The sequence below is a fragment of the Physeter macrocephalus genome, chromosome 6 (genome assembly GCF_002837175.3).
Source record: "Physeter macrocephalus isolate SW-GA chromosome 6, ASM283717v5, whole genome shotgun sequence".
Lineage (NCBI taxonomy): Eukaryota > Metazoa > Chordata > Mammalia > Artiodactyla > Physeteridae > Physeter > Physeter macrocephalus.
Window position 1 is genome coordinate 25,123,294 of NC_041219.1, and position 72,089 is coordinate 25,195,382.

General features: G+C 36.1%; 2 protein-coding genes across 2 annotated transcripts; both read right to left on the minus strand.

Annotated features, from left to right (window-relative positions):
• Positions 1–9,964: 9,964 nt before the first annotated feature.
• On the minus strand, positions 9,965–11,089 carry CCER1 (coiled-coil glutamate rich protein 1). The gene has a single exon (XM_007131148.2). The coding sequence runs from the start codon at positions 11,087–11,089 to the stop codon at positions 9,965–9,967; it is 1,125 nt and encodes a 374-aa protein (XP_007131210.2).
• A 6,824-nt stretch (positions 11,090–17,913) lies between these two features.
• On the minus strand, positions 17,914–51,536 carry EPYC (epiphycan). The gene is made up of 6 exons (XM_007123691.1): positions 51,372–51,536; positions 30,863–31,034; positions 25,660–25,818; positions 24,615–24,817; positions 23,216–23,311; positions 17,914–18,084 (listed from the first exon to the last, which is right to left on the minus strand). The coding sequence occupies exons 1-6, from the start codon at positions 51,534–51,536 to the stop codon at positions 17,914–17,916; spliced, it is 966 nt and encodes a 321-aa protein (XP_007123753.1).
• Between the last annotated feature and the right edge of the window lie 20,553 nt (positions 51,537–72,089).

The following is a 72,089-nucleotide window of genomic DNA, read 5'->3' on the forward strand; positions in this document are numbered from 1 at the left end:
GTTTTTTTGTAAAAATGGCTAAGAGTAATGAATACCCTAAATGCTGAAAAATTCTGCATTCTAAAACATACTTAACTTCCAAGATTTTATCAAAATCCTGTGGCTCTGTCTTGTATATGTAATCTAGACCAATCAGCTTTCTCCTGCTATCCTTCAACAATGCATCACCACATTTGAATCCCCATCAGATCTTATTCTCTTCTACTCCCTCCTTCCCTCAAAGCAACAACTTTACCAAACTGAATAAACAAATCCATACTAATATATTCACCAGGAATTATTAATTGCCAACTCTCTCCTGATATATACAGAATCTAATAGTTGACTTATAAGGATAAAATTTGTCTTAAGCTAAAGGAGTGGCGACGCTTAAGGTGAGATGTTTAAGCTAGAGAGAATATGAATATGCCAGTGACCAGTAGAAAGTATTTTAAAGAAAATAGAGTTTTAAAGTACAACAGGATGTAAACACCCTGTCTTTTCCCTATACTTATGGCTGGGTCTGTTGGTAATCTTAGGGACATAGGAGTTGTAATACCTTACATGACATTATTCCTAGATAAATTCTTATTTCTTTTTGTTTCATCCACATCTCCTATTTAGATTCTTACTCTAATTCCTGATGCTTTCCTTATGGCGAAACTTTCTCAGCTTTTACACTTGGATTCTTCATTAGACCCAGATGCTTTCAACTGACTTCCTGATATTGGTGACTGCTTTTACTTTTTATACTGTGTTTAATTTTTTCCCCTAACTGTGACTGCCATGTGTCAGCCCTTAGGCTCTTCTCCTGCCAGTAGCTAGCAACTTTTCATTTCCACCCACTTCCATTAGTGACAGCCGATTCCTACTTTAGAGAATTAAGAATTCTGCAATAAGAGTGAGTTTTATACTTTCACCTTAGAAGAAAGAGGAAAGGGGCCAGGAAACCTCTCTAATGATGTGAATATTCCAGCAGTTTTGCGCTCTGCTTCTTTTCTCTCTTTGAAATCTCTCATCTCATAAATAATTTATCACCAAACATTTGGACATCAATTACTGAGACTCAGCATTTTTCCAGGACAGTATTACAATATGCAGTATGACTGCAAAAATTTGACTTGAATATTGACTCAGAACTATATCCTTGAATAATCTGAACTGAATTTAAAATTTCATCATACTCCCATCCATTTCACAGAGCAGAGTTAATGATATAAGGAAACAGACTGTGTGGCTTTCAGTCTCTGTCACCTACTAGCTGTGTGACTTTAGGTAAGTTGCTCAATAGCTGTTAGCATCAGCTTTCTCATTGGTAAACTACGCACATGTGCTTAGCCCAGGCCCTGGTAAAGGGTAAGGGCTCAGCAAATGCTAGTTTAAACATGGAATAAAATGTGTTGGCTGTTTTCAATTTCCAAACCAGGTACTTTGAACTGTAGGATACATTTTAAGTTTATTGGAATGTGCACCTAAGAGGAGACTCGTTGTTGTGGGCATTATCAAGGAGGTTCATACTCATGAATCTGTGGCCCAGCAAGTCAGAGCCAAAAGCTTCCCTATTACATCAAAGGATTTTGTGTTCCGTTCCTATAAGGATCTGTCTGTCCATGAGGACCAGTCTGTTGTATAACAGAGAATTCAGGCTGCAAGAGATGTGGTCGGGTACCTGCTACTCTAACAGCTTCTTCCTTGCTCACCCTTCTTTATGCTTTCCTACTGAAAGTGGTTTTAGTACACACATCATGAATAAGTCACTATGCTTCCCTGTTAGAACCTGATAATCATAGTTCATTGCATATGATTTAGTTATACCTATTTTTTCATAATATTAAAAATGTTTATTGAGGGCTTCTTATATGCAAGACTCTGCACTGGAAGTAGAAAATCAGTTCCTTGCCCTATAGGATTTTCTAGGCAGACAAGAGCCACAGTCAACTATAATTGTAAAAGGATAATGGAATTATTAATGGAGTGAGTGTGAAGGAAGTACAAAGCAGGAGTACCTACTCTGGGACAATTGACGAATGCATTATTAAGAAAGTTGTAAATGTGGAAACTAACTGTCTAAGGCAGAGCCAGTACTTAGCATTGATTTATGCTTCCAATAGAAGTAGTTAAGCAGCTGGAAAGAGCTGGAAATAGGGCAGTAATACAAATATAAATTATCCTCTGGGTACCAGACCAACAAATAAACAGGTTTGTCTCTTTCCTTAACAAATTGTGCTCTAATAAGTGGCTGTGATCATTAATAAATTAAATGATGCTCAAGTCCTAGGAGGTAACTGACTTTCACAAGTCTTGCATTTAAAACTAGGCCAAGGGACATATACTCTCATTTTATTTATCAGGATTAAAGTATTAAGCTTTATTTAGTTTAGGAATTTGGATTTAAAATGTAAACATATAAATTCCAGATTTGTTAATTTTCTTCTCTGTTGTATTAAAAGCAAAACACATATAATTGCAGATTGCTAATGTTAATTAGTGGAGTTAATGTCAAAGGGAATCCAAAATAGATTTTTTTTGTAGTAATGCCTTTAAACTCTTATTAACAGTGAAATTTATTATAAGTATAAAAATAATAATCCATGGAAATCCAAGGCCTCTTGTGGGTCTATGTTTTCCCTCTTTCATTTACAAACTTTGATAGTTTATTTTTGTGGCTTAGTCTCATTGGGCAAAAAGATACTGTTATTAAACAACACAACGTATGGCAACACATTCAAATAAACAATATAAATATTTTAATATGACCCTTTGTGCCAACACATTTGCAATACTCCTTTTATATGTGTCAATGTATTCTGTGTCACCAAAACTGCATCTGTAAATACGACAGGAACACCATGACCATTAATATTTTTATTTAAAGGTTTTATTAGGTTGGCCAAAAAGTTCGTTCAGGTTTTTCTGTAAGATGTTACAAAAACCCGAATGAACTTTTCGGCCAATCCAATACCTTTGCCACTAGGTGGCACCTAAATATTAATAGTTGGTGAGCATATGTTCTGCATAAGAAGGCAAAATAGAAAGTAAATGAGAGAAAGGAAAGTTAGTTTTATTAACTTTGTTTTGTATCTAAATATTTGTGCTAGTGTATATTTTGAGGTCATGGGTTTATTGCAGGAAGTAGTGTGGAATTCATAAAACTTTTTTTTAAGAAAAAGAAAAACAAACTATTTTAAGGAAAAATAAAAAATCAAGCTTGACTTTGGAAAATCCACTGGGAGCAAGGGAAAATGTACAGCCATTTAGTCTTGACCTCAGCTTGTTATTTCATATTATAATCTCTCAGTTCAAGGGAATGCTACAATCAATAGAAAATCACAAAAAATACAATGATATATAGCAGCATTCTATATTCCATTTGCATTTGGTAGTGCTATTTAATGATAAATGCCATATGAATTATCAAATCTACTAGTGATTTTTGTGAGAATTGATAAATTAACATCAGTTAAAAGTCTTAAATTACTAGAATTAAAAATAACATGCTAAAATCTAAATATATTCATGGGAGGGAATATTCAAATATTTCATGATAATAGAGTATCAATCATAAAAAGTTCAAATGCCGCATGAAAACATCAGAAGATGCTAATATCAGTAGTTTATCTTTAGGTGTAGCACAAGACAGAACCTTCAATAATGTGGTAATATTATGAACGTTAACCAGTTATCTTATACACTTATAAAATTACCTACAAATTGTATGAATATTTTCCTACAGTAAAATTTTGATTTTACTTTAGTTATACATGAACAGCAGCACAACAGTATCTTAGGCTAATTTATTCCGCTCATGTATTTTTTTCCCACCAAATATGTGTATGTTGGTACACATATACATAAAAATATTATTCAACAATTTGTTAGATGGTCATTATATGAATTATATAAGCTATTAAACTACTACTAACAATTATAATTGAGACGGAGATATCAGTATTTCTTCCTTAGGTACCGTTGTTACTGACCACACACTGAAGAGAGTATATTTTTTTCTACCCTCTTTGGAACTCATGTTAAGCTTATTAAAGGAAATTTTCTTCCTAGAAAGGTTGTTTTAAATAAGACAACAGGGAGATATGTTCCAATAATACTGTACAGTGGATCCACAACTTTGAACTCAGAATAGAGGACTTTAAGTCCCGAAACAATTTACTTCTTTAAATTGCAGGTCCTTGATCTGTAAAAGGAAAATAAAGCATTAGTTCATAGTGTGGTTATACGGGATAATGCATGTTAAAATCTTGCATATGCTTAAATGTTTTTTGAATCCTTAGATCTCTGTTCTGAATAGCTTTTGTGTTCTGCATAAGTGGCTTACAGTAGGTATTTAATATTTATTGAAATTTTCACTATCTTCAGGTATAGCATAAGACAGAACCTTCCTCTTTAAGCATTATGATACATGCATTTTGATTTTGAAAAGGTGCATTGCCTGTATGGGAAGGAATGATCTTGACTTGAGTGGATAATTCTTAGCTCTAGCTATTAGAGTATTAATGTCAGCCATAAAAAGAAAGGAAACATCATGACCTGGTAGTAAGGGGAGGAGATAAAGGACAGAAAGTGTCCTTGGGGAATGAGTTCAGCTCTAGAGATTTAAGTGGTTTTCACAGTCCTGCACAATGAAACGTGCAGCTCAAAGTAATGTATCTGACTACAGTTATACAAGAGAAAACAAGACAGTTAGTGAATCGTTTTGTTAGTTATCTTGTTAGATATTACATTTATACTTGCTCTAATTACTAACAGGTGACTTTTAGATACCAGATGTCAGTGGTATCATCTGTGCCTGTATTAAATACTTATTATTATAACTGGTAGATATTGAATATATCACTGTTCTGGAGTGTGTGGTAAGTTCTGACCCATTTAATCATCATAATCTCATTTACTACCATGAGGTAGAACTATAGATGAGGAAAATGAGAAGCTGAAATTTCAAGAATATGCCTTAGGTCACACAAGTAGTAAATAACAGAAGTTTTGAACCCATAAGTCACAGTCTCAATCATTAAATTCCCAGGAGGGCTCTATGATGGATCAAAAACCCACAGAGCTCCTAGGTTTTTAATGTGTATGCACATCACTTAGACGTCTTTATACAAAGCAGATTCTAATTCAGTAGGTCTGAGTGATCGGCATTTCTAACAAGCTGTCAGGTGGTGCCCCTAATGCTGGTCCATGGACCACAGCTTCAATATCAAGGCGCCAGGGCACTGCATTTGCACACTTTTTTTTTTTACCAGGAATCAAAACCGAATTTCCAGGACAAGCTGGTTCATGCTTAGTTCAGTCATTAACAACTATAATATCTAGATAGCTCAGTCCAACAAAACTACAATGAGATGAGGTTTCCTGAGCCTTGTTAATGGATCGAGACTGACCTATTGTTCAGAAATTGAGATGATGTAAATTTTGGAGACTAATCCCTTGTCGGTTACATCATTAGCAAATATTTTCTCCCATTCTGTGGGTTGTCTTTTCATTTTGTTTATGGTTTCCTTTGCTGTACAAAAGCTTTTGAGTCCCATTTGTTTATTTTTATTTCCATTACTCCGGGAGATGGATCAAAAAAAATATTGCTGCGAATAATGCCATTTGCAGCAACACGGATGGACCTAGAGATTGTCATACTGAGTGAAGTTAAGTCAGAGCAAGAGAAATATCTTATATCACTTATATGTGGAATCTGAAAAAAAAGTTATACAAATGAACTTATTTACGAAACAGAAACAGACTCACAGACTTAGAGAACAAATTTACGGCTACCGGGGTGGCGGGGGGGGAAGGGTTGGGGGGAGGGAGAGTTAGGGAGTTTGGGATTGACATGTACACACTGCTCTATTTAAAATGAATAACCGGGTTTCCCTGGTGGCGCAGTGGTTGAGAGTCCGCCTGCCAATGCAGGGTACGTGGGTTCGTGCCCCGGTCCGGGAGGATCCCACATGCCGCGGAGCGGCTGGGCCCGTGAGCCATGGCCGCTGAGCCTGCGCGTCCGGAGCCTGTGCTCCGCGACGGGAGAGGCCACAACAGTGAGAGGCCCGCGTACCGCAAAAAAAAAAAAAAAAAAAAGAATAACCAACAAGGTTTGTATTTCAGTTATTTTTAGTTCCAGAATTCTCATTTGGTTCTTTAGTGAATCACTTTGCTGTACACCTGAAACTAACACAACATTGTTAATCAACTATGCTCCAATATAAAATAAAACGATTTAAAAAAGGAAAAAATAAAATAAATACATAAATAAAAGAAATTGAGATGGTGGCTTTGATTATAAAATGTAGTTTTGTGGACAATAACTGTGATTTAACAGTATATAATGAAGTTGTTCCTAAATATTTGGTTATTTGGTCTTCACAATCGTTGTGAGTGGTAATAAGGTAGGACAACTATGTCTGAGGAAACAGAGACCCAAGACTACCACCACCGCTCTCAGGCAGCAGTGACAACATACAGATGCCCAAACTCTTCTCTTACATCAGCTGACCCTGAGGTCGAGCTATGTTCCATTAACTGGCTGAAAGTTAAATAGATGTAGAAAAACGTTAATACTGAAACAGCTAAGATACAGCCACATTCTGATTTTGCTTTAAATACAAGATAATCAAGGCCAAAATGATTCAGAAGCATTAATATTAAGAGTAATTTTCAATTGTGATTACGTTAATGTGAACCTGTAAAAATACAAACAATTTAGCCGCATATATCATTTTATTATGCTGTTAAAATCAAAATTAAACTGAAGAAGCTATTTTCTCATCCTATTCACTCCCTCGCCCCAAGACCACCTAAGGGGTGATATTCATATCATATTCTTCCCAGACTCTGTGGGTTTGGTATAGCTGGGTTATTTAACCTCTTTTGTTTATTTTCATGGAACTAAATATGCTGGAATAATGCTTGTCCTCATATGCAGATGTTATAAAATTTTATGAAACCATACTCAGAATTCAGAGTTGATCTCTAAATGTCAAGTGTATTTACCATCCTTAGAAGACTAATATTTTCACAGAAAAAAAAATCCCTTTAAGTTACTGTGGAGACAAAGTAATGAAGATAAATCAAGAAACGCTGTCAGTCACTGGAAAGGAAAATACCAGAATCTCTCACGGAAAAACACCTGAGCAGAGACAGCAAACCTAGGCCTTCTAAATATATTTATGATTTATTAAGTTATTTTTCCGACAGTTGACAAAGGAAATAATACTTCCATTCTTGAAAGACATGGATAAGTGGCGCCTCATTAGCATTGTGTCCACTCAAGTTTGAAATGATTTTGAGAATGAGAATTTTTTAAAAGTTGTGCATTTCCTTCAAGCATACTTACCTCTAAAACTAAAGACGGGGTTTCTTCTGAGCCATAGTAACACTGATACTCCTGAATCATCATCAGGTGGTGTGGAGCATCTCCAGGGAGCTCTAATCATGCTGAGCAGCAATGCCTCAGCAATGCTGTCATTACATGGTAGTGGGTGGGTAGGTCTCTGAAAAGTGTAATAGGTGTACTGGGATGTCTAACCCTCCCATCCGCCGACTTGATTTACTCACTTCACATCAGCCTTCAGGGTTAGTAAAGGGACCATCACAGTATCTGGCTAATAAAAAGAAATGAGTTCAGGTAGAGAATCATCAATGACGAATTGTCTTCTCCTTTCATTCATTTTTTGCTGGTGTCTATTGAGAAGATATGGGTAGTGCAGAAATGAGCAGGTAATATGGTTTCTGCCTACCGCTCTCATTTCTCATTGGCCACTCCTTCAGGACACTGTTGCCCTTCTGTCCTCAGTTCCTCAAAGGCACCAAGCTCCTCCCAGCTCCCAGCGGCCTTTAGCCTCAAGGCTCCCTCTCCGCACAGTAAACGTCCCCAGCTTCACTCTTGGGTTCCCTTGTCATATATACTTTCATAATAGTGTGTTTCCTTTAGAATTCTTGCAGTGACTAATTTGTCTAACTTCATTTAGTGTCTGTCCTTTCAACTAAACTACAAGCAACATGAGGGTGTGGATTTTGCTTACTCACCACCGTATCCTTGTCACTATTCGCTGTGCTTGGCCCCTAGTAGTTCCATAATTATTTGTTAAATAATGGTTCCTAAACGAAACTCTTGAGGCACTGCTCATATCTGCATCCCTTCCAATGACTACTGGGTAATGTCTTGCGTATGTGGAGGCAGTTAATGTGTGCTGAATTTTGTAATGTAAAAGTGGAATCCTTTATAAAAATAACTTGAGGATTGTCCTGATATGCTTGTGAAGAAATTCAGTCCTAAATGAAAGTGTTTCTTTAATGAGAACTTAGTGATTGAGGATCATGGGTAAAGTATTTGGGGGCTATGACTTGTAAGGATTTATGATCAATATCAGCGGCAGGATTCCTGGTTTCCCCCTGTGCATTAGAAATGCATAATGGGTGGTCAGTTTTATACTACTTTTATAGGTCACTCAAAAATTGCATCTTGTAGAAGATAGTGATTTCTTAAGAGCATAATAAATGTTTGGTTACTCACTGCTGTAGTTTGGAGGGTTTGGTGTGATTTAAAAAGTCCCACAACGTTTGTGTTAGTTTTTCTTCTTATGTTCATCCTGTTGGCCACTGAAGTATTGCTGAATAAGAGGTCTGATATTTAAAAAATAAGAAGTGAGAAGCAGAGTAGTTTCATTCAACACTTTAATTAGTTTATTATTTATTTTTTAACAGTTTAAGCTTATCACCCCTGAAAGCTGCAATAAAATCAGCATCCAGGCAAGATATCACCCTACAGTCTTCTCTTCACTAAATACTGAATTATGGTTCAAACTATACTTAGAAGTATAGTTTGTCAAAAGATGTAATTTTTGAGAAGTGGGGCTCAAATACTTCATCTAAGGAAATATGCTATGGCTGGAACCTTTATTAAGTTATGAGTATTAAGGGTCCAAGAAGAACGGTATTACTTCCTAAAAATGTTTGAATAAAAGCTGTTATTTCGAGTGATGAATTCTCTGTAGGTAATTGTTTAGACATTAGAAACTAGCTCACGCAGGCTTGCACTTAAACATATTTGTTTTACTCTCCTTTATAAGGAAGACAACTGGGAAAGAAATTTAAAAAAAGATATTCCACCCCCAAAAGGCCAATCATCTTAAAAAAAAATCCATTCTGCAAAAACTATTTTTACTATTCCTGTGAACTTATGACAAGGAATATATCCAGGAACAAGGCTTCAAACTCTAAGCTATGTTCCACTGTTTGCAGTTTCCTTGGATTTTAACTAGGTGTGCAAGTTGACTTCTGACCATGGGGAATCCTCTCCATTCATGGATTTATGGATTGTTGAGGCCATGGCAGATAACCAGTTCCACAGAAGCAACTTCACGTTCTTCTGAGGAAGATCCATAGCACTGTGACTGTGGAACAAGGAATATAAATGAGCGATGCCACAAGAGACTGCAAATGGGGTTACCAAGATACAACCCTCAAAAATGAACTCTGAAGGTGGAAAAACTACAAGAAAAAAAATATTAAAATAGGCGTTTTAAAAAGGTTTCAGCTATCATGTTAAGAGCACTGATGGACATTCAATAGACACAGCACATGCTTCTTAGGCATGGAATGTATAAATCTGTTATAAAAAGAAACATTTTCAGCACTGCCAGAATTTAAAAACAAAAAACTCAAGCATCTAGAGGGGAAAACACCAAATGAAAATATTCAAACTGTAGTCATGAATATTTGGTCTTTAACCATTTCCAGTTAAATTATATTTGAAAGCTGTCCCTCCCCCACTCACAGTCATACACAAGCACACCAATTTTTAAACGTTTTATAATGGCCAAAGATATGTTTATTCATGGTACTCATTTTTTTTTATTAGTTTTTAATAAGTTGCTAATTCATTTTAGCCTCACATCAGTTCCATCTCATTCCTCAGTCCCTTTCCTGATGTCTAACAGTTAATGTCCTGTACCATGAGGAGAGCTTCCTGTGGCACTTAGGGAATTATCTGTTTTGGGTTTAAATAAGTACAGTTTATAAAGTTCTCTCTCTCTTCTTCAGCTCCCACTAGGATTGATAAAGCCATTTCCAGAGGCAAAGGATCCTCTTCCTCCCTCGGTTCATCCTCCTCCAGCCCCTCCTCTTCCTCTTCCATCGCCTCCTCTTCCTCCTTCACAGAGTCATCAGACTCTTTGACCTCCTCTTCATCCTTGGCCTCTGCCTCTGCACCCTCCTCCTCGCTCTCCAACTCCTTGCCATCACACTCCTCCTCCTCCTCATTTTTCTCCTCTTCCTCTACCAGCTGTGGGCTTGGAGACTGGTTTTCCCCATCCGCGTCAGGACTGAAGGCTAGAGAGGGATTCTGCCCAAAGCTATACAAAGTTTCCCGCAGCTCCGCGTCTTCCTCGCCACCGCTGGGGGGCGCATCGTTTCCGAAGGAGCCGGCCGGGGATGCGGTGCCGCCCGCCTGGGCCTGCTGCGCCCGCAGCGCCCCCTGCTGGCGCTCCAGCTCCTCCTGCTGCCGCATATCCTCGTAGATCTGGTTCATGATGAACTGGGTGGTGTTCCGCGGCGCGCGCAGGCCGGGTTCCCGCCACCTGCACAGGTTGACCGGCCGCAGCAGCGTGCTCAGATCCTCGGAAGGGCTCCTCTGGAAGGAGCGGCGAGGGTCGCGGCGCAGGCCGCGGCCCCGGCGGCCCCAGCGCTTCTTCCTGCCCTGGGGCCTCGCCCAGCCGGGATTCCAGGGCCCGCGCCAGCAGGAGCAGCAGCAAAGGCAGAGTGCGTGCAGGCCGTACACCTGGATCACTTGCACCCGGCCAGGGGGCTTCCGGAATCCCTTCGGAGGTGGGTGCCAGGGTCCTCCCCAGCGCCCCCAATTAGAATACACGGCCCAAGAGGGACGTCTGGGTGGCTGGAACCAAGGTCCTGAGCCGTGCTGTTGCTTCGGCTGTTTCCTCGGGGACTCATACTTGGCCTTGGGACCATAGCGATGCCACCGCCTGTAAACCGGAGCGCCCCTGCGCCTTCGATGGCAGGAAGACCAGGTGCTTAATGGGGCAGAGGACGCCCCCGCGCGGCCCAGGTTAAGAGGATCCTCTTTTCTATCGAGGGGCTGGGTCATGATTCAGGGAGCTCTGAGAGGTCTAAACGGAAGCGTCTTAGAAGCTTTGGCCAGATCTGACGGTCTGAAGAGCCTCGTCTCTCTCTCTCTCTGCGCAGCACCTCGTGCCTGCCGCTGGGATCACGCCTTTCTCTCCAAAAGGACCCCTCTTCTCTGCTCGCTCGATTGTTCTTCCACGTAATCTCTGCCCCTTGGCACCCGGGTTGTCTCGTCCAGGTGAGTTTGGGTGGGACTGGGGCTCGGTAAGGATGGTGGGGGAGGAAGGTGTTTGTGGGCAACGCGCAGTGAGACCCGCTCCCGGGTCCCACACACCCCCGCCTCACTGGAGGCTCGGGCTGGGGACGGGAGAGGCAGGGGTTGCGCGTTACCTAGCTGCTCCCTCTCCAGGCAGGTGCTTCACCGTCGCCGTCCTGGCTAGACTGAGGCGGAGTGGGCAGCGGCAGCCTTTAAATACCGGCCAGGGGCCCCGCGCGCCCACCGCATCCTTGGTTGCCCCGGGAGACAGCCAATAGGGGTTGAGGTCGTTCTCCCTGGGCGTGGAGTTGGGGTTCCGCCCAGAACGAGGTTGCCCATGAACATTCGCAGGGGGCTTGTGGCGCAGTTTTTGAGGGAGGTGGCGAGGGGCGGGAGGCTGGGTTTGTGCTGCCCACGTTAGGAAACGCTTGAGGCAGTTTATTTGAACCCTTAAAACACCTTGAGGTGCGAGGTTGTAGAAGATGGACCTTCGGCTGAACCCAGAGGCGGGGGTTGGGGAAGAATTTGTGTATCGAAAAACAATATCCTACACCTTTGGGGTGGCCCAGGGGGTAAAGAGAAAGCCCTCGGAGTCAGAAAACTGGGCCCCACTCCTTACCTTGTGGCCTGTGCCCACTCTTCTAAATCCTAGGAGCTCTGTGTCAACGTACCAGAAACAAGACGGCAAACGTTTATTGCGTGTGCTTACTGCGCGCAGGTGGGCTCATGGCACATAATCCTCACACCTACTCAGGGAGGTAGGCATTGTTACCACATCTCATAGATTAGGAAATGAAATTAATCTACCTAAGGCTGTGGGACTGATGAATTTCAGGGCTAGTATTTAAACCTGAGCCTGTTTGACCTCAGAGTCCAAATTCTCAATGAGATTACTATACTACACTGCCCAAGCACCTTAAATAGGACTCTGGTGATGAGTACAAGGAATCTGTATGGAGAAGCAGTTTACTAATTGTAACATATGCAAAATATATGTCCGTTGATTAAACATTACCAGGATGTATACCATGGGTTTGTACCTAAGCATGCTAGTATGCCAATTACATTTTTCCTTTTGTTAACCAGACAGTGTGGTACCTTGGGAGCTTTTATAGTATTAAGGTTAAAAATATGGGCTTTGATTTAAATAGACAAGAGCCTACCCTGAATGATACTATATGGTGGATACAAGTCATTATACGTTTATCCAAATCTGTAGAATGTACAACATCAAGAGTGACCCCTAATGTAAACTATGGACTTTTGGTGATAATGATGTGTCAATGTAGGTTCATTATTAACAAATGTACCACTCTGGTGGAGGATGTTTATAATGGAGGAGGCTATGTATGAGTAGGGGGAGAGAGTGTATGAGGAATCTCTGTACCTTTTTCTCAGTTTTGCTGTGAATCTAAAACTGATCTAAAAAACAAGGTCTATTTAAAAGTAGAGGTGTTTCAACTTCAACTCACCAATTAACCTCTGGAAGCCCCAGTTCCTTACCCATACCCTGAGTATAGTTATAGTGCCTGTTCCAAAGAGTTATGTTAAGGATTAAGTAAGGTATTGATTAAAGCACTTAGCACAGGTACCCTATGAGCACTCAGTAACTGTGAACTATCATCATTATCATATTTACATGCTTTAGGACTTGTAAAGAAATTGATACAGTATACGTAAAGATAACTAACCCTGTGCCTGGTGCAAAAATAGACATCCCCATCCTTGTGTCCTTTTCTTGTCCCACTTTTGAGAAACATCAAGAAAGTGCTACGAGCCTTGATCCTACAGAAAACCACTGAGTATATCTCCTTATCACCTTCCTGTGTTGAGTGGAACTGTGCAAAAATGGAACACTGCCCACTGGGAACCTGAGTCCATACAAGCTTCCATCGAATGATAGAGAAGCAAAATTAGGGGAAGCCCTGATGCTTGCAAAGGTCATTTATGCCTTCCTGCTTGAAAATTGAGAACAGTACATGGATTCCTGGTTCAGTCCTCCACCCTTTGCTGTGGGACCTATAGATTCCACAGGCATCATTCAAGTTCATTTGCTCTGTGGTTTGCTGAGGAGACAAGCCTGCTTGACTCAAAGTGCAAAATGCTGACATTTTTTGCCTCCAATGTCTCTTTTTGGATGGAGACTCACACACTTGGCCTCAGCCTCTGATCTGCTTAACTTGAAATGGAATGGTGATAATCCAGATTTATTTTTCTAAGAATATACTTAGTATATGATATTGAGTTTTAATTAAGAGCTTTAGAAGTTGAACATGTTGCTTAGTGGAATTCCCATCAATTTCTTCTTTTTTTAAAAAAAGATTAACTCACAGGTAATTAAGGACATCATTTTTTTGAACAGTTGATGTGAACTTTATACCAATAATACTGGCTTTATACACTTTTTTCATGGTGAGATATATATCTTTCATATTCATCCTCCCTCTTAAAAAACATTAATGCAGGATTGTCTTGCGCTACTCTTTCTTAAGAGAAGCAGCAAATTACAATTTCTGATTATTGGTTTTTTCAATAGATTGACATTATAATACAGATTGTTCATGTACTGGTAAATCACCCAAGAAAATTAGCACCAGAACATGTTAAACACCACCGTCAGAAATGCAACTAAGAAATTTTAAAGACTTTTAAAATTGACCCATACTCTTTAAATACTGCAAAATGAATTACTTTGATTCAGCATTAAAATATAACACACCGTGTTTTTATATATTGTATTCATTTATATTGCTACATAAAAAGTTCCCACAAACTTAGTTACTTAAAACAACATACATTTGTTATCTCAGAGTTTCCAAGGATCCTGGAACAGCTTAGTTGTGTCCTCTGCTCAGGGTCTTACCAGGGCTGGGGTCAAAGCATTTGGCCGTTTGGGTTCTCATCCTGCAGCTCAACTCGGGAAAATCTGCTCCCAAGATTATTCATGTTCTTGGCAGGATTTGTTTCCTTGTGGCTGTATAATTGAGGGCCGTACTCTTTAGCTGTATGTTGGCTGAAGGAAGCCTTCAGGTTTCGAGGCAACCTGCAGGTCCTCGAGGACAGCAGTGGTTCTAGCGGCTGCCTATAGTTCCCTTCCATGGGCTTCCTCAACATGGCTGCTCACCCCATCAAGCCAGCCAAGAGCATCTCCTTAGTGCTTCCTAGCACAATGAATACACACACCCCATCAAGCCAGCCAAGAGCATCTCCTTCTCCTTAGTGCTTCCTAGCGCAATGAATACACACACACACACACACACACACACACGTGTGTATCATAATCATGGAGCTTGACTTTTGTGACATCCATCACCTTTGCCATATCCTATTGGTTAGAAGCAAGGCCCAGGTCCTACCAGCACTCAAGGAGAGAGGATGACACAAAGGCATGAACACCAAGAGGCAGGAAATCATTGGGGATCAACTTAGAGTCTGTTTGCCACGTGTTTCAAGTCAATGCAGTAAAATATGTCCTTCATATTAACTAGTTACAACTTTATTTGGGAGATTTTAATGATATTGTTGCATTTTGAAATTCTGATAAGTGCCATGTGACAGCATTGGTTTTGCTATGCTTTATGTTATTCCGAGCATTATGTTGTTAAGTTGAAAACACTGCAGTCTTGGTGTTGATTTTTGTGCGCTTGGGTGACTTGAAAAGAATGACTCCTAACACTTGATGGCAGTAGTAACTTGTTCAAAATTCAGTCAGTGAAAGTCCTTATATGAAAGAAACTACGTGAAGTTAGACCCTTTATAAATATATTTGATCGAGAATACCTTATTTAAATTACTCCAGGTTGCCAATATTAATTATTATTTATTCTAGTGTGGTGGCATTGGGTATATTTATTAGAGTTTAGTATTTTTTGACTGGCTTTTGGAACTCAAACCTCAGCTAATTAAACTTGTAAATAAAATTCTTTAGAGAAAAGTTGGATATACCTGATACATTTGGTCAGAGAAATGAAATACAACAAGTATTTCAGATTTATCTTTGTAACCAATGCATTGCTATGTTATACGAAAAATAATGTCAATAGAACTCATTTTATGCACTCTCAAAAACGTGCCTTTTTCCACCATGAATATAATCATGTAATTTGAAACCATCTAGCAGTTCCAGAGGCTAAATACAAGGTATTAAGCCTTTCTGACTTTTTGAAAGTGAGAAAAAAGGGATCTAAAATTACTCATTGCTTTCTCTTCATAATTTGGGAAGTTGTGGTGTTAGTTTGCAGATTGGTGAGGCATGTTGTGCATCAGGGACTACCACTGCAGTATTTTCGAAACATTTATGAATTCTCATATTATTTAAGTAAATTAGGAAGGGAAAATTAACTTTGTAATGAGATAACTACAAAGACAATGTTGCTACAGATTTAAAGAGAAGTAAGGATGTGAATTTTACACTCATAATAGGACTATGTGTAGGTATTATTTGCTATCGTCCTTTGAAAATATTACTAACCCTATAATAACTCAGGGTTTTCAGAGGATTAACACAACACATTTTAGTCCTGTCATCTGAAAAACCTGTGTATTCAGTAAGAATTACTTAGGAATTTTAAATGGAAATGTTTGCTTATAAATAGTTTTAAAGTACACTGTAATACGGGGCAATAAAATGCCGTATCCTCCCTTTTGGAAAATAACCTGTAATATTTAGAGAAAAGTAAATGTGTGTAGCAAATTCATAAAGAAAAAAACGTTGTCATTAAAAAAAAGGATTGTATTTAATCAGGGATCAGTTTTAGAGTTTTGGAGGCTAGGATGTCCAAGATCAAAGTCTCAGCTGCTTTGGTTTCTAATGGGAGCTCTCTCCCTGGCTTGCACATGGCTGACTTCTCATTATGTCCTCACATGGCTTTTCCTTAGTGCATGTGCACATACATAAACACGCACACACACACAAATACACACACAGAGTAATCTCTTTTTCTTCCTCTTCTTATAAGGGCACAAATCCCATCATGAGGGCCCTATCTCATGACCTCATCTAACCCTAATTAAACTTCCAAAGGCCCCATCTCCAAACACCATCACATTGAGGGTTAGAGCTTCAACATATGAATTCTGGGGGTAAACATTCAGTTCATAACAACTTCTCTGTCCAGCCCGTACACCACTTTCTTGTATTATAAAACAGGGAAAAGTCACATTCATAGTATTTGAGGTGGGACAGTGGGGTGGAATAGGATAGGCCTTTGGAGTCAGCCCTTAATCCAGGGCAAATTATTTAAGCTCTGTCTCTGATCTGTGACTTGGAATAGTCATTACTATCTCCAGCTCCTAAGATGTTGTGAATTAATACATGCAGAACACCATAGTAGATGCCTGGTACGTATTTTGTGTCCGAGAATTGGCTCCAATTATAACAATGTACATCCATGTAATGGGCTGATGTGTGTTGTTCAGAATCAGAAGAGCTGTATGTGCCGATATGACAAAAATCACCAAGAAATATTTTTAAGTGAAACAAGCAAGGTGCAGAATAGTGATTATCTTTTGTGCTTAAAAATCCATGTTTACATGTACTGATACATACATATTGGTGGCATATATATACATGTAGCAAGCACTTACACTTTTCTGTGAAAAAGGGGAAATTATTTATGTGCAAGTTTTTGTTTCTTATGGAAAACTTGATAAAAGTATGCAAGAAACCATTGACTATTTCTAAGGAGTGGAGCTTAGGGTTTGCTGCTGGAAGGAAACTCACATTTCATTGTATACTCTTTTGTTATCTTTCAGTTTTTAAGCAAGTGCCTGTATTATTATCATACATTTCAGAAAGATCAACTTTTTCTAGAAGGTACTCCTCAACTTCTTCCCTACTGTGATTTTCATATCATTGTTTATGTTTTCCATGTTGTATATTTTATTTTTTTCACAGGCACAGAAATATGCCACGTAACTAGTCAGTTTAGGAAAGGTCTAAAATGAGTTGGCAGGTCTTTAAGGTGATATATTTTTCAAATACTGAAGCTATGTGTATTATTATGGTTATTTGCATGTTGTGATTATAATGAATATTTTTCCACAAAGCCATTATAATTTTCAAATATTTTTATTCTTTTCTTCATTTTCTTTAATGAATTTGAAAAAAGAAACATGTTTTAGTGAAAAAAAGAGAGAAAAGTTTAATTAAAAACATTTAAATCTTGGCAATATACCTAAAATGTTCATTTTTAATTTTTATTATATGATTAATTTAAAATTATAGAGGATATGAATCCCTAAAACTTGCAAATTAGATGTGATATATAAGAATATCTGTGAAATATTTTCTGTCTTTTAGTTTTGCTCTTTCTGTACATCTTTTAGTTTATTCCTGATTCATCTCGTGTTTTCTTAGATTACTAAATTGCTATTCTTTCAGTACATATTTTAGTTTATTCCTGATTCATCTCGTGTTTTCTTAGATAACTAAGTTGCTATCACATATTAAAACTTTTAGCTGTATTTTATGTAATTATATCATCTTTCAGAACACATTTTGAAAGTATCATGCTGAGTTTTCTTTTGGAAGAGAGCGGTAAGAATTGTTTTGTTATAGCAGGCATCATAACGCTGACCATTATCTGAAATTAGACAAGATTCCCAATAGGCAAACGAGGTAGGCACATGTAGGCTTGAGGAGTTTTGCTGAGATTGATAGGGTTTCCATCCAATCGAATATCCTCTAGTGCCTTACGAATATAAGTCAAATTTTTAACATTGCAGAAGGTATCTTCATGCATCTCCAGAATGTTGTTATTCTAAAAAAGATTAAAATAAATTATTAGACATGATATAACATATTCTTAGTATTGACTAATAATATAGTCCATTTTGCTTCACCCCTGTTTTTACTCTTTCATTCCTTCTCTCATCCAAAAATGCACGTTATGTGATTATTATACATCAAGCACTTTCTAAGCAGTGGGGATAAATCAATTAACATAATACACAAGTACAGAGCCTGTACTTCAGTATGGGAATATACAATAAGGAGGTGAAAAAACAAATTTAAAGAAAACAAGTTATTTCCAAAAACGATGTGAAATCAGAAGAAAGGATGGTGACTGTGACAAGTTATCTTAAGAGGCAACAGTGGAGCTGAGCATGGAGTGACAAGGAGACATGGGCATGGAAAGAGCTGAGGCAAAAATATCCCAGGCAGAGAGAACACCAAGTTCCAATTCTGAGTAATTAATATGGAAAGTTTAAGAATGGGAAAAAAAGTCAACATGGCTGAAGTGAAGTGAGGGAGAGAGTGAGCAAATGTCAGGAAGATATAGATCTGGGCAGGGCCCAGAACTAGATTTTTAAAAATAGCTTTATTGAGTACATTTCACATACCTAAAATTCGCCCATTTTAAGTGTACAGTTCAGTGGTTTTCAATATAGTAACAGACTTGTATAAGGATCACAACAGTTTAATATCAGAGCATTTTAAACATCCCCCAAAAAAACCCCATAGATATTAGAAATAACTCCCCATTTTCCCCAACCTCTAGCCCCATGACATCTTCTAAACTACTTTCTGTTTCTATGGATTTTCCTATTCTAGACATTTCACAAAGGGAATCAAACAATATATCATCTTTTGTGACTGGGTTCTTCCTCTCAGAATTGTATTTACAAGACTCATACATGCTGCAGCATGTATCAGTACTTTTTCTTTTATTGCTCAATAATATTCTGCTCTATGGATATGCCATATTTTTGTTTATCCATTTATCAGATAATGGGAATTTGGATTGTTTCCACTTTTTGGCTCTCATGCATAATGCTTCTATGAACATTTGTGTACAAATTTTGTGTGGACATATATTTTCAGTTCTCTTGCATATGTACGTAGGAGTTGAATTGCTGGGTGATATGATAACTCTGTTTAATAATCTGAGGAAGTATTAAATTGCTTTTTAAAATAGCTGCACTCTTTTACACCTCCACCAGCAATGTATGAGGGTTCCATTTTTCTCTGCATCCTAAGCAACACTTGTAATTGTCTGTCTCTTTTATTTTAGCCAACCAAGTGGGTGTAAAGTGGTATCCCATTGTGGTTTAGTTCATTGCTAGCATAGAAATACAATTGATATTTTATGTTGATTTTATAACCTTCCACATTGCTGAACTCATTTATTAGTTCAAATAATCTAATAAATTACTTGTGAGTTTCTATATAAAATATTTGTAGATCAATTTGGGGGGTATTTCCATCTTAATATTAAGACTTCCAAACCATGAATATGGGGATATCTTTCCTTTATTTAGCTCTCTTTCTCCTCAGGTTTATTGAGGTATCTTTGACAAATAAAACTGTAGATATTTAAGGTGTACAGCATTATGTTTTGATTTATGTATGCATTGTGAAATGGTTATCACAATCAAGCTAATTAACATTTCCATCACCTTACATAGTTACCTTTTGTGTATGTGTCTGGTGAGAACACTAGAAATCTACTCTCAACAGATTTCAAGTATACAGTATAGTGTTATTAACTACAGTCACCATGCTGTACGTTACACCTCCAGAACTTATTTATTGTGGATATCTAAAACTTTATACCCTTTGACCAACGTCTCCCTATATCCCCCACCCCACAGTCCCTGGTAACCACCATTCTATGAGCTTGACTTTTTTAGATTTTACAATGGGAGAGATCATATAATATTTTTCTTTCTATAGCTGACTTATTTCACTTATTTCTCCAGGTTCATCCATGTTATTGCAAATGGCAGGATTTCCTTCTTTTCTAAGGCTTAATAATATTCCATTGTATACATAGACCACAATTTCTTTATCCATTCATCCATTGACAGACATTTAGGTTGTTTCCATATCTTGGCTGTTGTGAAAAGTGACACCATGAACATGGAAGTGCAGATAACTTCAAGATACTTATTTCATTTCCCTTGGACATATACCTAGAAGTGGGATTGTTGAATCATATGGTAATTCTGTTTTTAATTTTTTTTGAAGAAACATCATACTGTTTCCCATATCTGTATCACCTTACATTCCCACCAACAGTGTACAAAGGTTACCTTTTCTCCATATCCTTGCCAACACTTAACTTTGGTCTTTTTGATAATAGCCCTTCTTACAGATGTGAGGTGACATCTCTTTGTGGTTTTGATTTGCATTTCCCTGATGACTAGTCTTGTTGAGCTCCTTTTCACATACTTATTGGCCATTTGTATGTCTTCTTTAGAGAAATGTCTAATCAACTCCTTTGCCAATATTTTAATTAGCTTATTTGTTTTTTCCTATTGAGTTGTTTGAGTTCTGTATATATTTTGGATATTAACCCCTTCTCAAATGTATGATTTGCAAATATTTTCTCCCATTCCATAGGTTATCTCTTCTCCCTGTTAATTGTTTCCTTTGCTGTGCAGAAGTCTTTCAACAATATGTCGTAGTTTTCAGTATACAAATTTTGCATTCTTTTATCAATATTATTCTTAGGTAATTTATTATTTTGTGACTATTATAAATAAGCTTGTTTTCTTAATTTTATTTTCAGATTTTTCATTTCTAGTATATACATATACATTATTAGTATTTATATATTGATTTTGTAAACTGTCATATTGCTGAATTAATTTGATTTCTACTCTGATCCATGGCTTATTAATGAAGGTGTTGTTTAATATCTACATATTTGTGAATTTCCTGTTTTCTTTGTTGTTGATTTTTATTTTAATTTCATTGTAATCAGAAAAATACTTTGTATGATTTCAATTCTTTTCAGTTTGTTGAGGCCGTTTTGTGGCTTCGTATATTGTATATCCTGGAGAAGTTCCTTGTCACTTGAGAAGAATGTATATTTGCTGTTGTTGGGTTGAATGTTATATAGATGACTGTTAGGGCTAGTTGGTATATAATGTTGCTCAAGTCTTGTGTTTCTTAGTTGATCTTATGGCTAGTTGTTCTATCCACTGTTAAAAGTGGAGTATTGAGGAATCCAATTATTATTGTTGAATTGTCTATTCCCCCGTTTAATTCCAATAGTGTAGTCTTTATAAATTCTGAGGCTCTGTTGTTAGGTGCATATGTGTTTATAAGCATTACATCTTTCTGATGGATTGACTCTCTATTATTACAAAGTGCCCATGAGGAATAATACAGATTTAGTGCCTATGCCCTGTACTATTTTCTTTGCTAGGTAATAGATACACATTGTTAATAATTATCATGCCTCTCCTTTAAGTGAGTAAGATACTTATCATGTATAAGTAAATGCAGTACCCACTTTATAAACTAAAACTGAGATGCAGGGAGGTTTAGATATTTGTCCAATCATTAAATAGTGTCAAGTAGAATTTCAGCCCAGGGAGTCTGATTTTGCCAGAGTTGTCATTCTTAATTACTATACCATACATTGAAAAACATTTTTCAAATGAATCAAAAAAGGAGATTTTTATATGAACATTATAAATGAATATAAAATGAAGATAATTTAAATTAAAAACAGTTTTATACTGGATATTGGTGAGGTGATTGTGAAAGAGAAATATTTTAAAAGGTTCACTTAATGCCTTTTTAAACCTTAGAATAGGGACTGTAAAGCCAATTACTTCAAAAAAATCTTATATTGTATATACAAGCACATTCAGTTTAAATATAACATCAGAGACCTGTTTACTCTGTAGAAGTCAATATCATCAAAGACAATAATAATAAAATTTAATTTAGAATTGGAAAAAAAATTCCAAAATTTCCCTGAGGATGCCCTTGAAAACCCTCTTCCAATCCTAAACAAGGCAAGAAATCCTCATATATATAGAAATTCACCCCCAGAAAAAGAGAGACCAAGAGAGAGCCATAGAGAAACAGGACGAGCACCAGAAAGGGAGTACACATTGAGAAAGTTAACACAGCCAGAAAAACTCTCAAAAGTGACAGACTCATAGACAGATATTCACAAAAAGAAGTATGGAAAGATATAAATAGGAATAAAAGAAAATTCACGAGGTAAATAATTACAGGATCCACAGAGAAAAAAAGAATCAGACTTGCTCTCACATAGCAAAATCACTTCTTTTGATGGTCTATACTTTTTTTTTTTTGCTCAAAGATTGTAATATTACACCATGATATCGTGTCTTTGAGCACATAATGGTTGTGTTCCCTACAGATTTATTCCACAGATGAAATTATTACATTGATTACAGCTGTAGAACAAAAGTTACTCATATCTGAAATAAATAATTTATCTTTCTTTGTTTCAACAACTAAAAACATTTGTTTTAATTGATCATATTTTTAATATATTTAGAAAATATTAGATCATAACATTTTGAAAATGTGTTTTCACTCATTATTTCAGAGATAAAATATAGCTTAAAGGGATTTAAAATAATGCAAGCTTTCAAATATGTTTATTTAGAAAAAAACTGCATTTTCTTAATCCAGAGAGGTGGAAGTCTGTCGTCTCTCAGCAGATAGGAATGCCCTAGGATTGAATTTTCCTCAGTACATGGAACCTAAAATCAAGAGCTAAAACTGACATTTTGTTTCCCCCTGAAAGCTAGAAATCAAATTCGATTTTTCGTTCCCTCTTTTTCTCTTCCATTTCTCATCTTTACACATTTCTTCAGCAGATGAAGCTCTCATTTTTTTTAAAGAAGCTTTGTATGTCCAAAGGGTGCATTATGACTTGGCAAAGAATGAAAATAAAGACTAAAGTTATCAGAAATAAATCAGTAGAGATAAGAGTCATGAATGTACAATTACCTTGTACGCAGATTGAGAGAGAGAATGAAGACAGGAGAAAAAAAAAAGAAAGATTGTCACAATGTAGCAACATGCCATTATAAACAGCTTTTGCATCCCACCTTCACCTGTTCGCTTCTGTTTTCCATGGAGGTGTTGGGGATAACTTACGAGTAGAAGCCTACCTGGAGGTGAAGGGCCCGCAGACTTTCTGGGAGTGGCAGAGGAATGTGTTCCAAGTTGTTATCGGAGAGGTAGAGATGATGGAGCTCATCCATATCCTGTAGACATTCCAAATGTCGGGTCTTAATAAAAATTAGTGGTGCTGCAGTTGTATTTTTAATTCCCTGTCTGTGAAACTATTTGTGAAATAATACATGCCTGTTCAGGTCTTGTTTTGTAAAATTGAGGCAAATTCGTTTTCTATGTTACTGGACAATTCAAATGAGTTTTGGAAGAATTGATAGCAAGCAAATATCTCTCGATGCAAATGAAACATGAAACAATCTCTAGGCAGAAGCTTTCTTTGCCCACTCTAACTTTCTCTATTTAAGCAAGGCAGCGACTTCCCACATGAGACACTCTGCAATAGGATTTTGAGGATTTGGTTGAGACGTAGCAAGAATTTCCTTCATGTTACAGGAATGGAGAAATGAAAAGTTCTCCCCAACAAAATTCTGCTCGCTCCAGCCCAAGTACCAGGTAAAGGGCAGCCTAGCAAGACAGAATAAGTTTAGACAATAACAGGTCTACTCTAGCCAAACATCACAGGACAAACTGTGACTCACTACCACCCATGCCAACAAAATCTGAGTTGAGAGACTAGATGTCGACCTTTGCCAGGCTCTAATGACGTGCCCTAACTTCCTTGCCCACCAGGGTGGTGTCACAGGAGGGCTAGTGGAGAGCCAGGGTTTCCACCATTGCTCAGTGCTAACGGGTCCACACAACCCCCTGTAGCCTCCATGGAAGTAATGTGATGTCCCTTCAAACAGTAGTTTAAATATATTTGTTCAACATGTATTTAGAGGAGCAGCTTGAATGGAGTAAGAGTGGGTAAGAAAGCCAATCTGTTTACTATTCTCAGACTCTATGCTGTTATTCCAAGCAAGTCACTCTAACCCCAAACTTGTTTCCTTCACTTAAAAAACAAAATGCATAAGATTAACTGAATCCATTCTCCTTACAAAATATTTTAGAAGGCTTCTACCCTCAAAGGCACCACCCACACTCTGTACAAGTAGTTGTCCTTCCAACCACATAAGATACTCTTGTTAAGTGGCGTTTGTGGTAAATACAATTCATCCAGCTTACAGCATTTCCAGGTGCAATTTATAGACTGGTGCTCCAGATAGCCACGCACTTCTTATTCCAGCTCTGCTTTCTGTTCTTGGTGTTTGAGCAGCCTCAGAATGTACCAGAACACAGTATTTCCCCAAAGCATGATACATAGTGTTGTAAAGTTTATTTTAGGAGTGAAAAGTCTCATCAAATTGAATCCCTTTGTGGAAATAAAAAGGCTAGTCATTGATAGCAAAGGGAATGGGAAGATGAAAGTCTTTCATATTCAAACTTAAAACTCACTTTAAATGCTTCTTGCTTTATTCCTTTCCTTCCAAGTCTATTGTTGCTAATGTCAATAAATGTTAAAGTGGTTGGCAATTCTGGGAGCTGCCTTATCTTGTTGTCACGCAGGACAAGCTCTCGGAGTTGAGGCAGCTTTCTGAATGCATCTTCATCAATCTCAGATATTAAATTTGATGTCAGATCAATCTTTCTTAGATCATCTGGAAAAAAAAATGAGGGAAGTAGTTAAATATTCTTGAATATGTTTTGCTCACATAAAAATAGGAATATAAATTTTCCCATATATAAGCAAATATAAATATGAATTTAATTAGCAATGGACAATTAATGAAACAATTATTTCTAACAACTTTATAAAAATTTAATTGTTTCCCCCAATTACTATTCATATTTATGCACTTATAAGAAAGTGTAACTTTAGCAAAGAAATTGACTCATTATATTTAACTGGTCTTTTCCCTATATTCTTCATAAACTTTATCTGGATTTTCTATTTAAAACATTTTTCTAATTGATGGCAGATTGTTGTATTTTCTAATAGTAATAGGTGCATTAGCATTAAAATACAAAGGCATTAAAAAGAAACTTTCGAATGATTAAAACACTTAATGAAGACAAGTACCAAAATTCTTCAAAGTTGACAACAATTATAAGGTCAGAATTTAGGTCTGCATTCGTCAATCATAAAGCAATTGTGCTTTACTGGAAGTCTATTCAAACAAGCCAGATCCTAGTAAATATATAACCATGACTTTCTACTCTTATTGTTACAATATGATAGAGTTTTAACCTATAAAATAGAATTATTTGTGATTTTTCTTTAGTTGAAAATAGTTTGAGAATATCAACAACTATATAGTTTCATAACAACCTTTAATTATTCATCATTTTTTCTTATCATAAAACAAACCTTCAAACGTAAAAATAATTGATTTGAGTCATATTTTGATATTCAAGTTTCATTTTCAGTACCAACATTTCACAGTGCAAACATTTTAGGAAAAGTCTGTAAAGAGAAGGATATTAGTGCCATCATCCTTACTTAGGCTTGCAAAATCATTTCTGTTGATCTTTTTAATTCTGTTAAAGCGGGAATAGAAATAAGCAGTGTTCTTGGGCAGCGGAGGAATAGCATCAAGTTCATGGTCATCACAGTATACAGTGGTACTTATACAAGTACACAGAAGGCAGGTTGGAAAGTCTAAAAGAAAGAGGCAAACAATATATGTAAGCAACAAAAGCAATTTCTAACAAATTATGTGATTATGAATATTTATTAAACAAGATTCAAGTCTCATACAGACTATTCTGGCATATTTAATATTTTCTCATATAGTTTTCTTTAAATGGAATATTAAAGTCAAATATGCCAACTAAGGCTACCCCAATAATTAGTATATTCTTTGTAATGCTTTAAAATTTTATTTTAAATTACTGAGTGAATATTGCATGGTTGTTGCTCTTATATTTACTGGAAATTCTATTTTCAAATGTAAATATTAAGACTGTGGTTTTTATAAATTTAAAACATCACATATAATATTTTTATTAGGTCTTTCATTCAATATTTAAACAACCACTGAAACAAAATCAAGAAAATATAGGGCAATAATCATTAATATTAATTCACTCAATGTGCATTTATTAAATCTTTTCTTTGTAAATGGCACTGTGCTAGCTGATGAAACAGTGGTGAGCCAAAGAGACAGTTCTGTTTTATAATCTGCTATGTAAGATGAATGTTAATCACACAAATAAATAAAATGATGACTGTGGTAAATGTCAAGAAATATCATAGGAGCATAAACTACACGAATTTGATTCAGTCTGAGAGTCATCATTTTCTGAGGAGGTGATAATTGAGTAGAAATCTGCAGGAAGAAAAAGACTTGATTATGCAGGTGAGAAGGAAGAGCATGCAGGCAGAGGAAGCAGCAGGTGCCAAGTCCCTTCACTTTGGAGGAACCAAAAGATGGTCCCTGTAGCTACAGCACAGCGAGCATTGCAGTGTTTAAGACGTAACACACATGGGCCTTATAGGCTGTGTTACAGGTCTTGTTCCTTATCCTAAGGATGGGCAGGGGTATTACATGATCAGATTTGCATGTTAAGATGTCACGCTGATTGAACGTAAGCTGGAAGACTGAGGGAGGGCCAGTAAGCAGAGAGGAGATGAGTTATCTAGATAAAAGATGATGGTTGCTTGGCAAGGGTAATGGTGATAGAAAAGACAACAGATCCAAAAGAGTTGTCAGGCTGGATTATATCTCCATTTATTAATCTATTTTTTTCTATCACCCCTGTACATACACACTCCTGCCCGTCCTTCACACTCTGTTTATTGTTCATGTGGAGGACAGTGAGCTTCAAGGGACATAGAGAAGCAATGGCCAGAAGAAAAGAAGGACAATAGGTTGGATGATGTTATGGAGGCCAAGTGGAGAGATAGTTTGAAGGAATAGGGAATAGAAAATAATCTAAGCCTCCTGAGATGTCAGTTAAGGACTGAAAAATGTCTCTTGGATTAGTTCCTGTGGGGATTATAGGAAACTTCAGTAAACACTGTAGAGTGATGAGGCTGGAAGCTGGATTACAGCCACTGAAGGAGGAAGTTAGAGGTGAGGAAATAGTTACAGCACATACAAACAATGCTATTGAGATGTTTGTAAAGAAAAAGGAAAGAAAGATGTGATAACTATAAGAAGACATATTTGTTGTGTGTATGTTGAGGAAATGGACTAAAGTGGGAGAGATTTGAAGAAAAGAATCCAGAGGAAGAGAGACTGAATATAAAAACGATCCTGAGAGGGCAGCAGGAAATGGGACTCAAAAACAATGGGAAGAATGAAGATTTCAGTTTAATTTAAAATCTGTGGTGTGAAGGACGCATCTGTGAAACCAAGGTTCCTAGCTCAATCCCTGTATGTATCATTTAGTTCATTGAGAGAAAGTTTGTTCTATAATTTGTCGGTTTTCCTAGTCGCTTCTGGTCACTAGTCATACCCTGGAAAAATTATGAATTAACGTAATGTAATTCTACCACTGTTACTGGAAAAAGAGTGCAAAATTCTGATAATAAATCATAGGTGTAGTAGGGGAAAAAAAACACAATCGGAAGAATTTACATCCCACATGTGGGAGGACAGACAGTTCCTCTGTTGTAATAGGAGGAGATGCATGGACGTAGATGTAGGTAGATTATATGTGTGCAAACAGAAAGACCAAAGAACTGCTGACCGGAAGAGTGCATTTTCTTTGTGAAGGAGGAGGCTAAGCTCTCTGATGAGTTTGAGGAGTTTAGGGAGGAGGAGAAAAAATTGTGAGACATGAGATGGATGGGGAAAGTGAACTAGCCATGAGAGATAGAAGAAGAAAGTGATGGAAGACTTTCTTGGGATCGCTCAGTGTCAATTCATCCCCATGCTAGTCTTATGTTGCTAGTTTTAGCACTGGAAGCCCCCGGTCTTGGGATCCCTTCACTCCCAGGCAAATCGGGACATTTGGTTGCCTTCGTTGAAGGATCCATTCGTGGTTTGAGATCAAGAGCTAGTAATGCACCTACTAAGGTCTTATTACTGTTGTTAAATAGAAAAATCACTTATAATAACAACTTCAGGAAGGAAAACTATTTTAGGAATGTAAGTCTAGGAAGAAAATTTAAGGGAGAGCTATGCAATATTTAATACTTGCTAATTTCTCTAATCACTGTAAATGAATATTTGCTGCTTATCACAGTTTTTAGAAAGTAAAGCATTTTGTTCTTCTATATATTCATGGTCATGCTAGTTTAATAATCACTTAGGGTAATTATATATAGTCACACCAATTATTATTTAATTCTAGTTTTGTCCACTCATAACTCAAGCCTACTTTATGTGGCTTCAGAATACTATTTCTAGAAATTGGTATTCATAGTAACAAATAATACTTTGATTTTTAATGTTTTAAATATTTCCAAACTATTTGCCTTTGATAAATTTATAAGATTTAAATTTAATTTTAAAGTTTAGAATTTCGAGAGATGGTTCCTCTTTGGAAAGTAAAATGTGAATTAAAATTTTAACTTCATTACTTATTCTCAGACTCCTTTAGAGACAAAAAGTTTTTTTAAGTCATAATTTTTTTGAAACAATATAATGTTTCAAAACTGACATTATTGAGCCATAAGTTTTACTAAAGCTTTTAAAAAGTTTGGACATTTCTGCTCTTCTGTTGTTCCTGGCTCATTAGGTAATGATGCCAGATCAGTCAACTTTTGAAAGATCTGAAATTACTTAAAAGTAAGTAATGTTCTAGAGATATTTACTTTCCCTATTTTGAGGACTTTCTGCTGGATACATACATTTCCTTCTCACTGTGTGTGTACCTCCCTGGTTCTGTCTGTAGCGTGTTCTGCTACCTCATAGAAAGTTGACTATGTGGAAAGAATATGGTGTCTTCATTCAAGACAGGACTTAGTGGCCTCTGTTTTCATTCCAGCGCCCCTACGTACCACTTCCATGACCCTGGACAACTTTTATAGTATTTTGGAATTTTAGTTTTCCTATTTATAAAGTGAAGATAATAGTAACTAGTACTTACTTAGTATTGTTGTGTCTCTTCAAAGAGCTAATGTACATAAAACACTTTAGTGGCTGGCGTATAGGCAGCATTTCACAAAAGACAACTTTTTTACACTACTTATTGGTGAACAGTTAAAAACTCACAGAAGCAGAGGGTAGATTGGTGGTTACCAGGGACTGGAAGGAGGGGGAAAGAGACAGCTTGTTCAACAGGTATAAAGTTTCAGTTATGTAAGATGAATTAAGTTCTAGACATTTGCTTATAACACAGTGCCTTAGTTAACAATGCCATATTGCACACTGAAAAGTTTGTTGAGAGTAAACAAAAAAGATATACTCTTCTATCAAGAATAGAGTATTGAGAATAACTAACATTTACGATGTTTACTGTGGGCCAGGCACTAACTTCATTCAATTAATCCTTACAACAACTCTATGAGGTAAGATCTATTATGTATTATCCCATTTTTTAGATGAGGCAACAAAGGCAAAAAAATATTGAATGCTTTGCTCAAGACTGTATATCTAGCAAAGTCTCAAAGCTGGGGTTTGAATGCTCTCTCCTCTCTTCTGTTCTCTCAGTGTGTTCTGTACAAACTTTTCTTATATTACCTATAACACATTACTGTCTCTAAGTTGGTTTACATGTCTGTCTCTCTGTACTAGACAGAAATATCTGTGAAAACAGTAGTCATTTTAAGATAAGTGTTGTATCTCCAGAATTTATAGTACAGAGACTCTTGATACTAACCAAACCTTTGCAATGGAAACTCTGTACCCCCTTACAACACCATTCTCCGTGCGTGTAAAAGTGTTCTGGTGTGAGTCCACTTGAACAGCCCCCAAGGTTGACACTGACAAATTCTAACATGAAATACCGACAAATCATAGAATCGGGTTCAGCACCAGGAATTCCTTCTCATGACCTAAATAAAAGGCCATGGTTTACATCAACTTCAGGCCCTACGAGATGGAGTCCGATGTTATGAAATACTTTCTTCTCTTTTCCTTTTCCTGCTGCTTCCCAGGACTGAGTGAAAAGAAGCCTGTTTTCCAATAAGTACACAGACGAGAATCAGAACAGGCTTGCTTCAAACCCAGTGTGTGAACCTAACAGCTATGTGATCTCTGGAAAGTTCCTCCGCTTTCTGAGCTAGTTTCCTTGGTAATAATGGAAAAAATTAGTACTGATACCTTCACAAGGAGGTTGCAATAGTCAAACCAGATAATGTGAAGTGCTGAGCGTTATGGCCCACAGAAAGCATGTGCTCAATCAATGTAAAATATTACTATCATCACCATCATCATTATCATCATTGCCATCATCACTTGATCTCCTTGAACTGCTGGCTCCTGATCTCTCAGACACGGATTCTGATCTTGCCGATAGTGTATCGTTTGTTCTAGAAATGCATTCCACCACACAGATTGCTGAGTAATGATGCCAGACAAGTATTTTGACCCCAAATCTTTGGTTATTTGATCATTTCCATCATGCCAAAGCGGAATTATTAAAACAGCTTTATATTTTAATACAAAATACATGTATATCTCCTGCTTCAAACCTAGCCTATAACAAAGTTTTCTCCTTGGGTCATGGGGGCTCCCTGCAGAGTTGGAGCTTGGCAGTTTTGAGGAATGAACAAGTGGACTTCATTACAATCCAGCTTTGATGGACCTGACCTTCATTGGTGTGTGGGCCCAGAACCCCAGGGAATTCAGGCTCCTGTGGAGAAGAGCCATCAATCAGCCTGGGGGTGGACTCCTCTTCCTCTTCCTCTTCAGCCTCCTTTGCCTGTGGTGGCGGGGTGAGGACCTCTCTGTTCCCCGAAGGTATCGCTGTCGCTATTTCAATCTGAAAAAGAAGCAGAATTTCATCAGGCAACCTTCTCAATCACCCTCTGTGGCAGTTACACAAATTTAAAATGTATCCATATTTGCCGCAAGAGGTCGCTGGTGTTCTGAAGTTGAACAAGGTGGGACGCCTGCTTGCCTGGGAAGGTACATGCGGTTCCAGTTACTGTTATTGTTTTTAATTAATTTTGTTTCTCAAATCTTAGTAATAGTTTCCAGTGCCTTTTTAATTTTGGTCTTACTGCCCTTTACAACATTAAAAATAACCTCGTTTATTGTTTTCTAAATACTTAGCATTGCAAGAATACGTTATTGTTGTGAAAGATTCAAATTAATCCAGAAGTGTGCAGAGTAAAATCCAAAGTCCCCTTCATCCTGCAGCCCCAGTTCTACTCCTCTTGTAGACAATAAACAATAAGAAATTGATGTGTATTTTCAAGTCCTTTTAATCCTTGGTTTTCTAGATTCAAATATTCTGTTCCTTTACAGTGACTTACACTTCCTCCAATTGCATTTTTAGTGAAAAGTATCCTTTGTACTAAAATAAAATATATGGAGACAAGAAAACTACATGATTTGGTTATGGAATGCTATTTCTCATATATTTTCACTATTATTTGAATAACAAATATTACCAATAATATTTGGGTATTAAAATGGACCTTTTTGAGAGCTTTGACAATAGGAGGCATTTTTATAAAATTTAAAAAGTTTCTCAAAGATTTTTTTCATGGCTTCTATTTTAGATTACACTTGCTTTTCTCTTCTTAGTTGCATATTTTATGTAGTGAGTTGTTGCGTCTAAGAACACTGTTTGCATTTAAAACAACCCATTACTCTCAACTTTCTTCCCTTATCTCAGTGTCTGTTCCTTTGTATCCCTTAGTAAATCCCTACCTCCCTACCCGACATTCCTGCCGACCTTGTAACTTGGGGCAGGAAATCTGTTCAAGACAATTGGTTATCAACATGTAGGAACCACCCTTTGAGGCCTAGTTTTTTCATGGCATCCCAGAAATTCCAAATTCTCTCTTTATCACCTTGATACGGCCTCCTGATTCTTTCCATCCTTTATTTGCTTTCATTAAAAAAGCAAAACACACACAAATCGCTTTCTCACTTACTTAATGTCAAAATGATATGCAAGCTATTACTTTCATGTGTAAAATAAGTACATAATTCGGCTAGATATTTTCTGAATATTTTAGATAGATGTTTCAGTTAACCATAAAATTTTAAGATAGACTTATGATTTAATGTCACTTTTATACACTTGAATACATTCCTTCCCAAATGAAAATTATCCTTTTAAGGAACGCTGAATTTTTCTTGTCAGTTTACTTTTCTGGATGTGTCTCCTTCTATGCTTCTGTAGTTTCTCCATGTCAGCCCTTCCTACATTGTATGGGATTGATTCCATCAGGTTTCTGCCAACCCAAGCCTACTTGATGGTACGCTTTGAGTTATGTCTTTTATCTTTGTACCTCAAGGCTGTAGCATAGTAGGTGATCAACAAGTACTTACTGAAAATAATAAACAAATTTTGCTTGTCCAAAATAAATCTAATTCATAGCTCTATGCTTAATTTTAGAGATTTTGCTGAGAAAAAATCAACGAAGGTATTAATGCGTTGAAAGCAAATCAAAAGCAAATTACAGTGTATTTGGTGCATTAGGAAGCCATACATGAAGATATTATAAAACGTGTCCAGAAATCTCTGCTTGAGAAGATTAGGCACACTTCCCTAAACAGAGAAACATACGGTTTCCATCTGCAGGGTCGGAAGGAGGCAGATTCAAAAGGAATGGATTTGCAGAGAGACCAAAAAGAGGCTCTGGGAAGAGCGGAAATTGAGACAGATCTTTCACGGAATGGAGGCAGCCTAAAGGGAGAAACACATACCAGACACGTAGCCTTGAATCTTTAGCTTTGTAGAAAAATGTTGGCACATACTTTTTACAGATAATTGTTTTTCCACTGATTTGATGTGAAGCTGTAAGGTCTCACTTGTCATTCAATATAATGAGGCAAAATAACTTTTGTGTTTATCAAAAACTGTTTTGTTCATGCTTACTTGCTAATAAAATGTGAATGTTGAATAAATTTTAAGACCAAAGAAAAGGAATGTTTTTTCAGTTCAGCAAAATTACAGAACTGTAACCTCAAAGTACTGTGTCTGGAGAGCCTTTTGCATTGCAGACACTATTTATTCTCACCATTGAATAGAAGTGATTTAGGCTCCTGTCGTCTTTTCCTCTTTAACAATTTTCATACCGTGATGTGAAGCTGTGAGGCAGTGCACGCAGAGAAATGAGGCCAGGGAAACGTGACCACCTGGCTCTCCGTGTGGCAGACTTTTATGCTTATGCTGCAGAAACCTAAATTTGGGAATAAACACAAATGGCCAGAAAATATCCCTGCCCCCCTTTCTCAGACTACAATTGGTAACACTCAAATGCAAACATATTTGAGCCTCTGATATAAATATTCATTCTTTTGGAGTTTTTCTCCACTCTTTTTCATTTTGCCTCCTTATTTTACTCCGACTTGCTCCCTACTGAATTGACTTTTTGATCTAATCATTATATTTCCCTAAAGTTTAAAAACACAATACAAGGTCACTCCCACATGTGACCTTGAGCTTGGTTATCACTACACTTGCTTATCTTCTTGGCCCAGTACCAGCAGGGTACATCTTTGAGTTGATTGTTGTCTCATTCTATTCTCTTGCTTACTGTCCTTTAGATGACTGATGCCATGGCAGACTGTGTTTAGAAGCACCTTCCGTGTCCACGAGAGAGGTATATCTCTGCCAGGGATGACAAGTGCATAGCCCATAGACAGTGACCTGGGTAGAGTGACATCTCAGCAGATGTCAGGCTGGAGAGATAATAGTGCCAAGTGGAGTCCTCCACCCTGCCTCAGCCTCCACACCCAGCACAGACTTGACTCCACAGAAACAACCCAGCACCTCAATGCAATCTCAGGAAAATCAGGGCTGAAATGACCCCTAGGTGTCTTAGATGAAGTTTCTGCTCCTGGAGAAATAAGGAATCTCAGTAGAAAGTGAGTCGGTTACAGTTTTTTGTACCAGATGATGTGTACTCAGACTTTTACTGGCAATATTTATATTGTTATTAATACTACTGCAAAAGATTTGAGACTTTTATTCTCCAATAGTCAGCAAAGTTGCCCATAGAAGAATCTTCCTATAAAAGTACTCAGCACCATTTTAAGTGACAATAACATAAAGGGGGGGGGATAAATTGGGGGATTGGGATTGACATATACACACTATATATAATAGATAACTAATAAGGACCTACTATATACCACAGGGAACTCTACTCAATACTCTGTAATGACCTATATGGGAAAAGAATCTAAAAAAGAGTAAATATATGTATATCTATAACTGATTCACTTTGCTGAACACCTGAAACTAACACAACATTGTTGTGTTAGTTAACTTAAAAAAACAAAAAAATTTCAATCAAATCTCCATTTGTCCCTTAGCAAAAAGCACATATAAATGATCCATACAGCCATATTAACCATATTACTACCGTTAAGCCTACTTATTTATCTTAATTTCAGAGTAAAAATATGAAAAATTAGTAGGTTCAGAAACAGCAGTCACACTTCTTCCTAATTGTCTCATTCGCCACTGATTCCTTCAGTGGAGACCTCTTGTTGAGTATGTTGCTCACACCTGTTCAGAACAGTCACCAACCATTTGCTGCTGTTAAGCATTGTGTTTGAATTAATAAAAACTAATGTATTTTGTTTTTTGATATTTAAAAATTTTTTCATCTCTGTGTTTAATCTGCACTAAGTTTCCAATGAGGAACTCAATGAAAATGTAATATATGTGTGATGGAAAGAATGCTATGAAAGAACTGGTTACTCAGATTTGACTCCTATCTTTATGAATGAGTGAAAGGATCACTAAATGAATAAGTGAATTTGTAAATGATGGAAGGTTAACCAGTCTTTATAATTGTCTAATCAACCAGACTGAATGTCTGTGCTAAACATTACACTTAAGTTATGATCAACTGTCCATTTTACCCATCATTAATATTTTCTAAACATCTGTAAATACCATTGTTGTTTTTCTCCCTGTCTATTACCATCACCATAATCTAAGTTACTTTGTTCTCTTGCCTGAAATACAGTCATAGTCTACTTATAGGAAGTTGGGATCTCCTCTACTATATATTCAACCTTCAGTGAGAATAAACTCTTAAAAATACAAAATTGATCATGTCCATCCCTGTTTGAAAGCCTTCAGTGGCTTTTTATTGCTCTTGATAACCAACAGAACAATGGCCTTGAAGAAGCACTGCAACATATTGATTATGAGGAAGGATCCAGACTAGATGAGTTTGAATCTAGCCTCACTGTTTAGGCAGTTACTTTACCTCCCTGAACTTCCATTTCTTTATTTGTAAAATCCTGATATAAATATTACAGCTGTGTTAGGATGAAAACGTTAATACACATAAAACACTTAGAATAATGTCAGACACATAGTAAGTGCCATGGAAAGGTTTGCTATTATTATTAAAATAAATTTAAAACTCTTTGATTCACAGAGTCCTGCATGGTTTGCCGTTCAAGTGTCCTCTGCCTTCATCTCCTGCCAATTGTTCTCTTTTGCTGCACTGGCCATCTTTTGTTTCTTATACTCTCTATGTTCCTTCTTCTGTAGGACATTTGCATGCACTAGTCATCTGCTTGGAACTCCCTCCACTCCCCAGCTTTTTTTCCCTTATTTTATTTTTAACAGCTTTATTGAAAGTATAATTGCTATACAAAGAACTTCACATAATTAATGTGTACAGTGTGATGAGTTTGGATATATGCAAACATCTGTGATGCCGTCATCACAATCAAGATATTAGATAATATCCACCACCTCCCAAAGTTGCCTTGTAATCACTTATTTGCCCCTCATATCTAGTTCAGGTCTTACTTCCTCAAGAAAACATCTCATGATCTTTGTGACTTAGACAAACATGTTTGATGAGTGGCTCTCAGAGCTTTGGGTACTTCTGTTGGCACATTCACCATTGATTTCATGGGAGATTTGTGTGTTTCTTTTGGATTGTTGCAATTATTCCTTTTCTAAGATCCTTTGCAACATGACTTTTCAACTCCTGCAATCAAGAAGTAGAGGGTAATTTCTCATCCCTTGAATTTTGAATTTAGACTGGCCTTCTGATTTGCTTCAGTCAAGAGAATGTATTGTTATGTCAGTTTTGAGGGTAGTTCTCCAGAAGTATTGCATGTTTTCATTTGCTCTCTAGGAACCCTGCCCAGTCATCATATGAACGAGCTGGCTCCAGCCTGTTGGAAAATGACAGAGCATATGGAGTACAGGAAAGCCATGTAAGCTGAGGCCAACCTACTCCATCCATCCCTGAACCAACCCAACAGCTGGTTGGAGATATATGAGTGAGCCCAGTGCAAACTAGAAGCATAGCACAGCCCAAATTGCTGAACTACAGAATTGTGAGCTAAATAAACGGCTGTTTTAGGCCACCAAATATAATGATGAAAAAACAACAATAAGGTATATAACATTAACCCTCATGGGGAAATAGATATTAGTTAAATAGTCACATATACAACGCAAAAACCTGTACCAATAATTGTGCACATTTAATAGATTTGTAAACTGAGGATGGAAGGATTGAGGGTTAAATAAACTGCCTGAGTTCACATAACTTCTATGTAGTAAGGCCAGGATTTGAACCTGATTATCGTTGCCACAGAACTGCACAACGTCCTTCATATTTACTGATTCTGTACTCAGCCAAAAAAAAAAAAAAAATCATGCTGAATAATCTAACTTCTTAAATATCTTCATTCTGAGGAAGAGGAGCTCTGGATAGGAAAAGTGAGCATTGTCATCGCTGGGAATGACTTCACATTATAAATTCATAAATGGACTTTCTTGTACATATTTTAAGCCTCACATGATTTTTTTTCCTGGTGTCATTTATCAACCTACCATCAGCTCTGCTGGTGACTGCTTATGTTAGTCAGTTGCTGAACCTGGAGGCTGAACACCCTACCAAGGCCATGTTGCCCTGTGGGAGCACTTGGCAGCCAGTCGGTCCCTGAAATTGACAAGTATAAAAAAAATCACATAACAGTGATGTAGGTAGAGTGTAAAATTCAAGCCGCATTTATTATCATTTTCTCTCACTTTCGTGAGAAATAAGTATTATGTGGAATGAAACTCTAGTCTGGTTAAGCATGATGGCTAAGACAATTTCATATATTCACCAAATCATTACATTTTCCTCCTGGGCATTCAGCTAAAATGAATTTTCCAATTTATTTGACTCTAGCTTGCGTCATGTGGCTAGTTCTAGCCAACTGACGGGGAGAGAAGGTCATGTCCAACATCTGGTCAAATTCAGTAGAGAATAAGCATACTTTCTTCAGATTCTTTCTCTTCCCTTAATCTGTCAACAGAAGATCCACTGTGCCAAAGGTGAGGATGGTGACGTTCTAGCATGAAAGATGTTCGAATCCCTGAATAACTACTTGGAAGACAGTAAACTCATTGACCTGCATTGGGTAGTCATGTCAGCACCATATAAATTTTTATCGTGTTAAGCCATTGGGATTTTGAATTGTTTGTTACAGCTGCTAATGTAACTTGCCCTAATATAGACCTTTTCAATTTTTGTTTTCTTATGTGTTTCCTAATTAAACTGATGGGACAGTTTCCAATATTTTGGGGGTTGAGCTATCTAGCACATATCATTGACATTAGAAAAAATAAATGCACATTTTTTTGTCTCTCTATCCTCTCTGATTTCTCAGTTACAAACAACTGTTCTTTGATCTTGGTTATTTGGTATAGTACTTACTGAAATATTGTATCACTTAATTTTAGTGAATTCACCATTGTTTCCATTTATTTTTAAATCTCAGTATTTTATTAAGTCAAAATTAATAAATCTACCTAATGAATAAATATCTGCAAGTCAAAATCAAAATTAGTTACTGGCTTTTGGTTTAATCAAAATAGCATATAATAATCATAACATTTGATATTGACTTGCTAAGATATGTATGTATTGATGCAAACATGTAAATGCTTCCTTTTCTTTTAATCTATCCTAATGTATGGTTACTCTTATAGATAACTCTAAATGGTAATGCTTCTTTGTATTCAGTGCAGTGTTTAAGTGAAAAATTTAATGCAAAAGAAACAAAAGCTGATGATTTAACGGTTCCGTTTAATCATACCCTCCCTAGTCCGTGTCTCTTCTGGGACCTCAGCATTTTTTTCTTTGTTCACATGTTTATTTTCTCATTTCCTTTCCTTGTTGTCAGAACATGGCAATATTTCATTTTTACTTGCCAGAAAGATTTTTTACTTCAGTTTTATCCCAGTTTATTCAGGACTCTGTTCACCAGCATCCCCTTAGACTCCAGAAACTTAATAGGTTTCCAATATCTTAGTTCTCACAAAATGTATCATCTAGTTCTAATTGAAGGTCTCCAAATAATATTGGTAGGGAACTTTGGCAAAGGCTGTAGAAACATTATTTAATAGCAAAGTCAGTTCATGTTCCCTCTCCCCTTACTGCCCTTGTTCCCCAAGTAAGGATGCCAGGACAATTTCGTGTAGGCTGAAATCAGTAATCTCATGAGAATGGGGGTAGGGAGAGACAGTCAATCACAGTAATTGAAAACAAAGAAGTTGGACTGAAAACCAAGATATTTAGAACCTTTCAAGTGCTAGCTCTTTATTTTATGATGAAGTAATTTAGTATTTTTTTAAGTTTCAATCTTTCCCATCCTAACACAAAGCACATTGTTCCTTCTAACACAGACTCTGTTGAGGCACAAACTATAACAAGCTGTGCCTTTTAATATGTAGAACTTCTCTGCATACAACTGCTATTCATTGATGATGATGTTGGTGATGTATATATTATCAGACGTAATTATAGACATTTTGAATAAGAAAACATGCATTTTGGAGGATGTCCCAGGGAGGAGCAGCTAGTAGCCAATTGCCTTCAAAATAGATAGTTATTACATTAATTTTTTTCCTAATGTACAGGATCAGCGGGAAAGGCTTGAAAAATTTTACAAATTTAGAAGCCTGACTTTATCTCTCAGGGGAAGAATTACTTTAAACAAATTCCAAAGACTGTACTAAACCAGGATGCTAACCTGAACCCTGTTATAGCCACCAATATGTTCTCTGTAGTCTCTGTAGCTTCACCTGGGGTCCTGATTATAATCAAGAGCTTGTAGGAGCAGAACAAAGGACCCTGGGTATATCAGCTCTATAATAGCATAATGTAAAGGAAGGGCTGTCTTTCAAGGGTTCAAAATCCTTAGATTTGCTGACTGTCATTAAGTTTTGCAGTCATTAACATGATAGAAATCCTCCTGTCAATGGGAGAAGGCTGCTGAATAACAGTGGCTTTGGCAATATTTCACTCTATGATCTTCCTTTTTAATCTCAGTACCAAAATGTACGGATCCCCTTCCATTTCCATTCTATATATGTTATAGATTCAATATAGTTATTGTGAAGGATTTTTATCTTAAATGTTCTGTATTTGATTCCTTTCATGTTTATGTCCTTGATCAGAGTTTTGATATCATAACTCCAGAGAAAACACACTTAAAAAAGAGTTGATCAATCCTCAGTATCTTTTAGATATATTTTATTTGCTTTTCTCCTTATACGCATTAAGAAATGGAGTGTTTAATATACTTGCATATATACCATTTACCTCTTTAAAGCCCATATTGAATATTAACAAATATATTGATATGCTGTCACTGTGATTATCCTTTGGGGCCCACCTATCTGCATATTATGTGAAGTACACTGACATCACAAGCCAATAATTGTATGACCTGATGGATGACAACATTACCAAGTAGTAATTCTTGAATTATTTCAATGCCTGTGTGTGTGTGTGTGTGTGTGTGTGTACCTTAACAGTGTAAGCCTCTTTGTTCCTAGAAAACTCAAGACAAGGTTTACCATAACTTGGCCTAGGAGTGTTAGAATGAGAAATTTGTGGAATTAGGGAGGGTCTAATGAAAATTAGGCATTTAAGAAAAAGGCTATGTAGGGCAATAAGAGGTCAGGTCCCATCTGGTGTTAGAAATTAGTATGGTAGGAGAACATATCCAGGATAGGATTATCCAACTCAGAAATGTGAAGATTTCCAAAGATTTTTTGAACAATGTTACCTTTGGCAGATTTGTAATTTACTGATTTTTTAATGTCTCTGTGGAAGATGCCACAAGACAAAATCTGGAGAACTATGTCAGAAAAACAAAAATCTGGACCAGAAAGAGAAGAGAAAAAGGCTCTTACTTAGCACACAGTATTAGAGAAGTAAAGGGACCAAATTAAAAAGCATATTAAACTGGTTAAAAAAATAGTACCTGACACACTAAAAGAATAGCTGAGGGACATCAAATACCCTACCTGGGTCCTACCCCCAGAGAGTCTGATTTTAATAGTCTAGGGTTTGGTCTAGGCATTGAAATGTTTTAAAATTCTAGAGGTGATTCAAACATATGGCCGAGGTCGAGAACCACTACACTAGAGGGGAAATTAATTCCACAGAATAGGATGTGGGAGACAGAAATGCTAATTAAGTCCTGGAACTTTGAAATGTTGAGTAAAGTCTTGATGAGAATATGGTAGAAGGATTGTTTTTTACTAGCCTCCCAAGGACCACAGGCATCAGAAACATCAACAGCAGTTTCAGTTCAGGAATCTGCTGAGGTTGATTCTCCAGCTGAAAAACAAAACAAAACAAAACAAAAACCTGGGGAAGAAGTGGAAACTCTCTGGGAGGCAGATTTCTTGAATTCCACAGCCTGAAGCAAGAGTAAAAGCCCCTGCCCTGGGGCACATAGCTTCCAGACTGGAGAAACCCCTGGCTGAAAATCCTTGCTTACAACAGAATCTGTCACTTGACAGAACACATACTCAGTGCAACACCAGGTACCAGAATACCAGGGCTTAGCAGGAAAATGGGAATTCAAAGGCAGCACGCAGAAAGAAAGAGAAGCCTAAGATGGACCTGGTAATTGGGCCTGCCGTCAGTCACCTGTGCTAGAAAACAGGATGTATAAAAACTGTGCTAAGAAACAGGAATATCTCCAATAATACTCTGAGAGAAGAGCCATTGTGTTTGGGGATGTTGTGGCTGCTCATACCGTAGGTGCATCAGAATGACGTGGAGAGTTTGTTAAATCATTGATCACTGGGCCCCCCTCTCGAGTTTCTGATTCATTAGGTCTGGAGTGGGACCTGAGAATTAGCATTCCTGACCAGCTCCCAGGAGATGCTGACACTTTGAGAACAGCTGCTCTAATAATGGTAAAAAAGTGCCATAATTTAACTCCTGGTGGGAGATTTCTTCCAATTGTACTTGAGCTCAAACTATGCAGACTAGAGACAATGAACGTACGCTGACCAACATCTGGATGAGGTCAAACCAAGATTTCTTCCATCTTCCAACTTCTCAGGTACCATCAACTCTCTTCTTGGTCTCTGGACAGCATGTACTGGTTTGGGGAATATACTTTTGCCTAAAATAACTATTTTAGGGACTCAGGATTATCTGGTTTTTAAAAATTTGATGGGGGTTAAGGTCAATAATGGGATAATATTGTATGTGCAATTAATGCTTCATTCTCTTTAAATATCAAAGTCATGGGAGACTTGGTAATGAACAAATAGCAATTTATGTGCCTCTGAAGAACTACGTCTGTATCTAGTAGAGGCTACTCAGGTTGTAGTTACTGAAAGAAGCCAGCTTGACCCAAGCAAAAAGAATTCATCTAGCTGGGATGAAGCAAAAGAAATTGAGAAAGGGGAGTTTTGGACTGCATATTCTTTGGACTTTTAAATCACGAGGCAAGTAATTCTGACTTTGTACAGCAATATCTTTGGATTTAAACAAGTTTAGACTTTAATATGTAAGAGACATTAATGTGCAGTTTTTAATTTTTCCTCAAAAACTTTATAGAGGTAGGAGAGCTATATGCTAATCTGTGTCCTCTATGTTTCTGGAATTGTCTTACTGGAGTGTATTTACTTAGCATTTCATTTCATTGCAGAAACTCTCATAAACTCTGATATTAGATAATGTGGCTTGATAGAATTTGAGGTAGAACGTAGAACTGAGAGTGAAATTTCAATCTTAGGTGCAGAGAGGCCTTTGAGATAAATTCACCGATGTTCTTGGATCCACTTCAGAGTTTTCTGGGGTCAAAATCTACAGACTTCCAGAGGACATCTAAGAGTGCCAGTTGGCATGAGGGCAGGCCTCATGAAAAGTAGGAGTGACTGTCCTAAGAAATGGGCTGCTTTTCTCTCTCGACATGGAAAGCTATATTGAACCTACTGGGCAAGGCTGATGGCTTGAGAGGCCAGCGTGTTGGGCAGTGGGCGTATCCTCTGTGGGCCCCTTTACTCACTCTTCCTATGAGGGGAAGAAAGACCAGGGTAATTGGTAGTGAGAGAAGGAGCTTGGCCTGAGTGGTTCATCTTCTTTTTTAGGGGAAGTTGCCTGCCTGGCAGGAGCATAAGTTCTGGTTTGCCCCTCTGTGCGTGCACTAAGCTCTACTGTATTCTGAGGCCTGTGGTTGACCAGCATTGCCTGTGACTGATGACCTAGTCTATTTCTGAAGTTTTGTATTAAGAAGCCCATAGTTGCTTCACACCTAAGTCATATATTACAACCTAGCCTTTATCAGTAATAAAGGGGATATTTTGAATGTTATTTGTCTGAGTCCCATTTCTGTCCCTCAGTTGATTCTAAAGTTAGGTAGGGCATAGCAGAAGCACTTATGAGGTTCCTTAAAACCTGACACTATTGCCCAGAAAACTTCAATATTTTATGTCTCTATATGTATCATAATACAAAATGGTATGCATTTTCAAATATGTACTTGGCCCCTGGCTTCATATTATTTTCTCAACTATTATTTTTTCTTTGCCTCACTCTCCTAATTTATATTTTTATACTATAATGTAATATAACACATAATTAATAATATACAGTATAAGATGTGATATTATGGACAATATACTATACTCTATATTATATATATATTATAAACTATTTTATGAGATAATATTGTCTGTAGCTTATATTTAATCTAATTTATCTATATTTATATTTATTATATATATTTATATATCTATTTCTGTATTCATTATAGCTTTTATTCGTGTAAGTGGACTTACATACTGTTCAGAAAAGGTGGTAGATAAACATATAAGTAAAATAATGGCAGGTTTGGAGACATAATTTCTCAGCATATGTATATATTTTGTGACTGAACTCGTAGAAACCTTATGTCGCAATAACTACTGATCTTGTTTATTCTTATTTTTTCACTTCCTTTATTGTGTTGAAATTGTGTGTTTATAAGATAACTAGACTGAGAGATACTGAGGGACAGGGAGGGACTTGGTCTGATTTACCTGCTTCTGTTCCTGGCTCTCAGCAAGAGATTGGGAAGTGGATGCAAGGTGAACCTATGTGCGTAAGCTTCCGTGGCTGTTGATTCAATGACTGATTCCATGGTAGAAGTAACATTTATTGAGCATTTGCTATGTGCCAGGCTCTAAGTTAAACTGTTAAGTTTTTAATTTATTTCTCCTGAGTTATCTTATAAATAGGAAGCTGAGGCTCAGAGAGGTTGTATGAACTGTCCAAGGCCACACAGTTGGTGTGACGGACTTGGGACTCACACATGAGGAGACTGACTCCATAGCCCATGTCACTCAACACTGTGAAAAACTGGCTCTCAAGGATGAATGGGGTGTGCACACGAGCAACACCCAGAGCTAGTGGTTTCTCCCACCATTCTTTGTAGTGTGTGTGGTAATGATTTAAGTGCCCAGGCAAAGCCAGAGTGAGAAGCAAAAGTCCTCATCGGTTTATTTGCTTAGTTTAGGGTCGCCACCCTGCCAGTCTATACCTAACCAGTAAGCTCTGTTCCTCAGCACATGATATTTAAATTATAGGCCCATCTCCCTTTTTGTTAAAGTCTTCGAAACCCAGAATGCTATTTGGATTTTTACTCTAACACTAAGTAAGATATTTGTAAAACAAAACAGAATTTTAAATTTATCTTTCTCCCAAATTATCCCACCACTTGCTACTCAGTCTTGAAAGTGTTCTTTGTTGTTATCATTATATCAGAAATTGGTTTCTGAACATGTTAAAAGGCCCTGGGCCGTTCGGCCTGAGTTACTAAAGAATATTCTTGTGGGTTCCACATGCTGGCATGTAGGTATGCTAAGTGCAGTGAAATTCTGCTCTAAGCATAAGTGTGGTACTCAAACTGATTTAAATGATTCATGTTAATTACCAAAAGAATGTGACCATGAACACTGGCAGTGAAAGCTGTATCTTATTTTCTACTTTATCTTGAAAACGAATGAGGAAGAAATGTGTTTGGCAAAGATTGCTCAATCCCCATATTTTTGACAAAGCTGCTTTCAGTTCAGAAGGATCATCTGTCCTGTCTCTCCCTTAAACACTTTGACAGCTAAGAGAGATGCTTAGATAGTGTGTTAATTGCAATCACTTGAAAATTTTTTTCTGATTCCTAATAATCAAATTACTTAATTTCAGAGAAAATAAACCTCAATATTGGACACAGCTTAAAGAAGTAAAGATGAAAGAGAAGGAACAGGAGAATAATGGAGGTTTTAGTGCCAGGGTCTCTCTAGTTTGACGTTAAAAGAACCTGGTTTAAATTTTACTCTGAAACTTACTAGTTGAATAACCTTGGGCAACATTCTGATCCTTAGTTGTTTTTAATAATAATAATAATAACAAGTCTTATTTCAAGGGACAGTTATGATAATTAACTTATATTTGTGGTCTCATAAATAATGTATAATACAGATACAAACACAAACAAATCACTGGCAAATACTATGAATAATTTTTTTTTCCTGTGAGCCTGCATGATTGTACATTTTTGTTGCTTCATTTTTTTAAGATTTTCAAATAGCTTACAATGAGAATCAAATGCTGCTTTTGAAAGAAGCATATGGAAAGTCAGTCAGACAACCGTATTAAAAGATCATCAGCAAAATTCTTTCCTCTCATCCTCCAGAGCATCTTCAGTGAAAAGGGAGGGTAAAGAGAAAGATTAGGTTTTATTTTTTACCATATCCTGAAAAGAATATTTACTTCAGGCTGACTGACACTTCAACAAGTTACTTCTTCCAGAAAGAGGTATTTTATATGCCAACCATATATTTGAAACTTTAAAACATATTGTATAAATTGGCCAAAGTGAGACATAATTCCAAATATAAAGATAAAAGTATTGCATGCCTTTTTCACCAGAGGAAATAAATTGTAGAAATATTTGTAATTTAATTACTTTTTGTTCAGAAAATATAAAGATGAGTTTTGAGACAAACTATCCTCTAGCATTAGCAAAGTTCTATACCAATTTATTATACTTAGATAACCTAATTTTAAGATCCTTCTTATATATCATTATCTAAAGTTGATTTCTATAAGTAGTCCTAAATTAGTTTGATTCTACTTAAGCAATTTCAGATGTTACAGACCATCAATATGTATTCTAAAAGAAGAATAATATGTGTTGCATAACACCCTGTTATGACAAGAGAAAAGAAATCATTGCTCCATTGTTAATTGATACAACTGCTTTCACTGAGTTCTCTCCCATTCCTATAACTTCACTAAATTTAATTTTCATCCCTTTGATGAGCTTATAGCTTCTTCATCCATAAATGCTATTTTTGAAGCTGAATGTGTTTATTTCAATGGGAGTTTTCTTTATAGGGTTAATTTTAAACAAACTAGACACTTGTTCTTTCTGTGAAAGAGAAAAATTGGCCTTCATTTTAAGATCAATGGAGAGTAATAGCAAGAAAAGCATTCCTCATTCAAGAAATTTCCTATTGGCCAATTGTTACTCATGTGCTTTTTTTTTATTAGTTGTTAATGTTATTTACTTATGAATGCATACCTTATCTCATTCCAGAAAGTGTATAAGGCAGTTTTTAAAGCATGTATGGTAATACTTCAAAAAAATCTCCATGAGGAGATTAGGATGATAGGAAAATAAAGGTATGGGAAATAATATGACACCAGGAAAGAATGAGGCAACAATTAAGAGCCAGTTTTCTGAGCAAAATGATAAGCACACTTAGTTACAAGATGTATGGCCCAGAAAATAAACAAATTTCTTAAAAATTACAAGCTGTTCCTCCACATTCTCATGAAAGAGCATTGTGTGGCGTTGTAAATGCCCTCACGCCACCCTACAGCAAATACAATCAAGTGCTTCATGGGACCACAGGGTATAACATTCCTGGTATTTATTGAAGACGCAGGAACAGTGCAGGCTCGCTTAAGTAGAGGTAATTATGTGAGACTAAATAATGTGATATAGGTGAGGAGAAGTCTAATTATCTGGTTGGAGCCAAGGAGAATTTCCTGGAGGAATGGAAGTTCATATCTTTCAGCAGAACTTCCATAAATATTAATATAGTCACTGAGTACTTTTCTGGGCAAAATTAATTACCCATGGTCAGGACCAATGTTTTTTTAGACCTAAGAGGAATGGAAAATCAATAACCCAAAAACTATAGCATGAAAATGGAAACAAATACCTGCCTTGGTCAAAAACGCAGTCTCAACTTAAGCCACTCAAAGAATAGAGAATTTTGAACTATTTAGTTTTTTGGTGAACGCTTTAAGGAAAATAGGGAAGTGTTTCCCTGGATCCTAGATTCCCAAATATATATACATATATATATACATATATATATATGTATATATATGTGCATATATTCAGGTTATTACTCATAAAAATACAATTATTCTTTGAAGTATAGACTAAGTAGTCTAACTAAGTAGTTAGTCTAAGCCATTTTTTTCTTACAGTAATTAGATAACAGTCAGTTGTCTATAAATGTTACTTCTAGTTCACATTATTCACCCATAGAAGAAGGCTTTTCTTTCTAAGAGTGCAGTATAGAATGCACCTGGCATTCAGCTCAACCAAAACCAGTTCAAGTTAAAAGGACAATTAGAAAGTGGTAAATAAAATGGAGGGAGGATAATATAATCTTTCATTAGTCTGTTGGAAATTATTTTCTGATATGAGAGCATCACTATGATTATACATTATGAATAACTAATCTTAGTCAAGTTACTTAACTGCTTTGTCTCAATATCCTCATCTATATTCAATGGGAATAATAATGGCACTTCATTGTTTTCTTGGGAGGAATAAATGAGATAATACATGTGATATTCCTAGAACACTACTGACACATAATAAGTGCTCAGGGTTAGCTAGTATTCATCAGTAAGAAAAACGTCTGCATTTTGGTCTTATGGCTTATAACCAGTTCCTCTCCATATCATTAAAGTAAAATGAAAGCTCAGTAAAAACTGCAACAACTTTATGTTATACCAGCAAATTTATCCACTGGCTAATATAGAACATTATGATGGAATTGCAGGGCCTAAAATCTTTTTCTAACATAGTATCCAGTGGATCCTGGATATTCTAGATCATCAGAAATCACATAAGTCATGAGTCTGAAATACTATTGCTGCATATAATTTTCAAAACAAAAATACTTTCAATTACCCTTTTCTAACCACTGAGGAGGTAATGAATATACAACCACCAATAGAAATCAATAAAGCTCTGTTGAGATTCTAACCCTGGGACTCAGGGGTGGTTTGGTTCACTGACTAGATAAATTGTTGGACTCATAAATGGAAGCCTTGCAGCCTTATAGTAATTCAAATTTGGCTTTCAGGAAAAAAAGTTTAAATCATTACATTGTAGTAGTTTTCTGTTGCTGCACTGCAAATTGCTATAAACTTAGCAGTTTAAAACTATACCCATTTTTTAAACTCATAGTTTCTGTGGATCAGAAGTCCAAGGGTGGCTTGACTGGGTTCTCTGCTTAGGGTCTCACAAGGCCAAAATAAAGTGATGGCCTGGGCTGTAACCTCATGTAGTACTTGAAGTACTTGAAGTTTCTTGTATCTTTAGGACTGAGTTTCTTGTATCCTCATATGCTTGCTGACTGTCAGCTTCTCCTCGGCACCTAGAGAATTTCTGCATTCTTGTTATGCACACAGACCCATCTATTGATATCTTTAAAGCCAGAAACAGTTTCCCTTGCATTGAATTTCTCTCATGCTTCAAATTTTGTCCCTAACCTCAAGACACTGATTTAAGGGGCTCATGACTTTAGGTCAGGCTGACCAAGATAATCTCCCTTTTTAAATTTCAACTGTGCCATATAACATAACCTGTTACAGGAGTGATATCCCAATATATTCACGATGTTAACAATTACAAAGAGCATGGACACATCAGGGGATGGGCCACTTAGGGCACATCTTAGAATTCTACCTACCACATATATCAAAGGCCTTAAGTATTAATCATTCCAAGTTTAGACCAAAGGGTCTACTCTATTGGCATAAGATGCCAAGTCTTCGACTTTAAAAGAAATAAATTGGCATTTAGAAGCAGTTATCCTATAAATTTACAACTTTAGAATATAAAGTTGTCTTTGGTACAGATGAAATAAATTCTAGGCTAAATTATGCAAAACCCTACTCTTGGCATCAAGGACAAAAAACTGAAGAATCTGATCCCATCATTCCCTATGTCTGTCATTTACTATGAACTTTTTCATCAACTGGACCTTATATGGGTGTGTTATCAGTGTTCACTCAAAAAGTGTCACATAAGATCAAGAACATGTGCAACCACTGCCTTTAATTTATAAAGATGAGATAACTAAGTTTATTTGACCTTCCAGAATCTGAACTTACCAGACTGCATTCAAGAAATTCATGCCATGTTAACCAAATTCTAGAATTCACTCACATGACTGGAAGTATTGGCTTTATTTCATATTTTCCCATAGGGAATTATATGCTAGTTGTTTGTTTGTAAAGAATTTATAGTAATAAGTTGTTGAGATCTGAGTTAAAGTTCTGAATTTTGTTCCTTATGTCATCTTATTTTCTTTATCATATTGATTTTGTTTTGGGATTTTTTTCCAATAGGTGGTGGGTGAGTAGGTTGGTTGATTGATTTTTGCTGTTGGAACAACTTCGTGAATATCTTTAAAAAATTTTGTAAGTTGATGTTTTCAAATGTGTTATAGTTTTATTATAGCACATGTATATATCTATATCTGTATCTGTATCTATATCTACCATCTACCTAAAACCAGTTTTCTGATGATGACTTCACCACAAAGGATTGTTAAATCAGGGCTGACTTGTATATTTCAGTCAACTACAAGGGATTATCAGTGGCTTTCTGGAACCCTCAGTTGTTAGGGTTTCTGAGTCTGGCTTAGCCAGTATGAAAATTAGAAATGTTTGCATGAAGTAAGGGCTAGGGTGTGTAAGGATACAATGCCACATATTCAGTACCTTACAGGAAGGTTGTTATTCCAGAATAAGCAAATACTGAGGAAAGGTTGTATAATAAATCATCTTTATATATATATATATATATATAAAATATATAAGCTAATATATATTTATTATATATATATTAGCTAGTATATATATTATATATATATAATTAAGCTAATTAAGCTAATATGTATATATATATTAGCTTAATTTTCCTTGATGGCAGGAAGAACTTCAGACTCTCAAGAGAATGTCTAGGGCCTCCTGGGCAACAAAAAGGATCCTGACAGCAAGGAATAGCTTAAAAGCAGTCTGCAGATAAAATTCACTTCCTTCACAGTTTTGCCTAGGGTAGGCTTGGTCTCAAATGGTAGTCCCTCTATTATGCATTTGGTCTTCTGAAGTGAATAAATAAACCCTTGAATCCAAATTCCCCAGCCCTACTTAAAATAAAGAATTCACTATGGTACTCACCAATCCAATGAAATATTTTTTGGAAGAATGACAAATAAGTTTAAATTAAAATATTTAATTTGGTAGATAACTGCAGATATGCACTGAGTTTTTTTTTTAATATTTCTGCAAGACGGAAAAAGGAACAGGGCAGATGAGTTACGCACTGAAAAACTTTCTTCTTATATTCTACATTGATGCATTAGATTAGAGGTACAGAGATCACATATAGCAAGACTGGTATTAATGACTATAAATTCTCAACAGAAAATCCCGTTCACGTAATAGAAGCCACACAGTGAAATGAATCAAGCACTGAATGTTGATAAAGACTTAAAACAGAGTCATAACTAAATGTTCAGAAGAAAAGTGGCCTGCTGTCAAGCCTGAAACTTTACTAAAAAGAGGGGAAGAGAAAGATAGAGAGAGAGAGACAGATGGCAAAAGAGAGAAAGACAGGAAAAGAATAGTGCAGGGGGAGAATACATAAAAACTACTGTACTGTGAAAATCTAATTCTTGTATTTTAGAAGGCAACATAAACAATAATGAGAATGTTTCCTATCTTAATAAAGATGTATCTAAGTCCCATACAATTTAAATACATGCTTTTGTCTAAATATTTCATTTCCCTGGTTATCAAAAGTAGTTATTCTAAGAAAATTTACACTCGAATGACTGCCCCAAATATGTTCTGATCTTGTAAAGGTGATGTAATTTCCCTTTCGGTTTATTTGTACTTAATTAGTTTTTGTCAATGTTGTACATTCATTAGACGCCAGCATTTCAAGGTCTGCTTGTTTTCTGATTCAGAAAAATTAGTCTGTATCCTTTAGTTATGTAAAAAGCCTACCATTTAATTAGGAACATGTCATATCAGATTTAGGTAATGGTCTGTAACCTTGCCAATGACTACATTACTGCTGAGGGTAATCAGTCATTTAGGGAAGCGTATTTGCACTTGGAATACAGTAAAGTTTCAAATCATTGTCCTTTTTCTGCATTCTTTTAGTTTTCTTCTATTACATTTTAATCTCATGTCTTTTTTCTTTACTTCAAACTTCCTTATCATTTTATGTGTACTATTTGAATTCACCTTTTCCTCATTGATTGCCTCTTCCCCTAATTTTCTCTGTTCTAACTTGTTAGAAACTCTTTTATTTTTCAATTTTATGAGGAAATATAAAGAAAATAAAGTGAAGTATAAAGAAAGCAAAAGAGTTTCCCAGTGTTACCCTCCATCACATTGAACATGTTCTGGAGAAAAAGTTAATATGAAATTATTAAGATGGAACATCTCCACTTAAAAGTAAACAAAAATCTATTTAAAGAGAAGAAACCCTAATAATTCCTCATACAATGCTTTAAAAAGTCTCAGGAGTGGGAGCAATCAGTTACCTCAGCTTGACCCATTGGTATGTTTTCATAGTTGTATAGATTATCCAGGTCTTCTAAGGTGGCATCATAGGTTTCTGAGTCATAGTTGATGGATTCTAGAGTTGGGGCAGTCACAGCAGCATCCAAGATGACAAGTCCCAGAACGAGTCTTGCTAATGTTTTCATTTTTCAAACTTTCCTAATCATAAAATATTAAAACACATACATATTTAATTGATAATAACTTATGAATAGTTTGCACTAAATAGGAATGATAAATCACTGTCAATACTGAGGAAACTCAAGCTGGTAGCTTTCTTTCCATGGATAATTTATTAACATAGCACATGAAATTGTGTGGCTTCCGAGGACTATTGATGCCAGATGCTCAAATGAATTCACAAACCTATCCACATTTTTACAGTAGGTATTGGAATTGTGGTGAAATTGATTTTATTTTATAGAGAAACATGGAGAAAATGGTATGCAGAAAGACTGTGGTATACTTATTCACAAAAGCCTTCACATTATCTAAGAGTTTTACCACTTACTAAGCATTAAGATTCTTTCATCAACTCTGGGATGTAGGGATGATGAGGATGATGATGATAATCACTATAATTGTCACACCACTTTACCAATGAGGAAACCAAGACAGAGTTGGCTAGTAATACAGCTAGGACTGTTTCTTGTACATTTAAGTCTAGGGCTTTTTCCAGACAAAATAATGAAGGTTTGGTTTTTTTTTTCTTTTACTTCTTTGTTGCCTCTGGGTGTCATTAATACATACATAATTTAATATTTACACACATAAAATTAATATTTCATGCAATATTTTCAAAGCTTGTCTTAACTAAATGGAGCAGACAAGAAAATTATTTTTTTCCTTTAATCCTTAGTGTTTTATTTCAATCCTTAGTGGCTATCTAAAGTTTAAACTCAGAATCAATAGGAATACATGTCTAAAAGTCACCATTTAGCAAGATTTCCTTAGAGGAGGATTTGCACACACATGGGATTAGAGCAATCTTTTGTTTTGTAATTCTTTAATAAACGCTATTCTTAGTTTCCATGATAACATCATGCTTTTGGGAGATTCAGTCAAGATCTTATAATTTTAATTATTTTAATTCTGTATGTACTCCTTTGCATACATTTTAGTTTAGAAAAAAATCTCATGTTTAAGTTTAAACATTTAAATTAGGCCTATGAAAAGTGTTACCTAGTGATCATTCATTGTGGAAGCAAAGTATTTGTAAAATTTTTATCAAGCATGTCTAATTTTAAAGGTTTTGTATTTTGGATACACTTCTTGGGTTTACTTTAAGAACAGTACATGTGGTGTTTGTACCTATGCACACATACAAAAAGGAATTCATGATAAATACTACTTTCAAACTTGAATGCACTGGCAGACAAACTGACCTTCAGTTACTTGAAAGAAAGTCTTTATGAAGCAGGTTTAGGCAGAAAGATATGAAATTCCTCTGAGAATAAAAAGTCGTACAAGGAGCTCCTTTTTATCCTTTCCTATGCTTTCTTCAAATAATTTTTTAATTCATACTGGATAAACTAAGCTTCTATTTTACTTGCCTTTGCAGAGGTCTTTGCAGGATCTCAGATTTGGAACAGTTTTATGCAATTATCAACAAAGTCCTACTTAATAAAACAGTGTGATTTGCAAATCTTTCAGAAACCATTCTCCCATATTCAGATGGGAAGCATTAACAGTGGCCACCACTAACCTAAAAAATATATATTTTCCTTGTACAGTTCTGGCAACACTCATTGTTCAAAAAATTATGCACTTGCTTATTCTTTTTCTCACTTCATATTCTATGTTTGATTATATATATCTGCATGTTAGAGTTTACTTGCATTTGACATATCCCCTAAAGCTATCATCAATAAGGCAGTCTGTGAACCTCAGAAATATGAAGAACACATATCCATGTGTAGTTTAAAAAAGCATGTTCCCTCCTTCGAATACTTACATTAGTATTTAATGTAATGTCTTTGTTGAAACTTTAAACATATTGTCCACTCTATACCATTTAATGACATTTTAATAGCTTATACTTATATAAAAATTTAAAATATATAGCTTAAAAAGACATTGTAAATGGAAAATTATAATATAATCATCAGTATATTTTAAACACCTGAAATCTTATCATTTTCTTCTTTTGCATAATATTTCAATCAATAACAATCAATAGTGTCTGTCAATACTGGCAAAGAACGTGTTCCATATCAGGGCACCTGACTTAAGGAATATATTGGAAACTACTATAATTTTATTGGCATCTAATTTTATTCTCATGGCTATTAAGATCAACTATTTTTCTGTATGTTATGAATTCCTAAGCTAATTCAGAATTTTGGATTTTCCAAGAATAATATAAATATAAAAAGAGCAAAATTAAACCCAACTGATTGAATCAAAGTTCACCACAAAATATTAAAGCAAGTTGAATTATTTTTTTTAAAGGTTATTATAGTAGGGAAAAAAGTGTATAACCTGAGAAGAAAGCAAGTGTATAAACTTACCTTTGGCTCCTACTTGGTGAAATGGCACACAGTGACTGAGGACACAGAGCCAGTGGTGTTTGCCCCTGACCAATAGTTGTGAATTCTGGTCTGTGGGAGGTGGAATTTATAATACTCAATTTTCTGTTTGGAAAAGCTAACCTTGGGAAATGCTTCTCAGTCTCTAAAAACTCCAAATTATTTTATAATCACTCAAATTAAGCAGTAGAATTCAAACTACAAAGTATATGAAGCTCTTGAAATTATGTTAAAGGAGGTATAATTGCAAATGTGTTACCTTAAAAATTTTAAATGGAAAAAGTTGGTTTTAACATATCTCATCTATAACCAATTCACCAATTAAGACATTAATGTAAACAGTGATACTATAGACGGATATTTCAGAAATGTTCAATAAGAAATAATTTTCTCAAACCTTGCATATCTTGAATTGTTTTCTTCAATTTTCACTTATGTTAACTGAAGTTTAGTAAATGTTGCAAAAACCTTACCTGTATAATGTTGGGTAAGTAAAAGCAAAAAGCAAAACAAAACAAAAAAAATATTTTGATTGCTTGGGATGCTTTGAGAGCAATCAAACCATGAACCTCTTGCATGAATATTTATGAAAAATTATGCCCAGAAATAATGCATAAATATGATCTGAGTGTTTTGAAAATAAGGCTCCTTTTCTTCTCTTTTATCTATCAGAGCCAAACAAATCAAATTACATTAAAAAAAATTTTCTCCCAGAGTACAAGATTTGTTTTAGGCTTTTGCTACCTGACATGGTTTGTGAAACTGAGTTTTACTACAGGTATGGAGAGAAAATATATTTGTATTAAATCTCTGTTCTTCACTTCCACTCACACTGCAAAAGTTCTAGAGAAAGATAAAACTTGCATTTTGTATTCTGGTATGCATTATGTAAATCTAGCTCTCACCTGTGCTTCAGGAATCTTTCCTCGTGACCGGAGGTGAATAGCTTTACATACTAGACTTTGGAAACAGGTTTGGTCCTGGACAAACTGACGGAGGAGATGGCGTGTTTTCAGAACTCTCTTCCCCTTTCTGCTTCCCTCCCATCTTTCCTCCCTCAGACTGCTTTGCCCGTCTATTCAGGGCATTCTCAGTCATTACTCCCATCATCTATACCTGCTTCCAAATAATTTGTTCTCAGTGTGAATTATTTTTCTTGGAACCAGCTTTACTTGTAATGGAAGCAGTGATACAAGGTAAAGTATGAAATCTACCAAGACCTCTCAAGCAGTAGAGAGGCCATCTTGGAGGCAGCGATTTCCTCCTGGAAGTCCTGCATGCTGGCAGTCTTACCACATCATGTAGAGGCTGCTTTCAGAAGCATTTCTGGAAAGAGGCCTGAATCTGAATTCCTACACTGGCTCTGTTCAGCAGCAATGTCCCACACTGTGTGTTAGATGATTTTATATGTTGTTAATTCTTTTAACACATTCTCAATCAGAGTGATCATCACTCTTTACAGAGGTTAAATTATCCAGTGTCACACGTGACACAAACAAAGAGAAAATCAATTGGGACACGTTCCCAGATGTTACTGGGCCCACCTAAGGGATATCGGTGAACGTAAAAAGGCAGATATCTCTCAGTTACTTAGATTCGAAAGCTGCTTACCTGTCACTAGTTTTTCAGCTCTTTCAAATGCTTTAGAATAAAAATAGATGAATAAAATATCCATGAAAATATCTAATATTTCTTCCTCTTCCTGCATTATTTAATCTAGTACTCTGCACACATTGTCAGGTGACGGTGAGGTGGGATCTACCTAGTTCCTTGCTTTCTGGAAGGCTCTGGCTGACTTTGTAAGACTATTTCCAGAAATAACATATGCACACTATCCTTTAACTATTGGTGTTTAAGTGATGTCTTCTATAGGCCTCAGAACAGTCTGCACAAATGCAGTTTTTTCATGATGATTTAATAACCAAATTACTTGTCTTACATATAGAAGTAATACTATATACAGAATTAACATTATATTAAGACAAGTACGAGTCTTAATATAGAATTGAAAGCAGAAATGATCATTTGTCAGTATTCTCTTCTTCCAGATTCTTTCCTTATAAAAATGGAGATTGTCATACTGAGTGAAGTAAGTCAGACACAGAAAGACAAATATCATATGATATAGCTTATATGTGGAATCTAAAAAAACAAAAAGGGTACAAATAAACTTATTTACAAAACAGAAGTAGAGTCACAGATGTAGAAAACAAACTTATGGTTAGCAGGGTATAAGGAGGAAGGGGAGGGATAAATTGAGAGATCGGGACTGACATATACACACTACTATATATAAAATAGATAACTGATAGGAACTTGCTGTATAGCATAGGGAGCTCTACTCATTACTCTGCAATGGCCTATTATGGGAAAAGAATCTAAAAAAAACAAGTTTGGATATATGTGTAGGTATAACTGATTCACTTTGTTGTACACCTGAAACTAACACAACTTTGTAAATCAACTATACTCCAATAAAAATTTTTTTAAAAAAGAAAAAAGTGGACAATTTTAAAAATAATTTCTCTTATTCTTATCTGGACTCTCTCCAATATTTCAAAATCTGTTTTGAACTGTGGGAGCTCAGATTTGTAACCACCTCATGAGGCTCTAATCTCCGTTGAACAGTGAGGGAGGATTAATTACCAGTTCTAGCCTTTCATATCCCTGGTAAATATCTTCTAGTTTCATGATAATTTTCTTAATAGAGCGTGAACTTTGTTATCAGACACCCTCGGGAGATCAGTTATTATGACAAGTGTATTACCTAGTAACAGAGGCCTTATGCCTTTATCCCTTTAAGTCCCCAAACATTTTACAAATCCTTTTGGCTGCAACTCTCTACAAAATTAATTAAATACCATCCTACTTGCTGAGACAGAATTCATTTTAAACAGAATGGTCTTCTGTTAATGATTGCCTTCTCTCTGTTCTGTAACAGTGGTGAGCAGAGAGGAGCAGTCACTCTGAGGACAGTCCATTTCTCTCTGCCCTTGTCCCCAGCCCCCAAAGGCCACATCAGTAAGACCTGCAGGACGGTATAGATATCCCACTCCACTGATTATAAGGAATAAAACCGTTGCCTGAAATGATTAGCTACCCCACTCTGAAGAATTCCCTTGTTGCCTCAGATACCTAAGTATCAGCAGAAGTCCAAAGCTCCAAGTCTTCCAGCATCACCATAAACTCATATACAATGTGCTGCTTGTATTCCCTAATCTTACCCAGTCTCCTCTTCCGAAACTTTCAAGCCTGATCCGCAACCCAAAAACTCTCCTTTGTCCTCAGTTTCTCTTGGAAAATTTCCCTTTGCTTTTCTGAATCTTAAAAGTATCTGGCTGTCTCCTGACAAAGGTTTTGCACTGCAGTCCTTTACAGTAGTGGCTGTGTTTTCTTCTTCCCTCACATAACTCAAAGAACACTGTACTGTTCCTTGCTCTACATTTTCTCTTCCAAACAATTTCTTCGTTTTACTCTTTCAAAAAACTCCATCCAGGGCTTCCCTGGTGGCGCAGTGGTTGCGCGTCCGCCTGCCGATGCAGGGGAACCGGGTTCGCGCCCCGTTTTGGGAGGATCCCACATGCCGCGGAGCGGCTGGGCCCGTGAGCCATGGCCGCTGAGCCTGCGCGTCCGGAGCCTGTGCTCCGCAACGGGAGAGGCCGCAACAGTGTGAGGCCCGCGTACCAAAAAAAAAAAAAAAAAAAACTCCATCCATTCTGAAACTCATGACATCTGGTTTAATTATCTACAACCTCTTTCCTGTCCCCAACTGCTGGACCTCCTAGTCCGAACCTCTCCTTGTCAAAGACTTTTGCTCCTGCCTCACGCATACTCTCTACCGATACCTGGTCATCATGTCCGGTGACGTGCTTCCATGTGCATAATCCATGTACCGTGGTGGCCTAGGAGTTGCCTTATCTCCTCATGTGTAGTAAAGTTACCCACTATTATTGTCATACCCTCCAGCTTATTATCACCGGGCATCATATAACCCTACTACTAGGGTATTGTTATCATTTTTCCTTTCGCCTCGTGAGAACTTCATTCCACAGACTCCATCTCTTTTTCACTATTTATTAAATCTCCTATCTTCAAATACTTCCTTAACTTTAGTTTTGATGGACCATCATCATAATTATTCCCTTTCAAGCACTTTCTGCTTTCCTTCTTTTTTTCCTTTTATCATACTCATTTATGAAGACTTAAATTTCGGTTGAACACAACACCCAACTCTCTTCTCTCCTGCATCTGAGCAGCTGTATATGCCTAGTAAAAATCATGTACAACAATTGGTGTTACTTTAAATTCTCACAGATAAGCATCAACCCTAGCCAGCAGATCTGCTGTGTTTCTGATGTTGATTCCCTTTCCAACATTCTAAGATGACTACATTATAACATTTTCTTTGTCCTTAAAGTCTTATATTCCTTTTCTCCTCACAGAACAACAGAGTGATGGTAGAAGTCATCAGAGAAGTGTTCAATTAACTTTCCACTATAAAATCCACCTGCATTGTATGTGTCTTCTTTGTTTTCCCTTCTGTGACAGTGCAAGAATTTAAAAGTAAATTCCCCAAATGATGCCCAGGATCTAATTCCCTTTCCTCTTCTCAAGGTCTACACTTCTTTAATTATCTCCTCCCCCTCAGTACCTCCCCTCCCTACTAGGTCAATTCTATGTACAAACATACATGGTCTGTGCACAGTCAGGCAGGCATTCTACGTAACACAAGTGAACTGAATGAAAATACAAAATACAATGAGAACACATGCCATTTCTAAAATAAAATTCAAAATCAAATTATTTTAAAACACTCCAGAGTCCAAAAATGTATATACAGACTTGAGTCATCCTATAAATTCTTCAATTATAACTTCAGATATTATGTCTTATCTTTAAAAAATAATGGCTCTTAGACTCCACATTTTCCTCCTCCTACTATCCCATTTTATGACCCCTTTTACAGAAAAGATTCTCAAAAAATATGGTATGCATTTGCTATTTCTTCTTGCTCTGTTCCCATTCACTCTTCATTGCACTGCAGTTTGGGGTTCTGTATGGGTAATTTTCTGGCTTTGCCTTTACTACTGTCCTGGCAGCCCACCTTGGTTTCCATACCTCATTGGCTATACCTTCTCAATTCCTTTCTCAGCCGTCTCTTTCTCTACCGGGCCTATAAATGTTGGAGTACCTCAGGTTTTAGTCTTTGGGTGATTTCATCTGTTTCCGCACTAAAATTACAACAAAAACAAAAGTAATTTTAATAATAACTACCATTTTGAATGCTCACTATATGCCTGACATTTTTTATCATCCTCACTTATTGGAGAGGTAACAAAGGTCCAGGGAGATTAAGTGACTTCAGCTAGTAAGAGGCAGAGCAAAAATCAGAGCTGAAGCCATCTGGCAGCAAAGCCCAAGTTCTTAACCACAACACTGAACCACCACCTTATGTTTAAATTTCCCAGCATTACATGTCCAGTCTGCACAGTTCACTCTGAGCTGCTGACTCTTTTATGCCATTGACTACTTAGAACTTGACATCTTCACTTGGATGTCTAATTGGAAAATCACAGTATGCCTGAAAATCACAATATGCCCCTAATCTGTGTTCCTCTACTCTGCATCTTATTAAATGATATCACATCTCTCTAGTTGACTCCAGCCCCAAGCTTACAATTATTGTAGATTTCTTCCATTAATGTGTCTCTCCCATCCAATCTATTGAAGAGATCAGTTCTACTTAAAATATATTTTATTCCACCATCCTCTCTCCCATGGAACACCAAAAAAGCATACTTCTGGGTCTCCTTGCTTCCTCTTTTGTGCTTCTATCATTTACTCTCCAAAGACCAGCAAGAGGTCATTACTCCATGTCTTTTCTTTGAAAACATTCAGTAGCTTTATATTTCTCTTTGAACAAAATCTAAACTCCTGAGCCATGTCCTGGAAAGCTCCCCATCAGCTGGGGCCTACCTACTTCTCTAAGCTTAGATCAAACACCTCTCCCTCAGTCACTCTCTTGCAGTCATATGGATGACCTTTCTGTTCTGAATCACGCCCAATCATTGTTTCCTCCAAGTATGGCACTTAATATCATTGCCCCTCATTTTAGAATGACTGGCTCACTTTTTAAATAGTTTACATTTCTGCATAAATGTCACTTCAAAGGACCTTTCCCTGTCCCCCTCACCATCAAAGCAGACCCACTTCCTTCATGGGAAAAGGTTATGCCTCACCACGGTTGTTTTTCATAGCACTTGCTACAACCTGTTATTATATTTTTCTGTTCTTGTATATGTCTCTCTCAGGTGAATACAAACTCCACAGTGCATTATCTTTACTGGTCATATTCACAGTTGCATCCTTAATGTCTAAAGTAGTCCTTGGCCCACAATTTTTGCCCAGTGTTTTTTTTTTTTTTTTTTTGTGGTATGCGGGCCTTCCTCTGTTGTGGCCTCTCCCGTTGCGGAGCACAGGCTCCGGACGCGCAGGCTCATTGGCCATGGCTCACGGGCCCAGCCGCTCCGCGACACGTGGGATCCTCCCAGACTGGGGCGCGAACCCGGTTCCCCTGCATCGGCAGGCGGACGCTACCCAGTGTTTTTTGAATGAATCAATCAATAATGATTGACTGTATGAATCAAATGCAAAGTAATTCAAAATAATAAACAATCACTTAATAAACTGTAATGATTTCCTTGGGCTATTCTAAGATATATAGGATTACTTCCACTTATGATAACTGGTTCTTGGTTAACATGCTAAATTCATTTCTTTCTCTGTTTTGTTTTTTTTTTTAATTGCATTTTTCTGTTCTAGCTAACTGCCAATCTGTCTGGTTGGTGACACTTTTCAAGCCGTTGCTCATGGGCCTCATGCAGCAAGGCTTTATGTTTATTTGCTAAAGACTTTCTTGTGTTACATATGAATGTATAGTACAGACGTTTGATGAGAATCTGAGAGAGTTCCATACCACTTAGGACTGCTGGATCGAAGTATGGACAACTCCAAATCAAACTAACTTAGGAAAACGGGAACTGGGGACTTCCATGGTGGCACAGTGGTTAAGAATCCGCCTGACAGTGCAGGGGACACGGTTCAAGCGCTGCTCTGGGAAGATCCCACATGCCACGGAGCAACTAAGCCTGCGTGCCACAACCACTGAAGCCTGTGCATCTAGAGCTGTGCTCTGCGACAGGAGAAGCCACCGCAATGAGAAGCCCACGCACCGCAGCACAGAGTAGCCCCTGCTCGCCGCAACTAGAGAAAGCCTGCGAGCAGCAATGAAGACAGAACACAGCCAAAAATAAATAAATAAATAAATTTATTTTAAAAAGAAAAAGAAAAAAGGTAATTGACCCAAGTAACTGAAAAGTACAAGCTTCTCTCTTTCCAGAGAACTTCCTTTTGGTTGATGTCATAACTGGTGGTCTTCCACATGGAGGTGTTGGCTACGTCTGCTCCATATCTTATATCTTTTTAGGTTAGAATCAAATGAGAAAGTGGCAATTTTTTATTCTCATAACCCAAGAAAATGTTTCCATTTGTGCTGTTGATTCTGATCAAATCGTAGGCTCATCACTCAAAAACAAACACCAAATAAATAACAATAGATTTGGGAGAATTTGGTGTCTATTTGGTTGAATCTGTACCTCATTTGAGGCTCTGCTTAAATGTTACCTTTCAGTTACTCCTTTCCTGACCACTCCATATAAAAGAGCACCAAATTCTTCATAACGCTTATAACTATATGACAATGCATAAATTATTAGTTTATTTATTTTCTCCACCAGAATGTTATCTCCACAAAACATGGTTTATCTGTTATGTTTATTGCTGTACTTCTAGTACATTGCACATATTAGGCATTCAATAAATGTTTGTTGAATAAATTAATGAACTGACTTGGACCTTTGGCCAAATGCTTTCTGCTTGAGCTTGCAACAGACTGAAAAGGGAGTGAAGAGTCGTTCCCAGGAAAAATTAGTGAAAGAAGGGTGAATTAGTCATGAGTCGCAAAGTCTTTTAACTTTTGTGCATGGACTTTCTGAAAACTATTTTGGCTGTATCTTTTGCTAAATGTCTGATTCTTATCTGTCTTGAAAATGAGTTGGATGTAAGATATATACAAATCATTGATGAACAAGATGTTTGGTAGTATCATTAAATCTCTGCTTCATGCATAGTTTATGGTAAACTATATTTTCCTTGTCATTTTCACATTACTCATGCTTAATCAGTAAAAATTAAAATAACAGTTTTAGATACTGTTAATGCTTATTTTATCATAATTGAGACTCTGAATTGTTACATTTTACTTGTATTTTTTATGTTGAATTTTTATAAAAAGCTTATTATTTTGGTAGAAATTATACATATTCATCATTATGAAAATTCAAGGACTACAATTAAGTTTTGAGAAAAAGGCAAAATAATCATCCACATGCTTACCACCCAAAATGTTATTATCTCTGCATATTTACAGATAAAAAGGGATGAAAGAGTTAGGTGTAAATAATATTACCAGATATAATACTATGATATAATATATTTTATTTAAAATATTTAACTTTACTTATATTTAATATGAGAAAAATTTACTGAAATTTAATTTAAGGAATTGGTAAAAGTTTGATAGACATTTTATCCAGAAAATATCCAAAATTATCCATTTAAAGATTAAAAATTATGAAAGTTATTGAGTTAAATCTTTTAAAAATATTTCTAGTTTATATGCACTCATTTACATTTGCACTTCCTTTCACTTTCCAATTTTGTTATATTTTACTTATCAGAGATTGATAATTTTTCTTTTTGTCTGAATACACGTGTTTGCTTGCTTTAGCTAACATATTTTGAGGGATTCTAATGTCTCCTTCACTTTTATTTACATATTATAACACATTTAATCTTCACAACGGCCTCCTGAAATCTTTCTTATTATTAATTTGCCCAAGATTATACACCTAAAATGCATCAGAGTTGAAACTATAATATAAGAATCTGGATCCAGACCAATTATTTGTCCCATTATACAATTATGTGTCTTATGTTTGACCTTAGATATATACACAATAGTATTTAATACCAATGACCTATTCTTTTTTTTTTCACATCTGCTACAGTTTTGAATGTACAATTTTGATACGACTCTTTTTAAGCTATATTCCTTTCCATCCCTTATGTGCTATGTTCCCTGAGTCCTTGCATTTTTTAAAATGTGAACTTTTTACTCTAAGGACAAATAGTTTGGTGGGATATTCTTAGGTAACATTTTTCTTAGAACATTGAGACATTGCTTCATTGTCTTCTTGCACTAAAGGTTGCAGTGGAAAAGTCTGAAACCAGCCTAATTATTCTCCACTGCTTAGGTCACTTACTTTTCCTCTCTGGAGGCTCACAAGATGTTTTCTAGACTTTGAACCTTGGTAACATCACAAGTGATGGTTTGCCCTTTACAGTTTCATATCAATCTTTCCAGAAGAAGAAGGTCCATTTTTCACTTGCAGGTTAATTACTATTGTTAATTTCAGGACAAATCTCTTCTAGCGTCCCTTTGAATTTTTATTTCTGTTTAATTCACTGTAATCATTTTTCTGGAATAATAATTATGTTGTATTGAAACTCATTTTGCTTTGTTCCATCACCATCATTTTTCACTCGGTCAACTTATTTATTATTTCACTCTTTTTGTATATTTTCTTAACTCTGCCACTATTCTACAGATTTTAGTAAATATTTAAAAGTATGCCCAAAGGAAACTTAGCAATGCCCTCCGTAGGAAGGTACTCTACCCTACCTGACTTGAGAAAAGGGCAATCAAACAAATCCAGGCCCTGCTAGACTTGTCTCGCATAAAGAATGAGGAAAAAAAGGCTAAGGAATGTTCTGAAGATCACATCCCAGGGACTATTAAAAATCTGATATTTAATTATAAGAATATAGAATTCTTACCCTTCCCAGCACCTTACTGCCACACCAACAGGGCATCAATATAAAAACAGATTACAAGTGAGAGTCACAGACTCTATTTAAGAAGTTCCAAGGGAAACGCAAAGGCAACAGGAGGAAAACAGTCTGACAAGGAAACTAGAGAAAATTGAAGCTTCTGGCACCTACAGTTATGTCAAACTTTAAGCACAACCCAACTCTTAGCCAGATTAACATAAAGCCTCACACTAAAAGCTTAATTACCTCAGTGCCTATTAACCAATCCATCGTGTCCAGCTTTCAACAAAAAATTACAAGGCATTCTAAAGACAAAAGAAACAAATAAACAGTCTGAAGAGACAAAGCAAACAAAGTAACAACACAACTAAGATATGGCATGAATTTTGAAATTATCAGATAGAGAATTTAAAACAATTATGTTTAAGATGTTAAAGACTCTATTGGAAAAAGTAGACAACTTTCAAGAACAGATGGGTAATGTAAGCAGAGGGATAGAAACTCCAAGAAAGAGTCAAAAGGAAATTCTAGAAATCACAGACACTGTAATAGAAATGAAGAATGCTTTTGATGGCCTCATCAGTAGACTAAACATGGCAAAGGAAACAATAAGTGAGCCTGAAGATATGCCAATAGGAACTGCCAAAAGTGAAATGCAAAAAATTTAAAAAAAAGGAAAAAAAATTAAAGAAATGGAATATCCAAGAAATGTGGGAAAATGACAAAACGCGTACCATATGTATAAAAGAAACATGAGAAAGAAAAGAAGGACAGGAAGGAGCAGAAGAAATATTTGAAGTACTAATAATAGAATTTTCCAAAATTATTTATAGACACCAAAGTACAGATTCAGAAAACTTAAGAGAACAACAAGCAGGATAAATACCAAAAAAACTACACCTATAGGCATATCATATGCAACACCAGAAAACCAAAGACAAAGAGGAAATCTTGAAAAAGTTATTATATGGTAGAGGAAACTTATCTTTAGAGGAATAAGAATAAGAATTACATTGGACTTATAGTCAGAAACCATGCAAGCAAGAAGAGAATGGAGTGAAATGTTTAAAGTGTTGAGGGGAAAAAACCCCCAAATCCTAATGTATTATGTATTCGTTTAACATATTTTCAAAAGTGAAGGAGAAATACTCTTAGACAAATGTAAACTGAGGAATTCTGTTGCCAGCAGATCTTCCTTGCAAGAAATGTTAAAAGAAGTCTAGAGAGAAGAATGATATAGGTCAGAAACTTAGATCTACCTAAAGAAAGGAAGAACATAATGGAAGGAATAAATGATGATAAAATAAAACCTTTTCTCTTATTCTTAATTTAATAAATATTTGTTTAAATAATAATAGCAATAATGTTTTAGGTGATTATAGCATATGGACAAATAAAATAAATAACAGCAATGTTATAAAGGATGGAAGGAAGAGGTTGGGAATACTCTGTTTATAGCAGTTTTATTTATGATCACCAAAAACTGGAAGGAACCAAGGTATCCTTCAAAGGTGAATGAATATACAGTAGTATGTCCACACAATGGAGCATTCCTAAAACAATTTTTTAAAATGAGCTATCAAACCATAAAACAACTTGTAAGAAATTTGAATACATGTTACTAAGTGAAAGAAGCCAATCTTAAAAGTCTACATGTTGTATGATTCCAACCGTATAACATTCTGGAAAAGGGAAACTATGGAGACAGTAAAAAGATCTGTGGTTGCCAGGGGTGTAGAGGGAGTGAGTAGGGATTAAGAGGTGAGGCAGAGTGAATTATTAGGGCAGGGAAACTAATCTGTATGATACTCTAATGGTAGATACCTGACATTATGCGTTTGCCAAAACCTATAGCACTGTACATCACAAGTGGCAAACCTTAATATAAACTATGGAATTTAGTTAATAATAATGTATTAATATTGGTTCATTTATTATAACAAATGTTCCACGTTAATGCAAGATATTAATAATAGAGGAAATGTGTGCAGGGGATGGGAGAGAATAACATGCAAATCTCTGTACCATCTGTTCAATTTTTCTGTAAATCCAAAACTGTTCTAAAAGAATTAAATATCCAGTCTTTTCATTTCACACCAATAAAAAGATTAATATATTAATGTACTCCCTAATTTGCCTTATTTTTTATGTGCCTATTATACATCAGGCACAGTACTTGGGGTATATGGCTTTACAGAAGTCTCCTAATGTAGAAAGAACCTAGGCTAAATATACGTATTATACCAGATTAAAGATTGACCACGTTTCATAATGAGGTGAATATTATTATGGGTACTACCTCTCCCACTGCTACTACTTTAATTATGGATGTGTTCCTCCATTACTTTTCAGGGATAACCCACACACTGTGTACATTATATACCTATTTGAGGAATTTTGTCTCCTTTAGCAAATATTTGCTAAAGGAAAACATTTGAAATCAAAAGAGGCTTTTATCAGAGCAGGAAACTGTATCACACAGTACATTTATGATGTTCTTACTAGAAAATATTTTCTGACGTCTAACTTTTAAGGTCTTCACAGACATAAATGCCAGCAGTCTTAACACTTCATTCCCAAGTTTTCTAAGTCTGATGTTTGTTGGCTCTGTTACAATTAATATCTAGTCTTCTCTTGGCTGAAGTTACTTTGAGTTGTCTAACTTGGTTACATCACTTGTTCTGGACTGAATAAGTTAATTCATGTACTTGTTTACAAGATATTATGTTTTTCATCTTGGCCTTCACAGCGGGTGTAGGTGAATAGGCTTTTTGCTTCAAGCTTGATTCTGATCCCAAAATATCATCCAATTTTCACTCTTTCTGTTTCAAACATTGATTTTACTCTGGTGTTTGCCACTTCAGATAGCATTCAATACAGGTTTTATAAGTTGCTACTAAGATTTTCTCTCCTATTCTCACAGGTTCCCCAGTTATAATCATTTTTTAGACTTTGTTTTTTAATTATTTAATACCAAAATCATTAACAAAAAGATAGATAATAAAAAAGAAAACAAATATACCTAAGAAAGAGAGCTAGAATGGGATTTTAGGAAGTTTATTAATAATTGATGAAAAATTTTAAAAACAACTGTATAGTATACTAGGTGGTATGGACATCAAACCTAAAGATTTAATTCTACTTAGTCATTTTTATTATGATTTAAAATACCAAGTAAATGCCTCAAAGAATCATAAATGCTTCTCTTTACAAGAGAAAGTATAGACAAACTGTTTACAACAACTAAGGAACTTTTCCATTTGAAGGACTACTAAATTTATATTTCTAATTAATGCATTGGTCTGAGTTTCTTTAAGTTGTCTACAGTGCATTGTTTTACACTGGAGTTACTAAGATAACCATCTGATAATACGGCTGATATCCAAAATGAAGCAATGACTCTTTCTTATGCTTAGAATTAAATAGAAAAACACAAATATAGCTGAAATATGTTTTCTGATATGGTCTAGTGCCTTTCCAACTTGATCTTATCCTGCTGTGTTCCTTGCTCATCAAAGATTCAGCCACATCAGTCCTCTTTGCCTCCAGTACACCAAGTTCATTTCCCATTTCAAGTGCTTCTTCTTGTCCATAGCATCCTGCCTTATTTTACCATATTTCTTATCAAATACTTTGTGTTTATGTACTATCAAATTTAACTTCCACAAAACTGAAATGAGGTAAGTATTGTTATGGGTACTACCTCTCCCACAGTTACTACTTTAATGGGGGCAAAAATTATGTTTTATTTTCCCACCTTTGGATACCCATTATCTAGCTCTTTCTCTGGAACAAAGGAGGGCTCCAATCAATGTTTGTTGAATAAATAAGATATAATTTCAAAATTTAAATTGTAAGGCTCTTCAGGCCATTCAGCTTTATTGAGTCAAGTTAGTATAGAAATACAATACTAATACAAATTAGTACAGAAATAGATAGGATCCAAGTAAAGACCACCTGGATCACTGTTTCCTCATATGGTCAAAGTGTCTATTTTAGAAAGAGTACTTGGTACTGGTGATTATTGAGTACATCTTGTGTCAGTCCTTGAGCTGACACTTGGTTGAAAGATGCACAATTCTAGACACTCAGTGGGTAATTACTGTTGGGTTTTCCTCACTTTTCTTCTACTCACCGTTTCATAAGAGCCTTTTTCATTCAAGAAGTCTTTATCCGTCATGATATGCCAGTCACCCAAAAGTCATAGGGAATAAAAATTAATAAACATGGTAAACTTTAGAGCTGGAGAGGTTGACAGGAGGCAGTAGAGAGACTATGATACCAATTCTTCACTCTGCCTATGCACATCTAGACCACATTCTGTGTAAACACTCATACATACACACATGCACACACACACACACACACACACACACACACAAGACTGGAGGGAAATATACCAAGTTATAGATGTTTGTCTATATGGTTTAAAATGACAGGCAATACCATTTTTTCTTTATCTTTTATACAACTTTCATTTTTCAAAATTATCATTTAAGTTGAAGAAGTGTTATCTGTCATTAACCTCCATCAGCTCTGAGCAAAATGTCAATTGAACTATGCTACCTGGAAAAGTCAAAGCTCTTTCATCAGTTTTTATGATTATAATTTGTTATAGTATTCTTATAAAAATTAAAGTAAAATCTCTGGCAATTATTAATTATTATGCCAATATTACTGATTATTATATCAATAGCAAATGTTACATTTTACTCTCCTGTTTGGTTAACTCTGTAATTATATCTCTCAACTACTAGTGAGCGTTGCCAGATCGAGGAAATAAAAATACAGCAAAACACAGTGAAATTTGAACTTCAAGTGAGTAACATGTTTTAAAGGTATAAGTATGTCTTGTGCAATATTTGAGACATATTTATACTAAAAAAGTCATTTATTATTTATTTGAAATTTAAATTAACTGAGTGTCCTGTATTTTATGGTCAACTCTAATTAGTTCAGAACTTGAGTGAGAAAAAGTAAGAGTGGATCTCTTCAAACCCAGCAAGTCATTGCAAAGGTCCCACATAGAACCTCAAAATCTCTAAAATGACAGGGAATTTAAAGGTCTTCTAGGAATGTAAAACGTACAATATGTAAATGCCTCTCGTGGGGTATTCAAATGAGGTTTCATTGAAGGCAATCAAGAAGAATTTGGGAGCAAGTGTGTGGAGCCTGGGGACAGTGGGAATGGGCCAAGGGAGGTTTATTTATCGTTTGAAATCTAAGGTGATATCCTTGAAGTTGCCTGAAATCTTAAAGTCTTGTATAGTTTCAAAGCAGCGTGTAGGATTTCTGAAAGTATGCATGAAAAAATGCCTTTGATTTATAATGGCCAGCATGAGTCAGCATGTAACATAAGATGGTGCCATTTATGGGTTCTGTTATAACAGTCTAATTTTAGCAGGTTTTTAACCAACACCTTTCCTTGTCAGCAATGTACATGATGCAAGTTAGGGTAGGTGCAAATGCCCTCTATATCAGTCAGAATTCTCCAGAGAAGCAGAACCAATAGAATCTATGTATATTCTACAGAGATTCATTTTAAGGGATTAGCTGAAAAATTGTGAGGGTTTGGCAAGCCCAGAATTCCTAGGGCAGGCCAGCAAGCTGGAAATTCAGGCAGTAGTTGAGAGAGCCTTGAATCTGAAATTTATAGGGGAGAATGAAAGTTGAGATCTGAGGCAGGATTTCTATATTACAATCTTGAAGCCGAATTTCTTCTTCCCCTCAAAACCTTAGTGTTTCCTCTACGGGCCTTCAACTGATTGGGGAGCCCGTCCACATAATCAAGGGTAATCTCTTTGACTTAAGGTCAGCTTACTATCGATCTTGATCACATCTACAAAACACCTTCACAGCAACATCTAGACTAGTGTTTGACCAAGCAACTGGGCACATTGGCCTAGACAAGTTGACGCACAAAATTAACTATCACACTACCTTATAACTGATATTTATTTACAGGTTTCAGAGCATTTTATTCCTAATATAAGGTAAAGAACCTTGGCTCTGGAGTTAGATGGCCTGGTAATGTCATGCTTAAATATATGAATCAATACGGTATTTTCCAAACTTCCCTTATTTTCAGACTATTCAAATGAATTTTGTCATATTCCTATGAACCCATTAAGTGTTAAATATAAAAACTTAATATTTTTTCAAATCAAATGCAACTTGATTTCTTTAAAAGTTTAGCCTCATACTATCTCATGATTTCTGTGAAATCATGTTTTTGTTATTGTTGTGTGCATATCACATTAAAAATAAATTTTAAAACTCCCTATGTAAGCTGCCAGTATATGTATCTCATAAACCACTTGGAAGTGTATCATGCTTTGGGGAAAAATTAGTTTTATGTAGGTAAAAATATAGCTTTTAAAAAGATATTTATGTTTGGGATTGACATGTACACACTGCTATATTTAAAATGGATAATCATTGAGGACCTACTATACAGCACAGGGAATGAGGACCTACTGTGTAGCACAGGGGACTCTGCTCAATATTATGTAACAACCTAAATGGGAAAATGTATAATTGAATCACTTTGCTGTACACCTGAAACTATCTCAGTGTTGTTAATCAACTGTACTCCAATATAAAATAGAAACTTGAAAAAAATGATGTTTCCTGGACTCCTATTGCTTCAATAAATATTTATGAATTATGATGTCAGGAGTTGTTCTATGCACTGCAGATACAGAAACAATCAAGGCAGTCAAAACTGCTGCTTTTGTTGAGTCTACTGTCAAGTGGAGGTGACAAACAAATAAAAAGAAAAAATAAATAAATTTTGAATAATGATATGTGTTACAAAGGAAATAAAACAGGTTAAAAGAGGAAAGTTCCTGGGAAGGTGAAACTTTTATTTTAATATGGACAAGTATAATCAACATCCCTCCTCTTCTTCTTGGCAATCATCCAGAGGCAAATTTCTAAGAAATAGAAACATGAAGTCCATTAGAAACTAAATAAAAATATATGAATAAAATCTCAGATGTATCAACAAGCAACACTGAATTACTAATTAGGAGAGAGGACTGTCCAAACCATGAAGACGAACAGGGTTATACAGAGAGGATCCTTGTGGTTGCACAACTCAATGAAAAAGCCATAAACCCTGTTTATTCTTAAGTAGGTCATACAAGCTTGAGATTCAAAAGCAACAGTTTCTTGTTTGCAAAAATGGCAACAGGGTGCCTGAAGCACCTGGGGAGCTTCCTTGGAACTGGCTCTGTTTTGAGGAAAAGAATATGGAAAAGGATGAGTGTGAAATCACACAGACAACCTACATTGCAGGTCAGTTCAAGGAGAGACGAGAGGCACTTCACATCATTGTGAGTTGCCTGCCAGTTGCTAACCTTAATATTTTTGGATCAGTAAAAGCTAATAAACTTCTCACACACACCAACCTAGAGCATAAAAACATTTCTCACCAGCCTGGAATATAATACTGGCCCATCCTTCAGGAAAACCTCCTTCAAATAATCAGGCTAGAAAAAAATCATTTTATTCAAACATGAGTTATCAGAATGGAACCAGCAACAATATAAAATCTAAATAGACTAAGAACATTCCAGGATGCATATTCTAATCCTAAAGTAATTCTAAAAATATAACAAAAAGGGATATATACACCTGAAAAGTAAGTATATAAGTTAAATTCAAAAACATACTCAAATAATCAAAAAAAGAAGAAAAAGGGAATAGAGGATCAAAAAACAAAGAGAGTATAAACAGAAAACAAATAGTAAGATAATAGACCCAAAACTATAATATCAATAATTCCATTAAAGGTTAGTAAACTAAACAAATAAAAGCAAAGGCAAATGTTATCAAAATAGGTAAAATACAAAAGAATACTACATAGTAATTAAAAGGAATGGACTATAGATAAACACACAGTATAAAGGAATATAAAAAACATTACTATGGGTGAAAGAAGATTTATACAAAGTGTACGTACACTTTAGTATCAAATTCGAAAACAGGCAAATGAATCTATAATGGAAAAAAATTAGAACAGTTGCCACTTCAGAATTCAAAAATAAGATATTGGATACATGCAGGAATCACCCAATATTTTATGTATTTACTCATCAGAGTTGAGTACTATTCTGGTCTTTGGATACAACAAATTCTTCAAATCAAGGCTCTTTGCCTTTAACACATCATTGAAGTTACAAAAACTCAAAGATTTTTACAAATTATAACAACAGG

Excerpts from the sequence above, each read along its gene's own strand:
- CCER1 (XM_007131148.2), bottom strand. The coding sequence starts at position 11,089 with ATGACCCAGCCCCTCGATAGAAAAGAGGATCCTCTTAACCTGGGCCGC.
- EPYC (XM_007123691.1), bottom strand. The coding sequence starts at position 51,536 with ATGAAAACATTAGCAAGACTCGTTCTGGGACTTGTCATCTTGGATGCT. Across the intron at positions 24,818-25,659 it reads AAATGATTTTGCAAGCCTAA|ATGATCTAAGAAAGATTGAT; the intron begins GTAAGGATGATG and ends TTTTTTTTCCAG. Across the intron at positions 18,085-23,215 it reads TGCGGGCCCTTCACCTCCAG|AATAACAACATTCTGGAGAT; the intron begins GTAGGCTTCTAC and ends AATCTTTTTTAG.